The sequence below is a fragment of the Nyctibius grandis genome, chromosome 3 (genome assembly GCF_013368605.1).
Source record: "Nyctibius grandis isolate bNycGra1 chromosome 3, bNycGra1.pri, whole genome shotgun sequence".
NCBI classification, from domain to species: Eukaryota; Metazoa; Chordata; class Aves; order Nyctibiiformes; family Nyctibiidae; genus Nyctibius; species Nyctibius grandis.
In genome coordinates, this window is record NC_090660.1 from 27,254,047 (window position 1) to 27,314,994 (window position 60,948).

At 40.4% G+C, this 60,948-nt stretch overlaps 1 protein-coding gene across 1 annotated transcript; it reads left to right on the forward strand.

The window, feature by feature from the left end:
• The first annotated feature begins 16,584 nt into the window (after positions 1 to 16,584).
• MARCHF11 (membrane associated ring-CH-type finger 11) lies at positions 16,585 to 55,257 on the forward strand. The gene is made up of 4 exons (XM_068397023.1): positions 16,585 to 16,878; positions 18,079 to 18,234; positions 47,712 to 47,904; positions 54,935 to 55,257. Exons 1-4 carry the CDS (start codon positions 16,585 to 16,587, stop codon positions 55,255 to 55,257), a joined length of 966 nt encoding a protein of 321 aa, XP_068253124.1.
• Positions 55,258 to 60,948: the final 5,691 nt, after the last annotated feature.

Here is a 60,948-nt window from a genome sequence, read left to right on the forward strand (position 1 = left end):
ATAGAGTGCACTGTCAGCAAGTTCGCTGATGACACAAAACTGGGAGGAGTGGCTGACGCACCGGAAGGCTGCGCAGCCATTCAGAGAGACCTGGACAGGCTGGAGAGTTGGGCGGGGAGAAATTTAATGAAATATAACAAGGGCAAGTGTAGAGTCCTGCATCTGGGCAAGAACAACGCCATGTACCAGTACAAGTTGGGGGCAGACCTGTTGGAGACCAGCGTAGGGGAAAGGGACCTGGGGGTCCTAGTGGACAGCAGGATGATCATGAGCCAGCAGTGTGCCCTTGTGGCCAAGAAGGCCAATGGCATCCTGGGGTGTATTAGAAGGGGTGTGGTTAGCAGGTCAAGAGAGGTTCTCCTCCCCCTCTACTCTGCCCTGGTGAGGCCGCATCTGGAATACTGTGTCCAGTTCTGGGCCCCTCAGTTCAAGAAGGACAGGGAACTGCTAGAGAGAGTCCAGCGCAGAGTCATGAAGATGATTAAGGGAGTGGAACATCTCCCTTATGAGGAGAGGCTGAGGGAGCTGGGTCTCTTTAGCTTAGAGAAGAGGAGACTGAGGGGTGACCTCATTAATGTTTATAAATATGTAAAGGGAAAGTGTCATGAGGATGGAGCCAGGCTCTTCTCAGTGACATCCCTTGACAGGACAAGGGGCAATGGGTGCAAGCTGGAACACAGGAGGTTCCACTTAAATATGAGGAAAAACTTCCTTACGGTGAGGGTGACCGAACACTGGAACAGGCTGCCCAGAGAGGTTGTGGAGTCTCCTTCTCTGGAGACATTCAAAACCCGCCTGGACGCGTTCCTGTGTGATATGGTCTAGGCAATCCTGCTCCGGCAGGGGGATTGGACTAGATGATCTTTCGAGGTCCCTTCCAATCCCTAACATTCTGTGATTCTGTGATTCTGTGAAACAGCCATAAGGGGTCAGACCAAAGGTCCATCTAGCCCAGCAGCCTCTCTGCTAATGATCAAATGCAGATGCTTTGCGAAGGGTATAAGAACTAGACAAGCTTAGATGATACTTTCTTAATATTACTTTCAGCCTCTAACCATTTGAGAGTCAGGGACTTCTAAAGCCAAATGTGGCTCCTGTGTATTTAGTTATCCTCAAGGGATTTCTCTTCCATTAAATAGACTCATCCTCTCTTAAACCAGTGTGAAAGCTTTAGCATCTGCAAAATCCTGCAGGAAGGAGCTCCACAACTAGTGTAAATACTTGGTGTGAAGAACCACTGTCTTTTGTTTACTCTGAAACTGTTACCCACTACTTTCATCTGATATTCCCTGATTTCTACCATGGAAAAGACCATGAACAATTGATCTTCCTTGCTACTCGTGACTCCATTAGATGAGATGCTCTAGTCAACAGGTGAACTACTTATGTTGTAGATAGGGAGAGACTTTAATTTGTGAGACACAAGAGTAAGAAATGCAAAGAATTGAAGGTTGAAAAATTAGAGACAACTTTAGCTGATACTATGACACTTGCCAGGAAGTGTGCACTAATGGGTCTTGAAAGGTTGAACAAACACAACACAAAGGACGTTCTCTCCTTGCCAGTCTGGGGTAAGTAGCAGTAACTCCAGCATCTCTGCCTGAGGAAAGTCATGCCTCTATTACTCAGTTATGATAAGGTTTAAATGACTTCGGTGAAAGTACCAGGCAGCAGGTTTAAAATTAAGCAAAAGGAAGTACTTTTTCACACACGACTACACTGTAGATTTCAATAATTCTGAATACTGTCAGGTCAAAACTACAAGCAGATTGACGAGAGCCTTGGAAAATCCATGAATGCATTGGAAGCGATCAATCAGCTCTAGATGTAACCTCCAGCCTGAGAAACACTTAAACAGGCCTTGAACATCTAACAGAAATTGGGAAACTGCAACAGAGGCATATACAGACACTATGCATTAGTTTATATTTGCCTTGTTTCTTATGGTTACAGTCAGAGCATTAAGCTAAATGAACCTTTAAGAGGGTCTGAGATGTACTTGCCCAGGTCCCTAAGTACCAAAAAAAACAGTTAAAATGGATGTTAGGAGAGGTTCTGATATTCAGCTTCTTACCTGTGTTTTTTTTCAACATACTTTTTTTCCAGTTTGTATTTAAAAGCTCTGTTAATGAGAATGCCACTGCCTTGAGAGGCATTTAGTATCTTTATCCTTACCCTTACCAGGAAATATTTCCCAATGAACTAATTTGCAGTATTTTGCTGCAGAATATCACTTGAGTATCACTGGACCCTCATGGAACCTATTCAGTACAAACTTCCACGTTGACTGTGCCCCTCGGTAGCCTCTCTGTCTCTGAGAATGGCTTTTCCAATGCGGGTTGTGTCTGTTCTCTTCTAGACTCACATACATCATGTTTTCTAATTTGCTAAGGAGAATGTCATGAACAGTAGCATCAAAAGCCTTTCTGAAGTCAAGAAACACAAGAGCAATTTCTTTTCCTTTGTCTGCAGTGTCTGTTACCCATCATAGAAGGAAAGTGGATTATTTTGATATAATCTATTCTCAAAAAAAAGTGACATTGTTTTTTACTCTCTCCTTGTTATCCTCCAAGAAGTCTGTCTACTTACTTGTTCCAGTACTTCTGTTTCCAGAAACAGAAGGTTTGCTGACTGGCTGCATTTTCTTCCTTTCTTTTTAAAGCTTGCAACATGTTTACTCTTCCCATTATCTGAAATGCCACTCATTCTCCATAAATTGTCAAAGGTAATTTTTAACAGTGCTGAAATTTTATCAGCCAGTTCAGTAAGTGTCCTAGAACACAAAGGTGCTATACTTGCCTTGACACTGACACTCAGCTAACAAAGTCAATTAGCAGTAGTAAGTCAATCAGCTGTCTGATGATGGTGGAGGTTCATGGAGCTACAATGAGGTTCATGGAGCTACAATGAGGTTCATTTATTCACAGATTGGGGCACATCAAAATGCTGATAACAGCTTCCATTGAGAGAACAGGGTTTTCTGTTAGCTGGCAACGGGACAGGACATTCATGCCCTTTGTCTGAGCCCTTGAATAGGACTAAGAATATGCTGCTGAGACCTTGTAGGGTCGGGTTCACCAGTTCTCATATAAGATTCACTGGTAAAAAGAATGCCACCAAGGTGATGAAGAGATAAGGCATGTACATGCTTGGATAAATGGTGATGTTTTCCATCTCACTTTGTTGCAAGAAGATGTAAGTAAGCATCGTGACTATTTTGTAGGATAAAAGCTATGAAATAAAATGTTGTATTGTGTTCCTATTTTCTGCTATCACCAGTTTCAAAATCTTATTGTAGGACTGTAAGACACACAGAAAATTTAACTACCCTCTTAGTAGCTGCGCAGTGGTAGTAGAGCACAAATTTGGAAGGTTAAAGGCAAGATGGTGGTGTTTCCAAAGTACCTGGGATGCAAATGTTACAAACACCATTTTTGTGTGTGTGGCCATCTGTGCTCTGTGCAACATCTGTAAAGTTAGAAGTGACTCTTTCCATATGGTGAAAGTTCTGGAAATTGCCAGACTAATTTGTACAACCAGAAAGTACTCATATAAATAATATTACATAGGATCTAGGGGGCAAGGGAGATTTGCAGTGCCATATGTGTTCATTTCTGTGCCAGGTACAATGATTTTAATGAATAATCCACTGCAATTTTATGTGCTTTGCCCAGGAAAATGATACTCTTGATATTCTCTCTGCTGCATTTCTGAACTTCTCAGACAATGAGAATGCTAATCGCTACTTGAATAAAATCTCATATATTATGTTAGTCTCCGTGCTTGCTTGCTTGATTACACAGCATGCCACAAAGCCAGCTCTTGTAGTATTTGCTCTTTTCTAACATTTGCCAAAAAGGGTAATGCCAATTTTATAATATTGGGGGGATTTTTGTTATAATTGTTGGTGGAAGGCAATCATAGTTTTGTGTGCCTTGAATAGTTTCTGAAAGGACAGGAAAAGAACACAGCAGACAAATCAGCTGGCCACAAACAGTAATGTGTTGTGCTTTTTGCGTAACAAGATGCAACCTGTAAAACATACCAAAACCAGAGGACAAGCAGAACCAGTGGTGCAGCACACTTATTTTCATTTCATACTTGTTTCTCCTGTTGGGAACTGTGCAGTGGGTAGGGTCTATGTCTGTCCACCAGCTTCTGGTGGAGTTGTCTCTCCTACAGAGCTAGAGGTAGTTCCAGACTCTGACCAGGCTACAGAGGAGGCAGCTGAGCAGGGGTGTGGGGAAGCAGTGAGCTGCAAAGTTTGTTAGTCTCAGCTAGACACTTGCAGACAGGCTTGTAGTAACAAGGCTCTCATGCTTGCATAGGGATTATCATCAAAGCTGACTTCCAGAACTGTGGGACATCTGAGTGTCAGGACTCATTTAGGACCACTGTTAGTAGGGGTGAATATCCCGCTCCCGCTCCATAGCCAACATAGCTCCCATTCTTCACATTCTTATCTCATTCTCTCTTAATTCAGTGCCATTCTCTGGCACCTTTCCAGAGGTGCCAGATGAAAACACAGTCTTGTGTTTTCATCTCAGTAACAGTTTCTGGATGCACCACTAGGTAGAATGGCTGGAATTGTGGATTGCGAAATACCTGTACAAACAAAGAAATGGTGACAGTTCTTCTTCAGAAGACATAAAACATACAAATACGCAAACCAAAAATCCTGTAACTCTTTTAGCTAAATAAAAAACTACAAAAAACAAACCACCTTAAAGGATAAGTCTAATGGGCATAGAAGTTTTATTTTGAAATTTCCAGTCAGTTTCTTGCACTTTCTTACATTCATGTCTCATGTATAAAATGCAAATGCAAGAGACGTTAGTAGCTTTATCATCTATATTAGTGTGGCCATGCTGTACAGTTTATACAACAAAGACTCCATTTGTTTGTATAATAATGAATTGTGAAGCCACAAGCAAGAGACTGTGAGAACTGTTTTGACTGAGCGAGATGGCATGTTAGATATAGGAGGACAATACTTTTATTCCATTAAGTTTTCACTATAAGCCCCATCATTCTAGCTGAGCAGTTATATACAGATATTTGGCTATTAGGTTTGACAGGAAAGGAAATGCAGACTGACTGTGTTGTACTCTACAAGTTCTGAGTATAGCATAATTTTGGACACTGTCAGTGCCCCTGTTAAAAATTTGAAAGTATTATTGAAGTCAAAGTGGGATTTGTGATTTATATTCCCTCAAACAGACAGATGAAGAAGTCTTCACAGAGTCTATTTTGACAGTGAGTGTAAAAGTATCTAAAGCGAAGACTGTCAAGATGGCTGAGACCACCTGTAATTCATTGGTTTGGACACCTTTCTCTCCAGCTGGATGCCTTCCGAAATTCCTCAGCTTGAAAGAATTATTTGACCAACATGCTGTTTCCAGACCTGATCTGTTTTTCAATGTAGGTGCAAATACGATAAACTCAAGTAGAGTGAAACGAACTGGCACTTGAGATTAATGTCAACATCTGTGTGCAAATACTCACTGTCATTGGATAGCACTATTAGCTACATCTAGTTTATTTAGATAGCAGGATTTAGTACTGCACATTTCTCTACATTGCAGCTGCAGGCTATTAACCTAGAACATGACCTCTTTTAGTTATTAGTTAAGGCAGTAATAGTAGTAATACAGATTCCAATGAAGATCCCTTGAGAAAAAGTACAGTAACTAAACTCTACGTCACTAGAATTTTTCATGTCCTATAATGAAGCCAGCGTATTAATGAAAAATAAAGAAATAAATAGAGGGAAATCATGTGGAAACACTTAGCTAAAGGAATCTCATTTTTTGGCTTGACTTTTCTCCTAAGTATCAAAGATGAGATTAGAGGAGTGTGGCTGAGAGCAATATGAAGAACAAACTCATACTAGAATGACTTCAGAAAGCAAATCTAGTGCTTTAGGGCACAAGCAGATCACCTGTATGACTTGCATTTGAACATATATTTTTACTCGGATAGGCTTGACCCAGTGTCAAAACAAGCCATGCAAACTTTCTTTGAAAGACAATTAAAGACCATTGCTAGAGGCAGGACATTTCACCATTTAGACGCTTGATCTTTTCTGGCTTGTTGAAACCTACATTGCTATGAATATTTGAAGCTACCACAGGCTTCTGTTCATGTTTCAGGCCCTGGAATCCTTTAGAGATTTTTATGCTGCAGTTTCATGTTTATTCAGAATGCAATATCAAATTTGATAAAAAGTCAATAATGGCATGCAATTGAATAAGAATATATGCACAATGTTTTTTCTTTGATATCAAAGTTACTAGTGAGTGTATATGGGTATGAGAAGATAAAGTACATAAATAGGCAGAAAGATCAGTTAATTGTACTACTGAACTTTGTTCCCAGGATCAACAGCTTTAAAGTGCTAATTAGGGTTAGCTGGTATCTTGTCATATCTGTACCAGCTGTTGTAACTGACAATCATTGCAAATTGGGTACACATCCCAAGGGAACACTGTTTATTAGAGATGCTAAAACTCATTTTCCCTGTGATTCAGGTGAACACGACCCAGACATAAAAAGATAAAAATCACTGTGCATTACAATTTACTGTGGACCAAACCATCCAACTCACTCCACTCTGAATGATTCATTGCAATATTATCAAGAGAGAGCTGGGAATGCTTATTACAAATAAACAAGGACAGACCAATTTCAAAAGAGTCTATGCTCTCAGGAGAAGCATCTAGAGAAGAAAATAGATACAGGGCTGAAATTTAAGGTAACGTATTCAAACATCTTTCTACAGATTTTAATTAAACACCCAGGCTTATCTTTCAAGTAGTGCTATGCTTCAAGCGTTAGCTAAAAAGAGACAGGAGGCTCTGGGGGACAAAGGATTTGAAAAGCTCACAGCCAGTCATGTAAGCTTTATAAAGGCTGCCCTATTTCACCTGAAGACAGACACAGCCATCCATGCATATTCATGCATTCTAATTCAATAAGGGATAGCAATTAGTTTCTAGTATGCACAGCTTAAGGATGCTTCCCTTCCCCTTTTGAGTATATAAGGTTTTCAGTTAAACAAATGCCACGTGTCCATCCTTATTGTAAATGACGAAAAAAACCCTTTTAGTTAATCCTAAGGCATCCTGCAGATTGATTGCTTTGTAAGTATCCCTCATCTATTACAGCAGGTATAAAAATAAACAGCAATATATGGTATAATACTTCCATACTGCGTCATGCCTCCATAAATACATAATGCAGCTAGAGCGGCCTATGGCTGCCTTTCAAACTAGCAAGTAAGGGTACCGAGTTCTTTTGTGTATGTTGGCCAAAAGCCACGTTCTTTCATGCAATGGGAAAAGTTGGAAAAAGGACGCTTTTCTAGCTAATTCTGCACCTTTCTCATCACAACATGATTTGCTACTTTCCAAACAGTTCAGATGGCTCCCACAGAAGACCTGCCCTGCTGGGTCCTTTTACCCTTGGCAGCACAGCTCTTAAAGATGCTGTGCTGCTATTTGTGGCTTTCTACCACAGCTGCACATCAAATATACAAAGCAGAAGCCAGGCATGCTTTGGCAGCAGAAATGAAATTATAATATGAGGACTGGAAGAGAAGTGACATGTTTTTTATTGTTTTTCGTAAGAAATTAGTATTCAAATGTAGAGAAGAAGGTAATTGCTTGCTGTTTCAAGCAATTGTTCCAGAAAGAAGTGTTTGTTACCAGAAGAACAAGGGTCAAGTTCACTAATCGTAGATTCATGATAAGCTTAATCTAGGAACATTTTAAAGTTGTATCCAGGATCTGTTTACCCAGTTTAGCATTGCCCATGTATCTCTTTCTCTACCGCTGCCACCCCAAATGATAGAGAGAAAAGGAACTGTGCCAAAACAGAAGTGGGAGTGGTAACGCTTTAGTTCTTAAGAAATCTAGAGAAATGGTGAGAGGTTGAGATGCACTTTAGTGCAGTCTGGCTTTGCCCTACTCCTATTTCTCTAGAGGTGATTGATTCAGGTTCTAATTAGCTGCATGCACATAGGTATCTGATGCCATTTTGAATGCCCTTAGGTATCCTGCATGATCTCCAGACCTCCAGATGCTGCCCTAGAAGGGCATGGGTTTCTTACAGGTCCTATGGCTTATCTGCAAGCTCTGCGTGAATGTCTCAGAGGAATGCAATGAGAGCTTGTGTCCAACAGACACAGATTTCAGATGAGCACACTTAAAGTTTTTGCTGAAGTGTCTGCCACTGGATCTGAAGCCACTTCTGTCCCAGTCCCTCCACAATATCCAGTATCATTCAGGCATGTTTTGTTTTGAAGTTTTAACAGTCAGGGAATGTTCAAACTTGTTGCAGTACTAACCTGAAGTCTATTCTTTTCCTTCAGCTGTGCTTCAAAAGGGACACATATGTAGTTAACACATACCTTCATCTCTGCAGGAGATTTTATTCAGTTCAGTGTTCAGGTTCAGGTTGGACAATGCACAGTTCACCAGGGAGGGGCAGTTAATGAACCACCGGTTCTGCAGCTCTTTGGCATATTTTGTCCAATTTCTCTTTGCAGTAACCTCGGTAACCTTGTAGACCCTGAGTGTGGAGTTATATCCACTAGTGAGAACACTTGTCCCTAGCACACCTTCCTGCAGTCACAGCGGAAAGTGTGCAGTGAAGGAAGCAGGTATCCAACGGATTTGTGCTCTGCCCTTTGTGTACTTGGTGTGTTGGGAGTGCATGCATGAAAGAAGTTCAAGGAAAGACAGTAACACTTGCCACATGCAGCTCCGGGTGTTACTGCCCTGTAGGCATGTCCTCAGTTCCCTTTTCTGTCCTTGCCCTGTCCCACCTTGCTTGCAAAGTATCACAGTGCCATAAATAAAGAATCCTTCCTAAAAACTATCCTTCACTTCTCTGCATAAACCTCTACTCAACACTCACTTCCAGGACTGATCACCAATGCACAGGAAATCCTATATTTCCTTTACTACAGATTTCAGGCCGCAGACCTTGATCAAACACTCATGAGCTTCCACCAAACTCAACCATTTCCTTTTCCTTTCCCACACTGGATGACATGCTCCTACATTACCTCACATTTTCTGCAAGTGTCTTCAGAGGAAGAAAATGAAGACAAAAATGCTAAAATAACAGATATAGCTAACATCTCAGTTCAATAAGGTAGTCATCTGGCAGGACAGTGGGATCAGCGAGAATGGATTATTTACTGTTTCCCCTTTAAGAAGCATAAATATGTCACTTCTGGCTTATATAACTGTCTTTCTGAAAGAAAACTATTTAACTGGCAAATACAGTGGATTTTGTAACAACTAGAAGACCCTCTTCAGTGATGTTACACCTTCCTAATCTAATGCAGTGTACCCTGTGGTGACTGTTGTATATTTTCTTACAAATTTATCACAAGAAGCAGAATTTTGGCTCCCAATACACATGGGCAATCTCATGAGATAGTATTTTCTTTTTTTTTTTTTCTTTTTGAGAGGGCTGGTGGGTAGCAAGATAAAGAGAACAAGAGATTATTTCACAGAAAAGCACACTCAAGCTGCAACCTTGAAATTATAAATTCTATCTCCAGCTCTTCTATCAACTCACATTAATGTTTTGGAACCCCTTAGGAAGCAAAGTTTCATATCCACAGGAGCTGGTCTCTTTTTTAGCAGCTACATAAGAGATAACTGATAACTTCCACAGGTCACTTCTGGTAGAGCTGCAAAACTCTCAGTCCAACCAGAGGCAAACCTGGCAGTTTGTGTTTTTGCCATGGTTTCTCAGAAAACGCTCAGTAGATTAGGTAACGCTTCAAGTTACACTGACTCATCATAGCTGTGACACCTTCTGTGGCTTGGACCACACAGAGAGGCTTACAACTGCTGCTGCATCAAGGGTGGAAGATCTGGTCTTTAGTTCAAATAACAGGGGCTCGTATTTTCAGTTCCAGACAAATATTGAGCCCTTGGAAACAAAGCAGTCTCCAAGAACTGCGTGTGGTGTGAGACACAACCAGACCAATGCTTCCTCAGTCAGGAATGAACATCTGAAATCTGGATGCATGCCCTTTTCCTTTCACCACATAAATAGCAGTAAAATATTTCAGCAAAATACATATTATGTGGCCCTTTGTGGTTTGGTTTATGAAGAAAAATGTCCACTCTCATTTGATGGGTGTCTGATGTGAGTTTTGACACCATGATGTAGGTATGACGAGCTCCAGTTCCCAATATCACAAACTCACTGCTGTGTTTCGTTCTTGCCTGCAGCTCCTTAGGGGAAATTCTTTCTCCTGCCTGTGTGTCCTGCAGTGCTGACCCACCACAGTTCAGACCATGGGGGTATCTTCCAGAAGGTGTTTCAATAGTAGAAGCCACATTTCAATGCCTTGCTATGAATGCTGGGCAGTTTGCAACTTTTTAATTTTTTCGACATACACTGGAGGTGCATAAAATGGACTGAAAGCCAATGCGTAGGGATTTGGGAAGCTGTTACGTTATTTTTGATGTCTCACCGCTACTTTTCAAGGTTTGAGGTTGCCTGTACTGCATATTACAGTCATTCTGATGCTTACAGACAAGGAAATCCAAGGAAAATTATTATTTAAAAAAAGGTTTATTTTTCTTTTCTTTGCAAATGGATAAAAAGGGATCTGTACAGCTGATACCAAAATAAATTCACTTCGGCCTTGCACAGTAGCTTTTGTTCACTTAATATGTAATGGAAAAGCTAATTGACATTCTGTCATTTCTGTTTCAATAAACTGAACTCAGTGATGCCACCCTCTAGAATCCGTGACAGCTGATCTATTTCCAAAATAAACCAAGGAACTAAATTTATTTGCAAACAAAGATTACCTCATTCTGGAAGCCATGCTAAGCCTTTTTTTTCCCCTTGACAACGGGTACAAGGAAAAATGTTAAAAAAATACCTCCAAACAGTTAAACATCAAAAGGGAGACTGTATTTCACAGGAAGCTATATTTCACAGTGGAGAAAAATTAATCATAGGTAGTTTCAAATGTTTTAAAAATAAATTAGCAGCTCTGAAGAAAAACAGCATACTGGCCAATAGGACAGGAATTCAGTAAGTAAAACACAGTAATTATGAATGGTATGATAATATTCCAAGAAGAAAAATTATATTAAAATAAAAATTCAAAACTTTTATATCATCACCCACGTAAGCATCTGAAAGCACATTAAAATAACTAGTGGATGCATGTTCTCGTAAGTCTCTTGTAAAAGGAAAAGGATGCCAATCACCATTTCTTGGACAATGCAGAAGAAAAGGCACTACAAAGAACTGTCAGGGCACTGCGAGCCCCTGTGCCAGGAGCGCCAGGGCTCCCTGGGTGGGTGATGGCAGAGTCCGGCAGCCGGGGGGCAGAGGGGCAGCCCCAGCCCTGGGCATCGGGCACCTCCCTGGGGATGGGGATGAGGCCAGGATGGGACGTGGTCCCATGGGTGGGCCCGGATCGGTGTGGCCATGGCCAGGCATGGCCTATGACATGGTGGGAGCTGTAGCTCAGACCGGGGCCAAATGACAGAGGCTCAGCTTAAAAGCAGCTCCCCTGGGAAGGGGTTGGCCCCTGCTGTGGCTCCCCCGCCACCCCCAACCACAGAAGGAAGGAAGGGGACAGCCTGCGGCTGCCCTGCCCCTGAGCTAGCCCTGGGCCCTGGACGCCAGCCCTCCGGGAGGGGGGATGCACTCAGGGCCCCAGCATGGACGGGAAATCCCCGTGAAGGTTTGAGGAAGAAACACCAGTAGCTGCTAAGATGAGACACTTTTGCCATGTAGAGATATATCGGTGTTGAGCACACTGGGTTGGACAGGAACGTAGGTACGCATTTCCCAAAAAGCAAGAGAGCAATGTGAAAACAAAGATTTTCATGAGACCATAGGTTTCTGTCTGCATGAGATTTTAATTGGTTGACATAACTGTAAAAGCATCGACCGCAGGATGAGTGTGTGTTCATAACAAAAATCAGGCACGTTCAGTGAACCAGCAAATAACACACAGTCACTAGCATGGCTATTAACCATCTGCATGGATCTTTTAGTGTAGTAAAGTTGAACACGGAAATTTAACAGACAGGGATATTACTCAGAAGCACATTTTATGTTGCATTAAACATGTAAAGCTAATTTCAAATTAAACTGAAGCATTTGCTTACAGTCAAAATGCCTTATTTTTGTTTACAGGTGATCTCCACCAGCCCAGTTTTATTCTGAAAGGGACATATACATGCTATTCAGTAAATAGAATAACAATGTGTTTGTATTACTATTTAAGTAGATTTCACTTTCTACTATCTCATTAGTATTTTGTTTTGAATGTAATACACTGGCAATTACTCTCTTTACTCCTTTATTAATATTTTAAAGCTATATCATCTTGTTTTCCTCAGAGATACAGGAAGCAGCAAAATGGAACAAATGCATCACTGAGCTATTCTGTTACTGTATTCATGGTACAGGCCAATGCATTACAGAAACTTTCTGAGAAAAAAAGAAGAGCAGGGCTTGGTTTCTAAATGCACAGTAACACAGTGCTTCCATTCTTATAATATCTGCTGAGAAGTTTGTTACCTGCATATGTTATTCCTGTGCAACCTCTTCTGTACATAAAACTTTACTTAGAGTGTCTATCTTGATAGATAATATTTTAAAAAAAACCCTGTTCTGCCCATTCCCCAAACATTTCCCCTCTGTTCAAATGCCTTTCTCTGTTTTTTCTTCCTGGATGTTCTACCTACAGGTAATCGTCCTCAGGTAAAAAACTGGGCTTGAGTTTCCATTAGTTTATTTGGAGGAAAAAATTGCACAGTGCTGAGCTGGCCTAGTGGGAAAAAAAATGTCCCTGGAGCATGACGGAGAGGAAAATGGAGGAGAGACAACTTCCATTCCCTCAGGGGTTGTACTTCTCTGGCCTTTTCCATTGCCTGCTGAAAATGCAATTCATTTCACTGTCCCACAGTCTTATTACCTAGGTGTTATTTTTATCTGTATCACTGTTTCTTATTATTTGTCTTGTTATAATGCCTAGGTACCTCAGCCAAGATCAAGACTATACAAATACGGCCTGAATCTGCCAGTAAAATATTGCAGATTCTAATGGAAGAGGCAGGAATAAGAAGAGAGAGAGCAAACATCATTGTTTCAGTTTGATGTAGAGAACAAGACAGAGGGAGACTAAGGGAGATGTGCCTGCACCTGGGAGGCTAGTGCAAGCTTGAATGTCCCACTGTTCCCAAAAGAGACGGCGGCTGCGACAGCCACGGCCCTCCGGAGGCTGTTGGACACCCGGCTGGCAGTACGGCCAGCTGCCTGTATTTCGGTAACTGGATGCCCATGTTCAACCCACTTGAGGTCACTTGCCCAAGGTTGTTCAAGGAGAGTGTAGCAAAACTGTGCCTGCACATAAATCCCATGAGCCTCAGTTCACTGCCTTAATCACAAATTAATTCTTCCTGTTTTCATCTTTTCTTTTTTTCCTTCTCCCAACCACCTACACTACTGCTGTTACAAAGCAGAATATCCTCTCCTGCTTTAAATTTTTCTTCTTTCTGTTTCAGTCTTTGATTTTGGCTCCTGTCCCCCTCTCTCGCTCAGCAGAAGGCTGAGCGCTCCTTGGGTCGGAGACTGGGTTACATAACGTTCTCCACCTCTTCGTCTCTTTTGCCGGCATCTCCTCCCACCCGCCCAACAACTCCAACGCACTCTGAAACGTGGGGGTCATCAGCCTTTGCAATCTGATTTTAGCTAGCGTGCTGGTAGCCGTTGGTAGACGTGCAAACAGGTGATATTAAAAAACTCATGTCTACCATGGATTTTAATGGTGGACATTGCACTGGCAATCAGCTCTCCAAATTAATTACATATGTGTGAAAGAAACATTCTTCTAATTCGTATTAGATGTGTTCCCTTTTAAGAGTCATGTTATACATTTATTTTGGGCAAATTTAAGTAGAAAAGATTGACCTTAACACACTCTATTATTCTCTGTAGTCACATCTTTCTTTCTTTTCCTGACATTAAGAAGTCATTCCATTTCTGTGTTGACATTTTTATCTTCTCTTTACATCCTTTACAAAAGCCGTGCTATTTAGTGAATCTCTGCTGACAAACAAAAGGATGAGAAAGAAAAATGGCACAACCCCCCCAGACAGCAAACAGCACAGGCATGCCGTATTCCTCTGATGCAGGTGAGTAACTTTTCAGCATTCATTTCTCACTTCACTGCTTTAGTTCCACTGTCTTTTCCTTCTGGTTCTGCTTTAGTTCTCCTCTAGACAGTATTTTGGACTCATCTGTTCTGACATTTCCTGTTTTTTTTTCATTTTTTGTGATTGCTCCTTCTTTCCTTATAATTAGTCTGATTAATTCTGTCTCCCATTCTGTTTAGTCTCTCTGGCAACCCCTTCAGGTATTACTTAGCTATGAAAAAACTCATATGTGGGAGAATTTCTTAACTCCACAGCATCTGTAGTTCATCGAAATGTCACTGTCAATGTGACGGTTTTTGTTTTACATTACCAAATCTGGACGAATCTATGTTACTTACCTACTTAACACCCACCTTGTGAGCAAAAATAATTTTAGGGCTGGAGCACCTCGCCCTAACGCCAAGCTAAACAGCCAGCGCTGCCTTAGCTAATGCAGAGCCATCACAACAAAGTTTTTCATCAGAATGGGCACTAGTGGATGATGAGAAAAGGTATGATAATACCTCTCATTCCACTATAGGAAGACAATCTCTGAAGATGCACTTTTTTAGAGCAATGCTGTAAACAGCAGTGTTGTTCTTTGTCCCTAATGTATCTGTTGCATGGCCTCCATAACAGATGCAGACTGTGGGAGGACTGAAAGGGCTTTAACCGCGCCTTGCCCCAAGTAGTTTGAATGTTACTCCCTTCCAATACGGGGCTGCTGCTTTTCTGCAGAGAGCAGATTGCCTGATCTGGTCTCCAGACAAGCCGAAAGGTCGAGCCAGGTGTTTGGTGTATACTCAGCAAGCCTCTCCAGAGATCTTGACAGCTGCGTGATCATGGGCCGAGGAGTGCTGGGTTGGTTCTGCATGCTGCTTTGGTCTTCTAATAAAATGCCTGCACCAAGAAAGCCACTACTATCAAAACACGTCTGGTGAAGGCAGTGGCTGAGCTCATCCAGGTACATCCTCATCTTGAGACTACCTGTGAAGCAGCCAATGAAGATGATGGGTGATTTCATCACACTTTGATTCTAAACGTGGCTATGGAAGAGCATATGGCTTCACAATTGTTTTTTGAGGCTTTTTTTCTTTCTCTTTCTCTGTGCAGACAGTTGCTGTCGTTTTCACGAGATGAAATGTGTGCTGGTGTTATACTTGATGCTGAAATTCACACATACTTTCCTTCAGCAGCCCCAGCCAAACTTTAAAGGATTTCTAACCACTGTAGGGTTTTTTTTAGAATGTATTTGATCATGATGCTTTTAGCAGATTTAATTTTGTAAGTGAGGTGATGTAATGAATTTGGAAAAAAAAAAAAGCAAGCCAGCCACACAAGACTAGGAGGACTACTGTTTCACACCCAAAGAACAACTGTTGAATATTTGTTCTCTTGAGCTCTTAGAAGTGCAATCTTTTGCAAAGAAAAATCCAATAAAGTAAAAAGATCTGTAAGCGTCCCTTAAAGGGTCAGGTCCTCCCCTGGGGTGCCAGGGCTGAGGAGCCCTGTGAGCACTGGGGTGCCGTGACCGGCAGCGGGATCAGGGCTTGTGTGCAGGCGAGGAGAGGAAAACACCCTGCGACAGTTCACGGCTGGGGCCAGACCCAAGGCCGAGGGGGGACACGAGGACGGCGACGCTCCCGTGAACGGACGGACAGTGCGCAATGCAAGCCGTTCCCATGGGGCGGGGGGTGCCGCGGTGGCGGCGGCGGGACGCGGCCGTTGGGGTGTGGGGGCAGCCGGTGCTGAGGGCAGGGACGCAGGGAGCGAGCGGGAGGGCAGGTGCGACTCTGGCGTCCGGGCGAGGGGAAGGGTTTTCTCCCGGCCGGGCAGGCGCCCGGGCGCTGCCGAGGGTAGCGGTTTCCCCGCCGGCTCGGAGCGGGGCTGACGGCGCCGGTGCGAGGGAGGCGCCTGGGCGGCTGCGGGCCCGCGGCGGTTGCGGTGACTGACTCGCGCGGCCACCGCCCCCCATCCGCACCCGCCGCGGCTCGCGCCGAGTAACGGTCCCGAGCTCGCGCTCTGCCGGGCGTTCGGGGGCGGCTGCTGGCGGCGGCACCCGACCCGGCGCGTGCCGGTCCTGCCGCTCCCTCCCCCCCCCCCCCGCCCCTCCTCCCCGCCTCCAGACCCCGGCACACGCGCACGCGGTCCCACGCGCGCTCACCCACGCGTACACGCTCCCGCTCACCCACACGCAGACGCCGCCGGCGCGTCTCCGGACCCGGCTGGCGGAGCGCGGCGGAGGGAGGGAGGCGGCCGCCCCCGTTCACCTTTCCCGCCGCTGGCCGCGAGAAGGGCGCTCCCGCCGCTCTCTCCCCGCCCCCGCCGCCATCCGTCCCTTCGCGCCGTCCCTGCCCCGAGTGAGCGGGTGCCCCGGCTCGGCGCGGGCATGAGCTGCGCCGGCGGGAGCGTCGTCCTCCCTCCCGGGGAGCCGCAGCGAGACCCCGCCGCCCCGCTGGAGCTGCCGGCCGGAGCGGGGGAGGCGAGCGGGGACACCCCAGAGGAGGGAGAGAGCGGCGGTCCCAGCGCCGGCGAGGGCCGGAGGGGCGGCCGCGCAGAGGCGGGGGCCGCCGCCGGCAACAAGCCCGAGACCCGCTCGGTGTGCAGCAGCGAGAGCGGCAGCGGCAGCCACCCCGGCGGAGCCGGCCCCATCTGCAAGATCTGCTTCCAGGGCCCCGAGCAGGTGAGGAGAGCGGGGCGGGCGGCTCAGCGCGGACGGATCGACCCTCTCACACACCCACTCACCCACCCAGCCCCCACTCCCGGAGGCGGCAGCGGCGGGGGGCGGGGGGTGGGGGGGGGCGATCAGCACCAGGGACAGGGCTCGGCACCGCCGGCCCGGCTCCGCCGCCGCTCCCGCCCGGCCCCCGCCCGCTCTCCCCCGGCTGCCCGGCGGCGGGGCGGAGAAGTGTCCGAGCGCTGCTGCCTGCTGCCGCGGGCGGCCCGGCGTCCCCTCGCAGAGCTGCCCGCTGAGCGGCGGCCGGCGCCCTGGCAGGAATAGCCCTCCTGTGTGTCGGCGGCGGAATGGGTGTAGCGAGCCTCCGCTGCTGTACGAGGCGGTCGTGACAAACGCTTGGGGCAATTCTGAGTCGGCGCAGAGCTTCAGGGAAAATCAGGCTTGGTATGGCTGGCTTGCACCCTGTACGTCTTGCCATCACGCTCGCTGGCTCTCCCCTGAGGGCCTTTAAACAATACGAATTTCTCGGGTTTCTATTAGACTTTAAAATGAGAGTGTTAGCTTACAGATAATGTTGACCTCCAAGGATCTTCTCTGACATTACGTTACTGGCCACAGTATCAGCAATGGATCCGTAACCAGCATTTTATAGCTTGCCTTGTAGTTTAGCTAAAAAAAAAAAAAATCTTTTCAAGGAAAGAAGAGAATAGCTGATTTATATAATATAGAAATATGTGAACTGCCGGGGTAGTTTTTAGTTACATTATTTGAGGTCCTGCCTGACAGCTGGCCAGCTGAACAGCGCAGAACCTGCTTCAGGAGCACGGTTCTCTGTGACGTCACCCGTGTCTTTCCTAGTGATGACTGCAAATAACTGTTGGAGAAATGCATCTGACCACTTTCGGTACTCTTTGAGGTATTTGAAAGGGCTAATGCTACTGTTGTTTGATGCACAGTAATATTTCACTTGATTCACATATGTGCATATACGTGCATAGACAGTTATCTGGCTTTGTCTCATTAGAAGCACCTAGATGTTTTTAAGACAGTTTAATTTTTGAGTATATTTATAGCCAAAAATACATGCTTTTTCTGTATTGAAATTGAGACCAGTTCGTTGTTACAGACTTGTAAATATTTTGGGATTGAGTATACATGTACATAAAAGATTCCTTTAAAATTAATGTTTCTGTGTTGCCTTTTCAGGGTGAATTGTTACATCCTTGCCGCTGTGATGGGTCGGTACGATACACACATCAGCTTTGCCTGTTAAAGTGGATAAGTGAAAGAGGGTCATGGACGTGTGAACTCTGCTGTTACAGATACCACGTTATAGCAATTAAAATGAAGAAGCCTTGCCAGGTAATTTGTTTGTTTGTTTGTTTAAAAAAATATGTCTTTCCAGTCATTTTTAAAAACAAAATGGTACTTAGGTTTATTTGAAGGTTTTTGGAAAATATAGTGGAAGAGCCTATATGTTTTACCAGTTAGCACTTGCACCCACTTGAAGTTAGTTTTTAGGACCTGCTATGTATTATTAAAACATGCAGTCATTTGATGCTGTTACATTATTCTAGTTTTTGACTTGCCATAGAAATGATCTTCAGAGATTGTTAAATTGTGTAATTAGATAAGTCATACTGAGACATGACAGAATTTGAATCTCCCGCATTCACTTTCTAAACTTTAAACATGTCTTTATAGTTTGTTAAAGACTCAGTCAAAGGTTGATTTCATTCATTCAAACTTAGGGTCCAGAGAAGAGAGACAAAGAAAACTTCTGTTGCCTGTGTATTCACCTACTGTAAAAAAGTAAAAGGAGGTGAATTTTCAGTCTGGGCACAATCCAGAGTAGCAGAGCGCTCTGTAAGTTTTGTCCACCAGTAGCTGTTTCAGAAGCTGAAATGCACAGTAAGATTTTTCACAGCTCCTCTTTAACACCATCACAACGTTCAGCTGGAAGTTAGAATATTATAGTGGTAGCATGTTCAGGGAGAGGGGAGTGGAAACTCAAAGCTTTAGCAGATCTGTTAGGGAAGCTTTAATACCACTTTGCATATCAGAATTCTTTAGAGGCTTAGAATTCCATCCTAGAAATTGTATTTCATACATCTGAGGAACGCATTTAGTGAGATAATTGTATCTTTTTTTTTTTAGTTTTGACCCTATGAGCTCAGAGATGATGGAGCTCTCAAAGGCCAGAGCACGTGGGTCATTTTTCTGTGCCTGAGTTTGATTGGAGTTTTATAGAAAAACACGCTTGGATGGTAATGGTAGTTGTGTGAGCATGATAAGCATTCCTTGGATGTAGGATATCTGGAGTATTTGCTTACAGCTGTTCAGATTAGGTGCAAGTACTTTCAGAGCCAGTTGTGACTTTAAGTTTTTTCTTTATGAATCCACAAAGGAAACTTTTTGATAAGCTTTCCTGGATAGAACCTTTATGATGTAAAGAAGTCATGGATTTGTAAAATGCTCCAGAAAGTGAAGGTGGTAGATTCTGTTTCTACATAGACTTTACCTGGTGGTTTGGCATGGGATTCTCTGTCATGCTTTTGGCTTTTTTTAACCTTTAAAAATCTTTATTTCCTGTATATCCACAGCAATCTCATCCCTTTTCCTAGCAAAGGTTGTATCATTAACAACAGTTTGCAATGAGTGTCTCTGAAAATAGTTGTTTGACAGCAAGGGCATGACACAGTTGCCTGCAAGGAGGCCTCTAGTATTATTTGAGGTGTCCCAAAGTAGCCAAAGTACCTACACGGGATAGCAGATATGTCATGACTTACGAGAGACTTTGGACCTGCAGCCAAGTGGGATATTAAAGAACATCTGAAATGTCATTAGACACCTATCTGTTGACAACAGAATCAAGCCCCAGTCTGAAGAACAACTATTCAATTTCTGTGGAAAACAGAAGAAAAGAAAAAAGAAAGTGTTAGTAGGTGACACAGTAGACAACAATGTTCGGCCAAGCTACAAGTGAAGTAGAAAGAAACTGAAGAGCCAAAAGTTAAATCCCATTCTTTTCATGAGTTATGCCACATTTTGGGGGAAGGGGCCAAACTAGATTCATGTTTCTCCTTTGATAGCTTAAAAATATTTGGTTTATTCTTAATCCCGTCTTTAATTTTTTGTGTGAATTATTAAAGTCTGTCCTTTTTTTATTCATGACAAAATAGCATACAAAAAGATTTCATGGAGTTGCATGCTCAAATAATAAGTAAGACATACATTCCTAGGGTCAAACTCCTGACACCCAAAAGGTCACACATCTCTTTGGAGGGACTCAGTGGTACCTTTCTCATTCTCCTACACTAAATATTCCTCTTGTAGTTACAGAATCTAAAAGGAACTCTCAAAACTGCAGTTGTCTGTGTATTTTTATAAGGGTGATCAGTCTTAAAATGCCCTCCCTTCTCTCCTGTATTCTTAACTATAATAGTATTGACCATTTTCAAAAGTTGTCTTGGTGTAAGCTTTTGGACAAGTTCTGAATCATTTGCTTGACTACACAAAAGCCTTTTTTTAAGGTAACTTTTCAGTCAGGTTAGGTAAAAAGCTAAGATTTAGACCGTTTCAATGTAGAAGTAGTTTATGACATCTTCATTGTGGTAGCTAGTTGTCACGGTTTAAAGCTGGGCCAGCTACTAAACCTGTGGCAGATGCTCTCTGTTAACCCTCCCCCCCCCACCCGAAGGGAAAGGGAAAGGCAAAAGGGAGAGAGACTTATGGGTTGGAAAGTTAAAACAGTTTTAATAAACTATAATAATGAAAAAGAGTATAATAACAATAATAATAGAAAATAATCAAATGTATACAAATATATACAAAACCAAGATCGAGAGCTTGGAAATCCTCCTCAGGCAGAGTTGCTCCCCCCAGCACAAGCAGAGGGGAAAATGCAGTAGCTCTCCCCAGCACGGGCAGAGGGGAAAATGCAGTAGCTCCCCTGCCATCACACCTGCAGGCTTTTAACTGGAAAATTGGCAAAGCTGGTACCAATCAGTGGGAGACAGGAGGGCCCCTCCCTCCTGGGCCCCACCTCCAGGAGGCAGTGGGTTAGTGATAAATAGGAAAGTGAGAATGACATGTATGGGATGGAATACCTCGTTGGTCAATCTTGGGTCACCTGCCCTGTCTGCTCCTCCCTGCAGGTGCGACCCCCCTTCGGCTCTTCACTCATAAGCAGTGAGGAATTTAGCAGTGACCTTGGTTTCTCTAAGACTAATTGGCCTGGTTTGGGCCAAACCAGGACATTCCACCCCTTATTCCATACCATTCACGTCATACTCAGATCACCACTACCTTTTCATTTTCAAATATATATATACATATCACTAGTTTATGATTCATCTCTACACAAAAAGTTCATTAAGTTCATTTGGTTCAGGATTGTGGGTTTCCATCTGGCTAGCAGTCTCTCAGCAGTCTCTCTGGCTAGCAGTCTCTCTTTTGTCATGGTTCGTGCCCACGGGTTGCAGGTTCAAAATGTCAGTCTCGACGAGGTTACTGGACGCCACTTGATGAAGCTAGCTCCGGTCTCATCACCACTGTCTTAACCTGAAAGACACTTATGCAGCAACAACATACAGTTCAGAATTAAGTAGTCTCACCCAGAATCAGATCACCTTCGGGGACACATCGGACTTCACCATCTTGCAACGTCACCCACCAAGTACATCCAGGTCCCTGAGCAAAAGCAATCCCACGAATGGGTTTACCTTTGCCCGTTACAGGAAGAATCCAGACAGTTTTTCCCAATAGATTCCTTTCATGCACCACAGGGACTTTATCTCCTTCTACTGTATGTAAAAGGTCTGACTGAGCAGGGCCAGCTTGATTGATAGATCCCCTGGTGTTAACTAACCAGGTAGCTTGTGCCAGATGTTCATCCCAGTTTTTAAAGGTTCCACCCCCCATTGCTTTCAGGGTAGTTTTTAACAGCCCATTATACCGTTCAATTTTCCCAGAGGCTGGTGCATGATAGGGGATGTGATATACCCATTCGATGCCATGCTCTTTGGCCCAGTTGTCTATGAGACTGTTTTTGAAATGAGTCCCATTGTCCGACTCAATTCTCTCTGGCGTGCCGTGTCGCCACAAGATTTGCTTTTCAAGGCCCAGAATAGTGTTCCGGGCAGTGGCATGGGGCACAGAGTATGCTTCCAACCATCCGGTGGTTGCCTCCACCATGGTAAGCACATAGCGTTTACCCTGGCGGGTTTGAGGGAGTGTGATATAGTCAATTTGCCAGGCCTCCCCATATTTATATTTCAACCACCGCCCTCCGTACCACAAAGGTTTTAAGCGTTTGGCTTGCTTAATTGCGGCGCATGTTTCACAATCATGGATAACCTGTGCAATAGAGTCCATGGTTAAGTCCACCCCTCGGTCACGAGCCCATCTGTATGTTGCATGTCTCCCTTGATGACCTGAAGTGTCATGAGCCCACCGAGCTAAAAATAGTTCACCTTTGTGTTCCCAGTCCAAATCTATTTGGAACACTTTAGCAGCCTGATCCGCTTGTTGGTTGTTTCGATGTTCCTCAGTTGCCCGACTTTTAGGTACGTGAGCATCTACATGACGTGCCTTCACGACTAGTTTCTCTAGCCGAGCAGCAATATCTTGCCACAATTTAGCAGCCCAAATAGGTTTCCCTTTGCGCTGCCAGTTGCTTTGCTTCCACTGCTTTAACCACCCCCACAAGGCATTTGCTACCATCCATGAGTCAGTATAAAGATACAGCCTTGGCCACTTTTCTCATTCAGCAATGCCTAAAGCCAGCTGGATGGCTTTTACTTCTGCAAATTGACTTGATTCACCTTGACCTTCTGTGGCTTCTGTGACTCGTCATATGGGACTCCATACAGCAGCTTTCCACTTCCGATGCTTTCCTACAAGACGGCAGGATCCATCGGTGAACAGGGCATACTGCTTCTCATCCTCTGGTAATTCATTATATGGTGGAGCTTCTTCAGCGCGTGTCACCTCCTTTTCTGGTGGCATTCCGAAGTCTTTGCCTTCTGGCCAGTCCATGATCACTTCTAAGATTCCTGGGCGATTAGGGTTTCCTATTCGAGCCCTCTGTGTAATTAATGCAATCCATTTACTCCACGTCGCATCAGTTGCATGATGGGTAGTGGGAACCTTACCCTTGAACATCCAGCCTAGTACTGGTAATCGAGGTGCCAGGAGAAGTTGTGCTTCAGTACCAATTACCTCTGAAGCAGCTCTAACTCCTTCATATGCTGCCAGTATCTCTTTTTCAGTTGGGGTGTAATTGGCCTCAGAGCCCTTGTATCCTCGACTCCAAAATCCTAGGGGTCGACCTCGAGTCTCCCCCGGTACTTTCTGCCAGAGACTCCAGGTAGGACCATTGTCCCCAGCTGCGGTGTAGAGCACATTTTTAACATCTTGTCCCGTACGGACTGGTCCAAGGGCTACTGCATGCACAATCTCTTGTTTAATCTGTTCAAAAGCCTGTCGTTGTTCAGGGCCCCACTGAAAATCATTCTTCTTTCTGGTCACTTGATAAAGAGGGCGTACAATCTGGCTGTAATCTGGAATATGCATTCTCCAGAAACCCACAACGCCTAAGAAGGCTTGTGTTTCCTTTTTGTTATTAGGTGGGGACATAGCTGTTATTTTGTTGATCACCTCTATCGGGATCTGGCGACGCCCATCTTGCCATTTAATCCCTAAAAACTGGATCTCCCGGGCAGGTCCCTTGACCTTGCTTCTTTTTATGGCAAAACCAGCTTTCAGAAGAATTTGGATTATTTTCTCCCCTTTGTCAAAAACTTCTGCTGCTGTATCACCCCACACAATGATGTCATCAATGTATTGCAAATGTTCTGGAGCTCCACCCTTTTCTAGTGCAGTCTGGATCAGTCCGTGGCAAATAGTAGGACTGTGTTTCCACCCCTGGGGCAGTCGATTCCAGGTATACTGGATACCTCTCCAGGTAAAAGCAAACTGTGGCCTGCACTTTGGTGCCAAAGGAATAGAGAAAAATGCATTAGCAATGTCTATAGTGGCGTACCACTTGGCTGCCGTTGACTCCAGTTCGTATTGAAGTTCTAGCATGTCTGGCACAGCAGCACTCAGAGGTGGCGTAACTTCATTTAGGCCACGATAGTCCACAGTTAATCTCCATTCTCCATCAGACTTTCGCACTGGCCATGTAGGACTATTAAAGGGTGAGTGAGTCTTGCTAATCACTCCTTGATTTTCTAATTGTCTAATCAGTTTATGAATGGGGATCAGGGAGTCTCGATTGGTGCGATATTGTCGTCGGTGCACCGTGGCAGTAGCAATTGGCACCTGTTGTTCTTCAACCTTCAGCAACCCCACAACAGAAGGATCTTCTGAGAGGCCAGGCAAGGTAGACAGCTGTTTAATGTCCTCAGTCTCTACAGCTGCAATACCAAAGGCCCATCTCTACCCTTTTGGGTCCTTAAAATACCCTCTCTTGAGGTAGTCTATGCCAAGGATGCACGGAGCATCTGGGCCAGTCACAATGGGGTGCTTTTTCCATTCATTTTTAGTTAGGCTCACTTCGGCCTCCAATACAGATAACACTTGAGATCCTCCTGTTACTCCTGAAATACTGATAGATTCTGTCCCTTTATGATCCGATGGCATTAGGGTGCACTGTGCACCAGTGTCTACCAAGGCTCGATACCTTTGTGGTTTTGATGTGCCAGGCCATCGAATCCACACAGTCCAATAAATCCGGTTGTCCCTCTCCTCCACCTGGCTGGAGGCAGGGCCCCCCTAATTAAGAAATGGATTCATGCTGCTCACAGGGACTGGACCTTCATTTCTCCTATTCACACTTGGGAAAAAGTGATTTGAGGCCCATCTCCCCTGACTGGGGTCCTGCTCACTGGTAACTGGAGCAGCCATCCTCCTAGAAAAATTCTCTCTGGTATTTCTTTTAGCTTGCAACTCACGTACTCGTGCCTGTAGGGTACTAGTAGGTTGTCCATACCATCTGCTCATGTCCTCCCCATAACCACACAGGGCAAACCACAGGATACCTCGTGATGTGTTCCGTTTCCTTTGAGCTGGTCCTGTAGGAGAACGTTTTCTCTTAACAGCTGCAACACGCGCCTGTGTAGGTAGAGAGTCAAGTTTATTCTCGATCATGGACAGTTTGTCTGACAGTTGTTTAAATGAGTCCTTGTTTTCCTTAGTCAGTTTTTCCACAGCCGAGATGCGTGCCTGCAGTGGGGAAGAAATACTATCTTCATACTGTCGCATACAGTTAGCCATTTCGCCCACACTAGATCGTGCCATAGCATCTTCTCCCCATACTAATATTGACAATGTATGGGTATATGTCGGTGGAGCATTCTTCACAACCTTCCGGAACATGGATCGGTTGCATTCCACTTCATCAGGATCTACAGGATCTACAATGTCCCGTGGGTGTCTATAAATGATCTCTTGCACAGCCAGTTCTCTAAGGTAGTTAATACCTTTTTCTATAGTGGTCCATTTGCTTAGGTGACTCATAACATCATCTTTATAGGGATACCTGCTCTTTACAGCTGACAAGAGTCGCCTCCAGAGACTGACAGTGTTTGACTTTCTTGCGAGCGCCTTATCAATACCACCATCTCTGGACAGGGATCCCAACTGTCTGGCTTCTCTGCCATCTAATTGCATGCTGTCTGCCCCATTATCCCAGCATTGGAGCAGCCAAGTAATAATAGGTTCACCGTCATAACGGCTGAAGTCTTTCCTTATATTTCTCAGGTCCTTCAGGGATAAGGAGTGGTAGGTTATCTCTACGTCCAAGTCCTCCTCTTGTGATAGTTCTGCTTTAGAAGGACCTTTCTTCTGTGATGGGTCTGCTTTAAAAGGACAATCGAGGAAACCCCCATCTGTGTCAGGCCCTAACTCTGCCTGAGAAGGGCCCTCACCTGGGTCATATGATGGCTCTGCCTTAGAAGGCTCTGAGTCATCATCCTTCTCTTCACGAGCTGATTTCTTTTGGTATTTCTTCCTGGTTACAGGAGCAATTGGTAGAGATTCGATAGATGCTGGGGTCTGAGTAGATGCAGTGGCTGTCGTGGGAGTGCTGAGAGTCTGAGTAGCTACAGTGGCCATCTTGGGGGGTGTAGCAGCTGTGGTACAGGCTGCCAAGGTTTCAGTGGGTTTCGTGGCCGTAGCGGCAGTACACACTGTAGGATCTGAGGTGGCTGCATAACACCTACAACTGTCCCTGCACCGATATTTAATCTTATCCCACATCAGGAACACATTCAGGACAACCAAAAATAAAAACATACCACCTAGACAGCACCATCCTAATTTCGCAAAATCTAGTGGAATCAGCTTGGCAGAAAAGGAGAAGGTACTATTTCCCGAAGTAAAACTGGAAGTGTGATCATTAACAGAATCAGCTAAAGGACGCCTGGAGCGTGCAGATGAAGTTGCTGCTACTGATTCGCGATTAAAGCTGCCCATCATTGTGTCATAGAGATAAGAGATCGGAATATTAACTGCCCAGTTTATCACAGCATAAATCAGTATCAAACCCCATACCAAAACAATACATTTCGACCAGCGCCCACTGCTAAACTGCATGTAAACATTCATAAGAAGCAAGCAATAACACAGTGCCCACGGCAGGTAAGGCATCATTGCAATACTCAATTGTGAAAGAAACTCCATAAAAAGATGAGATAACACAGCATTCAAAAATGACATCACCATCTTCACTATCTGTTTTAACTTTCCAACCCCTTGTAAATCTCAAAGGAAGAAATCTGATATTCTCTCAGCTGAGCTCTCTGGGTCTCCTCCCACCAGAGCCAGGATTCAACTTATCAGAACAACCTGTTGGAGCTTCTCTCGTGCCCCATGTTGGGTGCCAATAAATCTGTCAGGGTTTAAAGCTGGGCCAGCTACTAAACCTGTGGCAGATGCTCTCTGTTAACCCTTCCCCCCCCCCACCCGAAGGGAAAGGGAAAGGCAAAAGGGAGAGAGACTTATGGGTTGGAAAGTTAAAACAGTTTTAATAAACTATAATAATGAAAAAGAGTATAATAACAATAATAATAGAAATAATCAAATATATACAAATATATACAAAACCAAGATCAAGAGCTTGGAAATCCTCCTCAGGCAGAGTTGCTCCCCCCAGCACAAGCAGAGGGGAAAATGCAGTAGCTCCCCCCAGCACAGGCAGAGGGGGAAAATGCAGTAGCGCCCCTGCCATCACACCTGCAGGCTTTTAACTGGAAAATTGGCAAAGCTGGTACCAATCAGTGGGAGACAGGAGGGCCCCTCCCTCCTGGGCCCCACCTCCAGGAGGCAGTGGGTTAGTGATAAATAGGAAAGTGAGAATGACATGTATGGGATGGAATACCTTGTTGGTCAATCTTGGGTCACCTGCCCTGTCTGCTCCTCCCTGCAGGTGCGACCCCGCTTCGGCTCTTCACTCGTAAGCAGTGAGGAATTTAGCAGTGACTTGGTTTCTCTAAGACTAATTGGCCTGGTTTGGGCCAAACCAGGACACTAGTGTACTTAAAAGTTCCCATGGAAGCAAGACTTCTTGCATTACTTTAGATACAGTATTTGGACAGGAGCAGTTAACTCTCTCTACAACTAGTAGTCTGCCTCAGTCCATGTTCTCAGAATTGTCTCTACCAGTCTTTTACTTATTAGATCTGTGTAGGCAGTGTCATAAAGGAGGAAAAGGATGCTATTTATCAAAAGAACTTTTTCTCAAGTGAATTGTGTATGCAGATTTATACCAGCTCCTCAGGTTTACTTTTGCCTCAGGTGTTTATGGAATGTAACAATGCTTAGGGAGTTAAGAAGTAGGAGATTTTTCTGTGTTTTCTTCCAGAACATTGGAATAGATGTGAATAGTCCATTTAATATCTAACATTTTCTGTGGTTTCTGTTGCTTCATGGCAGGGAAAGTAATCCCAAAGGGGGGCCTCTTTGGAGGCAGTACATTCAAGGAACAAAATTTACTATGGTAAGTGACTATTCCAATAGAAATTTTTCCAGTGTCACTTTGTATGTTTCAGCAACTATGACTTAATTCGCTTTTAAGAACCCAATTCTGGAAACACATAGACTTTTAATATAAGAATAGATCTTAAAACATAAAAAATAACAAATTAACCAATGGACTAACACTGGAAGATGAGCACATGCAAATTTGGATTTTTTTCAGTATCTGTCTCAGGATCATATCAGAAAGACATTTAACCTTGCACTAGTCCATTAATGAAAGCACATGTTCGTGTTGCTGGACTTGCTTCTTATGGTGGGGTGAAATTTGATCCAATAATAGGCAAGGTTATGTTAATAACTAGAAAAAAACCAAAACTATAATGAGGGGAGATGGAACAAATATTGGTTTGGGCAGGGAGTTTTGGAAGGAGGGGGAAACTTTAAATGTCTGACTTGGAAATTAAACCCACTTAGAATTACATTTTAGATTAACAAGAGAAAGAAAGCACAAGCAGAGATATTTTTATATTGGTTTGTTAAGCTTTATAATTTGTAGAGATTTCCTTTCTAAAGGAAATATAAACAGAGTGCTTTATTTTTTATTGGTGCTATTTAATTATTAAGACGTTAGCAAATTAGTTCACTAGACTTGCAGTTAAACATGAATGTATATTGAAGAATGTCAATTCTCTTGTAAGATTCAGAAATAATGTTTAGAAGTGGATTATAGTCATGAAAAGGTGGAGAAAATACACTTTGGTGCTAAACAGCATCATTTCTATAAAAATGACCAACAAATATATTGAGAGAATAGCCTTTTCTAGACTGTTACTGTAGTCTGTCACAAAATAGTATTATGTTAGATGTTTAATATATCCTGTACTTCTCTTCATTAAAGTGTTATATTCTAGTACTTTAGGTGAACTGGACCTATTCCAAAAGTGATACAGTAGATTGGTGTGCTAATTTAAAAGCTAATTGCATGGCAATTCATCACCTTTTCTGACATCAGGGAAATCACAAAACAGTTATTTAAAAAAGTAAATTCTTAATTGTTAGGTCTGATTTCTTAATATAGATGAAAAAATTAAGGTTGTACTTAGTGTTATTTAAGCAAGTATGTAGTTACTGGAGGTGGAATGCGGCTCATGAGTTCAGTGGTTTTCAGTGGCCCAAATTGTGATTATTAATATTTGAGATATTCAGCATAAAAATTACTATGTTCAACAGTTTTCATGAATTACAGGTTCAATTTTTCAAGTCTTGTTAATGTGAGTAGTCCTCACTCATTTGAGTAATCTTGCTGACATCAATTAGATAAGCACCTATAAAGTGCAAAAATCAAGTTTTTCAGTTACTTCAGTATGGAGGCCAGTGTCCAGAAAAAATGTATAGTAAACGTTCAGCAAAAGTTACTGCTAATGACTGCGCTCAGCTGGATGAAAGCATTTATTTTTTTGTAGGATTAACTAGGAAGGGGAAAGGGAGAAGGCTCAAATCTCCGACTGTGCTTTTTAAACTACACTGTACTAACAGCAGTCTGCTAATGTTGCTGCTGTTACACTGCCTGTAATGAAGATCCAGGAGGATGCACTGTAGTATTCACTATGTCAACACACACAAAGAACAAAAAGCATTGTCCCCATCTTGGGCAATTTACAAAGAAGTTTGAACAGGAGATAAGGGACAAGTCTATAGGGATATATAAAACCAGTGGTCTCTGTACACTAACCATTTTTAACTATCATTGAGTTTTTAGCATCTCAAATGGGATGAGTTTTAAGATGCCTTTTGAAAAGAAAATAATGAAGCTTTGCAGGCACCCTTTGAATGTGCCTGGCACTATGGAAGGGCTGTGAGAAAATAAAATACTTGGCTGAGATAGGTATCGTGAACTAAACAGAGATGAGATTCAATGTCTGAGTAGTGATTAGAAGGTAATTAATGTGTCAGTAAAAGCCTGCAAGGACTTTAAAAATCAAGTCAAGTCTTTTTTATTTGATGTAATGGGGAAGAGAGGAACCAGCATAGCAGAGAAAGAAGGGCAGTAACATAGTCAAAGTAGTAGACTAAAAAAATTGTATTTGAAGCAGTTGTATGGTCACTGAGAAAATTATATTTGTCATGAGTTTAAAAGCTGTGTTACAGTAATTGAGACATAAGATGAAAGTGGTGATGAGAAATTAAATTTTTGTATATGAACAGTCTTAGATATGCTACATAGAAAACACCCACAAGTTTTAGAAATATTGTGAACAGAAGGTCCAAATAGATATTTAAATTTAAGATAATTCCTGGGTTACAGAACAGATTCATGGATTGGAGGATGAATTCATACTGGTTGAGGAAGGCTGAGACATGAAAATCCTAGAGATTTTAATGAACTTAAATGTATGGTAAGGTCCATACAAAAGGTGGTAGAAACAGATTAATATTTTAGTTTTGACAGGAGAGAGAAGTCTGAAACAGAAAAGTACGTCTGTCGGTCATCAGCATAGATATAGTAGTTTACATACTTCTCGCACTCTTTCTTTTCCTAGGTGTCTACTTTTGGCCACTGCTAGGGAGAAGTTACTAGACTAGACAGACCTTTTGATTCGATGCACTCTGAGTCATTTCAGTGACATGCACTGGGTGGAATCTGGTGATTACGATCAGTTCTAAGCAGCATGCTTAATGATTTTAGAAACAGAAGGATAGCAGGGCTGTTGGAGAGGCCAGTGGTGTCAAAGTTGTTCTTTTTTTTCTGTGGTGGGAAAGGCAAAATACATTTCCTGTGTACTTTATGGGAAAGATCTGAAGGTGAATGAGAGACTGAAAAAGAGAATTGGGATAAGCGAGTGGAACAGGAGGAAGGGCGAAATTTTGTCACAGGTGCAAAGAAGAGAGATTATAGAAGAAGAGAGGTCAGTAAAAATTTCACCCCTGGCAGAAAGGACATAATTACAAAAATAGAAGTTAACAGAGAAAATTAATTTAATGTTATTATCTTTTCTTCGTTTTCTTGTAATTAATGCACAGAGAGACTCGGATGAAAGGAGTAGAGAGGTGGAAAATAAAGGCAGAAAAAAGGTGTGGAGACAAAAGTCAGTTAACCTTGAGAAATACATTTAGTTAGCCATTCAGATGAGAGAACAAATTTGTCATGGAGCAAGCGAGCAGGCCACTGGTGCACTACTAACATCCTAGGAGCAAACTATGTGGGTGTTAGCATACAGAGCTGAAGGAGTGCAAGATGGGCATTACAGTGGAAAGGAGGAACAAAGCTGTAGAAGCAAGATAGAACTGGTTACTAATGACAGATAAGAGGTAGCAGGGGATAGAAGAATCATCAATACCAATGACATGAAATTCACAAAGTAATGAAGAATAATATGTGAACAAATGAACTGATTCTATCACAGTGATATCACAGTGATAGATCGGTAGGGATAAAGAAGAACTAATAACAGAAAACTAGATACAGACCTAGGTGAAAAGCTAATTGAAGCAATGAATGGCCGTTTTGTTGACTACGAACACTGAACCATATTTGTAAGTCCAGTGAGGAGAGATGATATTCCTCTAAGAGGTCAGAGTGATCATCAACCTGGCAGCTGAAGCCATCAGGAAGGAACGTGGGAGATTATAAAAAGAGTTAAGGATTGAAATTGGAAGGATCAAGTGGAAAGTGGTTAAGTGTACAGAAAATAGAAGCTTGAAGGGGGGGAAGGAGATTGATTTTGGTTTAGAGAGTCCTATGAAAGAACTGAGAGTGAGGAAGGAGGGGGTAGATTTAGGGCAGAAGTGCCAAAAATTAGAAACCAAATGTTTCAAACCTATGATTCAGTTCAGAAACTTGGATATTCCTAGTCTAGTGAGGATTTTAACTTTGTATGGCAAAGATTATGCTTTCTTGCTGGTTGGAATGGATGAAGATTGAAGAGATGATCTAGAAAGTGTAGTTAATATTTGTGATTTTGCTACAACATTTGGAGCACCACCAGCAAACACCTGAGATCTGCTTTCCTGATTCTCTGTGTGTTCGCGCTTTGCTAGATGGAACATTTGGTCAAACTTGGCATCTCAACTGATAGAACTCAGAAAATCTGTTATTCTTGTCAGAGCATCAGCTACAACACGCAGGGAGCTAGACAAGCCACTCTGGTGCTCACATCCGTCTATTTAAGGTGGGGGATTATCAGTAAAAAATAGATTAGGCAAAGAAATGGTGATTATAGCATAGAGAACAATTTTGTACTACATATGGATAGTGATTTTAAACTAGTTCACTTGTGTTCACTAAAGCAGTTCTTTTGAACTTCTAAAGTGTATACTAAGGTAATCAAGTACCTACATAAAATAAATGAAACAGAGCTTGTTTGAAAAAAAGAATAGCATTAAAGGTATGTAGGTGTGTGCCCCTCATATGTAACTCTCAAGGCAGTTTGACTGCTTGAATGGTGTGAAACAACAGTTAGCAAAATGTAAACTGTGAACTGTACTTGGAAATAAAGTTTTAATTACAGGTGTCATCCTGATCTAGTGGTAAGATATATAGATACAGATACAGATACAGATATAGACTTAAAAAGTGTCATTATCTTGATGTATTAAATAGGGGCTTAACTACTTCAGGCAAAAAAGAAGTAGATTCCTTTGAGCCTAAGATTTTCATGGGTCAAAATAACTAGCATAAGCCATTGTGCCAGGTTGTTTTTCATATGAAATATCTTGAATAAAAGTTATTACTGGAATTATAAGCATAAATTACATATTTACAACAGATTCCATTAGAAAAATACATCCAAAAGTTCAGGGCAGTGTGAGTAGGAGTTGAGGTTGCTACATATACATAGTTACTGCCATTTCAAACGCTTAGGATATCTAAGTACACAATGCTAGGCTTCAGATATGGCGGGGGACCTGCATTCAGGAACCTTTGAGCTACTGGTTTTTGTCATTTTTTTGTCTGTTTGATTGGGTATTTTCCCAATAGCTTGATCTTCTAGCCTAAAATTGATGAAATTTATTTAGCGATGAAAGATTTGTGAGTTTTTCATATACAAATTTTTGTCTTTTTGTCTTATGTCCAAAATCTTGACTATTCAGGTCTTTAATTCCTATCAACAGAGATTAGTAAAATAACATTGCAACCAAGTACGTGTTGTTTCAGTAAGCTTCTTCTATTTCTTAATATGAAAACTTGTTAATAAATGATAGTGTACTGCTTTTGTACCTCTTGTCTATGATTCCTTAGCTCATGCTTATTTGGCAACATAAGTAGCCTGCCCTGGGCACCCAATACTGTCATAGTCTCCTGGCTTCTCTACCAGTCATGCTGTGTCAACTGTGAAGTGCCACTGTAGTTTTTTCCACAACTGAAATTTGTCAGAGAAGTTGGCTTTATTGAATTAATTTCGAAACTTCCTTTTAATACTTCTTGGGTTTGAATGTTGGTCAGTTTGCACTGAAGTCTTCAGCGCTTCATCCACATGACTGGCAGTCATGCTAACTTGCTTCTTTCTTAAACTGTTCAATTGGGGAGACAGCTTTTCAACCTATTGCACTTACATGTTTTTGAATTCTTGTCCCATACGTAGATTTAAATTGGATGCTTCGTATTCAGACTGAAGACTTTGTTACTGCTTCAGCAATGTGCAGAGGACAGCCCCTGCCTCCTTTCATGCCATTAGTGCAACAGCAAAAGAACAATTTGACCTCAGTTCTTTTGAAGTACTTGTCTGAGTCAGAGCTCTCTCCTTGCATTATGAGTTTTGCCTGCATGACTCTTTTCCTATATAGTTCTTTGTTTTTCGTTTGAATTTATTTCATCTTTCCTTTTTATTTTCTTTGTTTCTGCATTTCTTTTTCCTGCTACTTTTGTTTACATTTCAGTGAAGCCGATGGAGAATGAGTATTCTAGTTTTAGCCACATGCTGTTTCCTTTCCACTTATTTTTTTTCCCCCTATATTTTTGCATATTTTTCTGGCGGTGTCTTCCCTCCACAGTGGGGTTATACTTTGCCATTTCTGTGACAAGGATATTCCCAGTACAGAAATACACTATTGATACCCACACAAACTATATTATTGGATGAAGGCCATTTCCTGAGCTAAGGCTCATTTTTTCTGGTCTTTTATTCCCAAACAACAGATATAATTAAAAAAATAATTCCTTAGTAGTTTCAGAAAGTCATTAACCTTACCATCAAGATGGAATACTTGCTGGTTTCATGTGTGTTTAGGTACTCTGCTGACACTGGAAGGAGATTATTCCAAGCACTACAAAGATCTTTAAAAATTCTATAAAATTGGCATCCACGAAACTGTATCTGGAGAAAATGAGAGTAAACTTCAATATGGCTTCTCTTCTTTCATGCTAAGGAAGCTCCCTCTGCTCACCAGGCAAGAACAGACAGACAGAGCCTACTTCTTAATGGAATGCTTTATGTATCTCTCATTGCTATTATCTGAGCAATCTGCAATTTACAGTCTGCTATAACTTGTGGTTACTCCCAGCACATTGTGTTCCTCCTTGGATGACTAAATTCTGCATCTCAGTTTCAGGGCTTCTGTTTCATAGGAGGAAAGCAATCTGACATATTTTACTTGAAGGCATTGGCATAACAGCTGATGTGAGCTTACTGGTTCACATCAGAATAACACAAATAGAATATAGGAGACTTACACTCGTGGCCTTTTCCTGCACTTGCAACACTGTCCTCCACATAACCTCCTTCTTTAGTGACTGCAAGAATCATCAGAAGCTCCAATCATCAATTCTACCTTCCAAAAAGGACACCTTGCCTGTATTTAAATGTACAATGATGACTTAAAATCCTCCTGAGGCTTAATGAAGAGGGTCACTTCCAACTCAAGCAGCATTTACAGAGTGTTGCATATCATCTCATTGCTTTCTGGATGCTTGCAACAAATAGTAGTTTGATTAATTACTGATGACTTCTGATATCTGTCAAACTTAAGGGAAAAATCTTCATATCATGCACCACTCAGTATAAGGAGAGGGACCATCAAATGCATCTTGGGGATTTAAAAATCCTCTACTTCAGCGTGTCTGTTTCTTCCTATAGCCTTGGGTAAAAGATCTAGAAAATACATGAAATTGATGGTTATTCTAGGGAAATGTGTCTCCTTCAGAGTTTCTCAACTGAGAGTTGATATGGTTACCACATACTTGAATGTGTTTAGAAATTTGTGGAAAATCTGCTGTGCATTCACCGGGAAGAGTTTATGGCTGTGGGGATTTTAGAAACTTACCTTTCCTCTGGGCCTTTCCCTATTGCTTTTGTAGATCTCACTGATATAATTGCTGTGAACCTAGACACAGCAAGTAGGACCTACAAGATCTAAACTCTTCAGTCTTCTAGCCTAGACTGTTTCAGAAGAGAAAGTAGTTTCAGTAGTTGAAAGTAACTTTCAGATGTCTTGGTGTTTCACATGGCACAAGTGAATCTTTGTCTTCATTGTGCAACTCTCATGCATCAAGTCCTCATGATAACCTCCCAATGGTTCCTTTCTTCCTTGTTTGGGTTCAGAGGTACAGGCTATAAGTCTGTTTGCTTAAAAACCACCTAGCATTTCCACAGCGCTATGTCCTCTGACCCTGAATTAGCGTATCTGAAGTGTGAATAAGAAGCCATGTCTCTCACTCTCCCCTTCTTTTTCATCTTTCCCTAACTTTGCTGATAAAATGGCCAGGTTATGTAAGTACTGAACAATTGTTAGCTCTGACATATGAATCCCTAAGGATGTGACCCTTGGTTATGACATTAAATTTGTGACTATTTCTCTACTCCCCTAAGTAACTGCTGACTACTCCTTTTCCAGTATTGTGAAAAGTCAGGAAGATTCTTGGGATAGAGACATGCTTCAGCAGGAGTTACAGTGTCTTTTTTTTTCTTCTGGTAATCAAGGCCTAATTCCACTCGCTTTAGGGGAATCATAGAATCATAGAATCACAGAATCACAGAATGGTTGGGGCTGGAAGCGACCTTAAAGATCATCTAGTTCCAACCCCCCTGCCATGGGCAGGGACACCTTTCCACTAGACCAGGTTTCTCAAAGCCCCATCCAACCTGTCCTTGAAAACTTCCAGGGAGGGAGAGTCCACAACTTCTCTGAGCAACCTGTTCCAGTGTCTCACTACCCTCACAGGAAAGAATTTCTTCCTAATATCTAATCTAAATCTACCCTCTTTCAGTTTAAAACCATTACTCCTTGTCCTACCACTACACTCCCTGATAGTCTCTCCCCATCTTTCCTGTAGGCTCCTTTAAGGAGGAAGAGGGTTTTGTAGAATATGTTTTATGATATGAAAGAGAAAATTGCTTTAGAAAGTTAAGTGACTTTATTTACAAACTCAAATTCGTGTGGGAATTTGCATTGCTCCAAAGAGGTGATTAATTTGCATCTCTCATGTTTATTTTCATTAATAAAGCAAAGCACTTTCTGAAAATCTCTGTGTGTGCTGGAAGGCCACAATCCTACTGCTCAATCTGTCTGTGGTACTCAGCATCTCTGCAGGGTGTTGTGGGTCCAGAGTAGCAGCTGCTTAGCTGCCTGCTGGAGAATTCCACCACTGGACTTGGGTAGTGTGTTGACTGAGAGCCTGAGCTGCTTCACTTTGGTGGACCATGAGCAGGCATTCAAAAGTGACATTCTAAAAGCTGTTCTTCTATTGGAAAGTTGCTGAGGCCTGTTTTCATAGTCACAAAAAAAATATCAACCTTTCTCCTTCAGCACTGAGGCTGACCACTCATTCCCAGTTCCCTGGCTGAAGAAATGATGCATTCCTTCCTTCGATCTCTCTTCTCCCTTAGAATCCTCTATGAGTTAAGGCCAATAGGGCAAAAATGGTCCTCTTCACTACAGCATAGCAAAAGCTGTCTGGTGTCAGTGTCAGAATACTGGACGTTTTCCTGATTCTTTTTTTGTATAGTTTTTTAGGATATTGAGCCATAGTCGATGTTTTCTACTTCAGAGTTGGATGCTGGATAAGTTACTAATAGTCAGCCAGGTCTGTCTGAGCAAATCTACCTGAAGAAGAGTATTAGGTCCTCGTCTTACCAGATGTCTGAGACAGTTATCTCTTTGCATGCTTTGAGCCATGAGATCTTATGCTACCTATTTCACAGTGCTGAGACATGTTCCATTAGGTCTGTCTGCAGTCACCAGTCTTATATGCTCTGCAGTTTCTCAGCTTACAGTCTTTATGTTTGTCAGAGTCTGGTGAGTGACTGAGGATTCCATCTAAGATGGAGAAACCTTCCCTGCTTTAATAGGCATTGTCCTTGTAAGGATGAGTTGCTCACAAGCTTTGGATATAAAAAAAATTTGTCTTACTACAATGGCAGAACCAGGGCCATTTGAAGATCTACTTGCCTGTTTCTATCCATTCCATTCCAGAGAGGTCAAAAAGAGCAGCAGTTTATGTGCAAAAATATTTTCCAAGTCGGTAACAAGTTGTTTCAGGACTTACATCCTATGGCACCACTAGGGTGTTTTTCCACAAGTGCCCTAAAGTAGTTTAATCAGAGCTCAAGTGTTATTGTTAATATTGTTAAGGAATCCAGAAATAGTGCTGACTGTAGGACAGAGCAATCTGAGAGCTGCTCTTCTGAAAGAAGACCAATGCCTCCGTCATACATAATTAGTGAATGTAAAGAGGGGACTGTTGTCTAGAGACAACAAAATGTGACTGTGTTTATAGACATAAACTTGAAAAGTGACAATTTGCAGAAGAGTAAGTGGTTCTTTGATAAGCATGTTTTCCATATGGACAGCGTGTACTCACCTTTCATTCTCTTAGGTGCTGCTTATATTTGAGAGCATTATATGAATGGATATTACAGTTTTTGATATTATAACCATTGCTTCTTGCAGTGCTATGAATGCTGATGCACAATATAACAAGTCAGAAAGCTGTGTATTTTCAATGTTCAAAAGCATCAGTTATATTGTGCAATTTAATGTAATTACTCCAAGGGATTTTGGACATATTCATGGTATGGTTAGAGAAAAATACAGAGTTTCTGGTGTAGTGTGTACTATAAAGGCAATTATTTCTTTTTTTAGATAGAGCTATCATATTGGATGATACTTAGTGTCTAAATTGCCACTTTCTGTAATTAAGCACTATATCTTATAAATTTTCAGATCTTAAAAACAGAGTTTTAGAAGTAATTGGGCGATCAAAACCATGGCTACCCCAAACTATTAGAAAAAATTTGATTGCTGATTCAAACAACAGTACCTACTAGTTTGTAGATGTGTTTGTAGCAGTACCTGAAAAAACTAAGGCAATTGACTTTTTAAATTTTGCTGTTTATTAGATTTTTTAAATTAATAACAATAATTAAAATCATAATTATTAACAATTGTAGTAAGTATACATGATATTAATTCTTAGAAATGTGTTGTGCATCTTTTTATATCATTTTAAGTATTATACATAATATGTAATATATAAAAATTAAAATAAATAAATACATTAATTCTTATATTAGGCTAAATTTTCAAGCAGTGTGTTATTTACTATATTCATTTGCACAGTCTAAAATTTTGTAATTATAACTAACTTGTCTTCAAGTGAAGATTTATTGCTAATTTAATTGATTGCAGAATCAAATTGATTTGCCAATCTAATAAATTACATTCTAATTGACTTTTAGAGCAGGCCCTGCCAGATTTTGTACAAGACAGAACCCAGAATTGTCTTCTTCATGATTACATGCTAGTAGATAATACCTTGGTATTCTTATCATCCTGCCTTTTAACTTCGCCCAAGGTGCACATAATCTTACTCAGGGATTAGACAAGGCAACAACCTTACCTCTGAACTCAGGCTACATTTCTTTAGTCTTTTTGTTGCCCTCAAAATCTGAAGTTTCCTTTGTTTTATATCTTACAAAGAAGCACACAAACTCAGGATTGTACCTTCCCTCACGTTGTGCATCTTCCAGATTTTCACATGAAAATTCTGATCCCGTTCTATAAATTAGTTTTTGTTCAGGGCCAAAAAGGCCAGAGGCCAGTATTTGTACTCAGTTTTTTTCTGGTAAGGTTGTACCCTTCACTGCTGAAACACATCATTGCCATATAGCAGTATGAAGGAGACTGGACAGTAAAGGCACTCCTTCAGACCCTGTGCCTGACCAAGGGTACGGAGTTGTTTTGTGCCAGAACTGTCGTGAAGTCCCTGATTCTCAGCTGTGAATAACGTTGCTGCAGGATGCAGGGGAATCCAGTGACAATAGATAGTGATGCACTACTTTATTTCATGTGTTTGGATTCATAGACTGCCTAGAAGCAGATAGTGGAAAGTGGTAAATACTGTGTTCTTTAAACAAAAAGTTGGTAATTGATGCTTTACAACTTCTTAACCGTGCTTATCCAATTGAATTTGTTTGTGCATCTACATTCTTTGGCTCCATCATCTAACCATTCATTGTTTTGTGTTGTGCCTGGATTGGAAAAACACATTAATATTTAGCATTTTCTACCCCTTTTACAGTACTTAAATGCTTTAGAAGAGTCCTCTTTCAGTCTTCTTTCAGTAAACTGGGAGCTTTGAACTTTAAAATTCCAATTATATGGCATTTCTTCCACCTTCACATCATTTATATGGTTCTTTTTCAGGAAAGACCTTTCCGTGGCCTCTTTTTCAGCATCCAGAACCCACTGAAATAGGCCAGTGTCAGAAATAGTTCCTGATGCTTTGTATTATACTAAAATCGTCTCCCTACTCATCCCTATGGAGGTGAAGTGAATAGAGGAATCAATTTCATTTGCTTTCTCTTTGGTTCAGTGAACATCTATGTACTGTATGGGGCCTGGAAGTGTTCCAATAAATTATTTGGAAGGAGTTCTACTATTGAATATCCTGAATACCATGTAAATCTCAGTTATGAAAATAGTATCTTTAGAGGTGGAAGTTTAAAACCTCGCTTTAACTCAAGTGAACAATGAGTTTGAGTCAAGGTCTCTCATAAGGGAATGCACCAACCATTAGGCTGTGGAATATTCTCAGATAAACCCTCTGGGTTTCCTCTTGTATGGATTGTAAAAATTATTTAATTATTCATAGAGTCTAAAAGACAGAGAAAGAGTGGCCAGCACTTTCGGAAAGTCCAGCTAGCAGATGAAATGTGAGTTTCAGTAAATGAACTGGAATTAATACTTGAGTACTTTCAATAAGATAGACAAGAAGATATCAACAGAAACTATCAAGAACAGATGATCCCTCTATATATTGACTGGTGGCCAGGGCATTTTTGTGGAAGAGACTTGTTCTGTCCCTCCATGGTGAGCAATTTTTTACACATCTTTGGTGAGTGCATTATTATCATAATGAGCTGCACAATCTTAGCCTCATGCTCAGCATTTTTTTCAGTTAAACGTATTCAACAGTTTTAGCTAGAATTTACAAACAGTTCCTTTCCCAGAAGAGCAAAACCCTCCTAAGTGACTAGATGACATGAAAATTGTTAGTACTTCCTTCACACAGCTGGTTTATAATCTTGCTGAGACTTACTTCCTCTGAGTAATTAGAATAAATGTTTTTTTCTCAGTGTTATTCCAGGAACGTGGACCTATCCATAACATGGCAGTCTATGCTTGAGTTAACTTTTCACTTCCATTTTGCAGATCATCTTTAAGTTGCAGTGAATGCAATGACCATGGCAAGCTTTCATTTCCTCCATTCATTCATATTTAATTTTCAGATAATGCTATCAAGAGTACAGCTAGGTTGCAGTGAAACTCAGTATTTCCAAGAAAGCTGCAACAGAAATTGAACAGTTCCTACTTTACAGTAAAAATAGTATTTATTCACAGAGTGATAATTTTCATTCACTGGCTTTCACCAAGTGGATACACATATCCATGGAAAGTTCAAAATACTGACGAACTAAGCCACTAAGCTAAACTTAATTGGTTAGAGTCTCATACGAGTTAAAAGCTGACTTGAGGATAATTCACTTTAACCTTACATATTCCTCACAGATACATCTCTGTAACACGCCATGACTTTTTTAAGTATTCTGTGATATATATTTTGGGCAAAATTTGATTTTGGTAGATCAACAGGCAATTCTTAATGAAAAGCAGAAATCAGGAATTCGAAAAAAAATACTACTTGGTACAAATAGGACTTTTAGCAGGTTTCATATTTTTGTTTCATATGCTTTTAGGTGTTGAGAATACTATATTAGTTACTGTGGAGTGATTCCCTCGTTCAAGTATGCTCATTAGTAAAGGGCAAGCCTTTCTTTTGAGACTGGATAAAATTATAAACCTTATTTATTAGACAGGAGGATTAACACACAGGATTAATATCCTTATTTTAATCAACAGGAGCTGATGTTTCTGGAAACTCTGAATACCTCAAAGTGGAGAGGGAGTTCACCTCCATGTACTGTTAAAACTAAATGCCCACTTTCTGTCCCCAAGAGAGTAAAAATGGTCACACAGTCCTGCAGTCTTGCCTCATTCCTTTTATTTTTTGGCCATCAGCAAAAGATAACTACTAATAATTTCTCATAGAAAAAATAATGTAAGACTAATACAGTTTTCGTCACAGCTCTGCTTGTGGTCTCAGATCTCGATTCTAACATAATTTAAAAAATCATAAGATAAAATGTTAAACTATTCTGCTTAATAAATAGTAAGATTTTGAAAGGTGAATGTAACAGAATGTGAAGATTTTGTACATTGCTCAATGGACATCCAGGCTTCTGGGTGCTCAGAAATCCAAGATGCATCCACTGTAAGTGTAGATGTTCTGCTCAGTCATGTACCTGCAGTAAGCCAACACTTCCAGGAGCTATCAACTAAATTGCTTGTGTGGTGCATGGATGGAGGGTGTCTCCACAATAAATGTTATCCTTTCAGAATGTCCCAAGTAAAACATTGGTACAGCCTTCCAGGCAGACTGGGAAGTTACATACAAGCCAAACTATCTCTGTTCATGAGCTCTCTGACACAGGACAAGATAATGGGCATTATGATTACAGACACTCTATGTGTTAATAAGGTATCAAAATAAGTAAGCATTAATGGTGAGCTGCAATTTTTGTGGCATTGATTCTTTTTAAAAAAAGAGACATAAAAATAGAAGCCTACAGCCAAAAATGACATTTCAAATGTTTGTGTGTGTGTGTGTACTTAAAACTATGCATTTTCTATCCAGGCTGGTCAATAAGCTAACAATATCACTGCATATTAAACCATATAGTCAATGTGTGCTTACTGCAAAACGTGTTAGAAAACTTAATTATCTAATCATCTAGACTACTAACAAGATAAAGTAAGGAACAGGCATTTAAAAAATGGTTTGTTGGACCTAAATCATTGTGTTCTTTTGCTTCTGTAAGAGTTTTATTCATACGTGCACAGATTGCAAATCCTATTCTGCATAGTGAATGACAGTAGGAAAGAACTTTTTCTTGTCAGAGGTGTCTGATTCTAGCAATCAGAGCAATTAGAGCAATCTAACAAAAACTTCTTGAAGTCATATAATTGATATGTCTTCAGGTTAATCATGTTGTGTTATAATAGGTCACTGTCAGCTATTTTTAATTACTTTTATATAAAATATGTGCTATGGAACAGAGGGAATGAGAAGCTTCAGTTAGCAGTGTCCATAATAAACTGTGTTTCTGAGAGAACAGAGTGGGGTAACCCCCAGCAGTTCTTTGGTTTAAGGAATTTTGGTGGATTACAAACTGGGACAGTTGAAGCAGCTACACATTTGGGGAGCCATAAGGAAATTTCGTATGTTCTTCATTAAGGATGTAGGAAAACCTGTGGTTTCATTGCAGACATTTTTCATGTAATGTATTCTTAAGTACAAGTACAGTTTCAGTCAGCACTTTTTAGATCACTTTTCTGCCATATATTTTACAATAATCAATGGGCTTTTACGAAGCACCATTTAAAAAAAGCGAAGTTAATATCAATTTATCTCAAAGATGACAGATCTTTGAATATTATATCGATCTCTTTGTTAGTAAGGACATGCATATAACTGTATTAACTTTGACAATTAGTCCAACAAAACAATACGTTTCTTTCAACTTCTGGAAGTCTCAACCTCAAAAAATAAGAAATTATGCAGTATTTCTGCTTGACAGAGCCCTTAGAAGAAAAGAGGAGCAATATTTCTGGGCTCAGCATTAGAACTATAGTATACCATTAATGTATTAGACTACCAAATGATTCACGAGAGGAAGACAGTGGTAAATGAAAGATTAAAAGAGCCAAACATAATGAAGTGTCAGTAGAAGTAAAAGCGTAGGAAGTTTTCAAGGGACAGACAGTATTGTATTACATTAAAATCAGAAGCATGAATTATATTTTGATTACAAAGGCACCATTTTCAAAGGAAGATTGTATATTAAAGTAAAATGCGTTCTTTTCATGGGCAACAGGGATGGCGTGGTACATCATAACACTACAGAAATAATGGGAAGGAATATGAAACAGGATCCTATTTCATAGAAATTTAAATGAGATTTTAAAATGAATCTGAAAAATTACTCACACTATCATTATAATTATCTAGATACAAAATAGTTAAAATTATCTTTAAATTTGTAGTTTTTAAGCAAAAACAGTAATCTTTCTCATTTATTTTTTAGAATTGTATTTTACAGAAGCTGACACTAAAAGGCTGTATAGATCTTTTCTAACTTGGCAAAATACTTGGCTAAAAGAACTTGCTGATTATGGAATGTGTAGTCAGCAAATGACAAAAACAAATTAGGAAGTCATAATGTAATTTATAATCATGAGCAATTAAGAGTTGTGAGACAAGTTATATGAAGAAAATGAGAAACACTTATGGAAATAACGGATTTAAATTATGACACACTAATAATGAGATCATTCAATTTGGAATGTTAACTAATTCAGTCTGTTAAAATCTAAGTGCAATTTCTCAACATTAACTATCACTGAATTATTTTTACTACATTATTTTTGTGACCTCTTCATTGTAAGTTGTTAATTTGACATTAAAAGGCGAAGTGATTATAACAACATGTAAGAAAACATACAATAAGATAAATGATTGTGAGAAATCAAATACAGTTTAACTGACTTTTGATACTATAAAAAGAATCTTACTCTTGGGAAAAGAGTATTCCGTTCCTGGAGGTCTGTCAGAGTGTGTACTCACACATATTAGCTGTACTATGAGTAAGACTGCAGGTAGAAGAAAAACACGTGACCACAAATCCAGTTCCACTTCACAAGCCTTGTTATGAAATGCAATGCCACCAAACAATACAGTCCTATGTAGTTCCTCTCGTTGCCTAATGGCTAATACTGTCCTTGGCTAAGTAAAGGGCTGAACCTTCCAAAATCATTTACATGTGAATAATGTCATAACTACAGAATACCTTCTTCATTATGTGAAAAATATGTCTGTCTCAATGAGATCTGTTTGCTTTTTATAATTTGCACCCAAACTCAGTAAAACTTACAGGAATAAAATCAAGACCTTCATTTCCCAAGAGGCAATCTCAGACTGTTCTGAATCAAAACTGATTAGAGGGGGGCAAGGAGGGGGAAATTTCAGTTAAGTTAGCCGTCAGGAACATCCACAGTCTATTTGCCATTAGCACTAAGGAGAGACATACACAGAAACCAAGGTCCCCAAACTGATGACATGTTAGAGCTTAATACCAATCCATCCATCACATCCCACCCTGTCACTCTTATGGTGTTGGATTCTGATGGCAGACTGCCTAGCTCTAGGAGGCAAGTTAGCAGTTTTGCATTAAAACTTTCTGGATCTCTTGAATGCCTTCCATCTTATGCATACAGTCCTTCCTCCTCTATCTACTGTGGGATTTCACCAATTAGTGTAACTTACAGGTTACACTAATTGGGAGGTAACTTTCCTAAAATGTTTAAATTGCTTGGTTATTGCTCACCTTCATATTGAGGCAGGTGGAGGACTACAGTTTCTTTTGTAGAAGAAAGGCAGTGAATACCACAAAGGCCAAAGTAGATGAGTAATAGAAGAAAAAATCCAACCCCCTTTTGGGATTCTTGGTTGTTTCATTTTGTTTTGTAACTGTTCTTTGATTTTTAAAGGTAAAGGAGTTAGGAATTACAACCTGTGGAACACTTGATCATTTTCTCAGTAATTGGGGTAGCTCCCCTTCCTGGTTGGTAGCATGCTAATATGCTGAATCTATGGAATTACTGAACTTATTGAGGTTGAGAAATTCAAATGCTTGCATTCTTGACAGACAGTTCATCTGATAAGGAGAATAGCAAAATAACTAGAATACATTCTTGAGAAGATGCTAGGAAGAGGTGAGGATCATAACTGTGTTTCTTAGGAGTTTTCAAGATCAAGATTTTCTAGAAAGAAAAAGTTTGTGTAAGTCAACAAAAGCCCTCATGAGATGGAAAAAGATGGTAGGAGTGGTTATTCTGGTTGGTAGTGGGAGACAGGAATAGAAATTGATTGTCAGACAACGCCAGAATAAGGGATGGGCTTTATATCTAGACTGTATGCTACATTACTTATCCCAAACGTTTGGACTACTTTCCCTTTCCCTTCTGTTCAGTACTATCTTTGCAGAATAATTATGAGTAATCTAAGTTAAAAAAAAAAAAGAAAATCAAAATAAGCTGAAGTAAGTTTAGGAATTTCTGCATTGCTGAAATTGCACTGTGAAAGATCTGCTGTTTATTTCAGTGATATAACAGGTTTTTTCAATTTATTGCCAGCTTCTTCCATGAATTTGACAGTTTAATATTTTGTGACAGTAAAGCTTTACTTCATGTAAATGTACTTTGATTTCAGGCATTCTGAACAAATTTATTACAGGTCTGTCTCACACTGATAATGAAAGAAGATAAAAAGAGATACATAACCAATAACATTTTTGACAGTTTTCTGCCAAGTGACACTATGTGGCTTCAGCTGAGAAATGAAAAAAAATTTTGTTGAACATATCCCTACAGAGTCTAAACAGAGTTCTATGAATTTCAGTCCTCACATTTAAATCCTGTATACAAGTAATATCTGAGTCATGAGAACCTCACACTGTTTTGTAATGCATCACTTGTTAATGAACTTTAACCTCATAAAAAGAATTTCTAACAAAGGAACTGTGTCCATAGTTGCTTTACCATAAAAAGGTATTATTTAATAAGAATAGCCCCATTCCAAACCCTGAAGTTAAATGAAATATCTAGTATGAGTTTAATAAGTTCACTATAAAAGGATAGTATTTCAAGACAGGCAATTTATAAATTGTTATGAGGTATCTTTTTTGTACTGTTATATTCAGAAGGCTGCAACAAGAGAAGGCGTGCAGCACCAGATGTGCAAATCAGGCAGGCAACAGTAGAAAAGTTAATGGAAAAAGCTGAAAGAAAAGGAAGGGTCAGAGGACCTCATTGCTCACCTAGGCTCTTCACAGTGGTACTGGATGGGAGGAAGAGAGCATAAGCTGGAACAAAAGAGGATCAGCCTGGATATAAGAAAAACATTTTTTAAGAAAAACATTTTTCAAGAAAAATGTTTTTCAACCTGAGGACAGGCAAAAGTGGAACAGGTTGCCCAGAGAGGCTGAACAGTCTCCATGCTTGGAGGTTTTCAAGGTGTTACTGAATAAAGCCCTGAGCAACCTGGTCTGATCTCATCTCCGACCCTGTTTGCACAGGAAGTTGAACTAGAGACCTCCCACAGCCCCTTGCCACCTGAGTTATTCTAGCATCCTACAATCATACAGTACTGGGTACCCAGCTGCTGGTAAAAAGAGAAAACTCTCGTAAAGTAACAGTAAAAAGGAAAAACTATTGCCAAATGGAAGAAGAGGTAACAGAGCCCTTACTTCAGTAGCTCTTTCTCCACTTCCATATTAAGGGGCAGGTATGTTCAAAGTTAGGAACAGGAAAGATGGCAGTCTACAAAGTCTGCATACTAGCTCTGGAATAGGGGATGGGGCTAGAGTGGGGAGTCTGCCAAGATCATTTAGACACTTATGGCCAAGAAAGACCATATATGTCAAGGGTAATCTAGAATGCTTTTTTCCTTATGCTGTGCTTTGTTTTTGTGACTCTTTGTTTTAACAAAATTTTATTTCTGTTCTTACCTTGACAGAATTCAGTAAGCATACTTTTTTATAATTAAATCTTGTCACACCATAAATCTGAGTCACCTCACATACAGAGGATAAAGCCTTCCCTGGAAAGGCAGACAAAATTGAGGTGCAATGAAAAGAAATGTTCATGCTACCTATATTCAGGGCTCCTCCTGAGTCTTCAGATTCCTTCCATACTAGGCCGCAGGTGTCTCTTTGTAATGTTAACACTGGTTAACCCAACTCCCTCAGTATGCCTGGAGATAGCCTGTAACCTCTTTGATGAGCAGCAGGAAAATGGAAAATGGCTTCAGACTTGAGGGGGGCGGGATGTCACTTTCAACTTGTCACATGAACATAAAACACACTTAAGATGATTGTCTTCCGACCATTTTTTTAAGTCTCTTCATTAGCCTACAAATATGAAAGGCTGAGCTCCAGTTCTAAGACTAAATCTTTTTTTGCCTATATATTCAAAACAGAAATAAAACTATTAACTCTTCTGAAGTTCACAGCTAGATGGTGATGATAGTGATGCTGGAGAGGATGGGGAAGCAACTATTAGTTTAACTAAAAGTGAAATAGAAAAAAAATTACATAAAATGTTAGTATCGGGGATATTAGTAAAGATCTATGAATATATGTTTAAATAATAAAATAATTTCTGATTTCAGGAAAAAAGTGGAGTTGAATGTACAATCACAGAAAATAACATTTTTATCTTATGCAACTTTGTTTCTCTTTTAGTGGCAAAGCATTACTATAACACTGGTTGAGAAAGTGCAGATGGTTGCTGTAATCCTAGGATCTCTGTTCTTAGTAGCAAGTGTGACTTGGCTTCTATGGTCAGCCTTCAGCCCTTATGCAGTATGGCAAAGAAAGGACATCCTTTTTCAAATCTGCTATGGAATGTATGGTTTTATGGATCTAGTATGCATAGGTAAGCTCAAAAATCTTTAAACAGAACAGACTGTGGTTTAAGACTGTGACTATATCTATTTTTCTAATTGGTCACTCTAATTGATCACTCCAGTTCTTTGCAGATTTATTCTCAGCTGGCACCTTTGGCAAATACTGCTTTCTACAGTGTTACAAATACTGCAAAGAGAAAAGAACCAAAGAAACTTTACTCTCAGGTTCATCAAAATGTCTCCCCAAGATGTTAGTGGTGAGAACAGGATCAGTTTCAATTTTTTGAAAAAATAGATTCCTAGAAAAGTTCAGGAAGTTAAATAGATGAAAATATGAAAGACATTATTAAAATAATTAGTAAAATTACATGCTGTCAAGTCTTCTACTGATGCCAATTTGCATTAGATTGTACCATCATGAAGTGCAGAAGCCCTTGAGGATGTCATCAAACTACATATCCAAAATTAAGCTGCACAGACTTATAAAGGTCACTGTGCTGGTAATAGAAAGGAACAGAGAAGACAGGCATGAGTTCTTTGTACATCATAAACAGTTATGAAACACTGTAATAGTGCTAACTATAATAACTTACTATACTATTAAAAAGTCTCAAGTCATTTAACTCTAGCTCAAATCTTATAAAAGAAAATGCATTTTACTGCAAAGCTATTTTGACCAATTTTGAAATTTCTGGAAATATACTGGACCCAGAAATATTAAATGGAAATCTCTTTAGTATTTGATAAATCAACCTTGAATTGATTGTTAGAATAGCTATGATTATTTGCAGAGAAAATTTAATAATTGCAGTAAACACTAAACCACATTCTTAGAATTGCAATTCCAAGCAAATCCAGATGTCAAATGCTATCTGACGTTTGCTTTGAGATTTCTGAGTGGTAAATGTTGATGTTATCCCAGTCTCGTATATGGGAATTCAGAAGGACAGTGCTGAATTCTGCTCATTAAGGTGCAAAGAAACAGAGTGATTGCTAATATCAAGGTTTTTTCTCCAACCATAAAGCCATATCATCTTTTATTGAAGCCATCCCATTACTGTAAGAGTATTAATATTTCAGCTGGATCAGCAGTTCTGTTTATTTTGTAAATTTTCTAAGAGAAGCCCATTCTGGAATATTTTAGAACATGGGCTTTCTTCTGTGAACCCAAATCTGCTCAGACAAAAAAATGAACAGAAGCTAGGTCTCTAACACTCTGGACAAGTGCTCAGCTTTTAAATGAAAAAAAGGGCTCAGCTACATGTCCTCTTACATGCTGATTCCTGAATGTCACTTTTTTTTGGCTTAACACTCAATATTGAAGTTTTTGCTTTTGTTTAAAAAAACACTAAGTGAAGACAAAATGTGCACTCTAAACTTTTCATTTATATGGAATTCTGTTTCTTCACAAAGATTACAACTGTAAAAAATTTACTTTGGTATCCATCAACTAGTTGGAATAACCAGTTATTTTAAGCTGTTTCCATTTCTTTCCATTTGATTGACTGTTAAAACACCTAAACCAAATTAATCTCAAAATCAATTGAGAACGTCTGTGGGTGATCAGAAATATTAGTGTATTTATCTGTAGAAGTAAACTATAGTAAGGCGAGCCTTCAGTAGGTTGGTACATGCAGTTATGCAGCTGCCTTTCTAGCCAGGCAGGCTCCAGCCACCTCTGGACTGGAAGCTACTGAACGAACGCGTACCTCACATGGCTGTGAAGCTCCGAGCCTAACTGGCACCATGCAGGAGCAAAGTGGACATGCAGCTGTCTTCACCCACCAGATAAACTGACTTGCCTGTAATTATATAAATGTGTATTTTATAGTCCTATCATAAATAATACATGGAAAATTTTTATGTAAAACTGACTATAATTAAACATATTTGGACACTGTCTTGTAATTATGAAGTTCAGTGCAGATATGACTTAACAGTTTACTAAACTATATCTGGACATTCCGAAAGCTGTGTAAAGGAGATTTGGTAATTATAGAATTCTGATGATCGATATTCATTCAGTCCATTTATTCTGCATATAATTTCAAGTAATATGCATTCTGTAAGCCTATAAGACCAGGAGTTCTTGCAACTCTTGAAAATATTTATTAATACATTCAACGTTAGTCAATTTTATCTTTTTCTTTCATCATAAAGTGAGGGATTTTAGATTGATAGTTTAAATTTAAAACATTTTAATAATGTTCTCTAATAGATGGATGTAGTTATTACTCATGAATTAGTTAAAAAACCCAACACTGTCCATCGTGCTGATGACTTTCCAAAGGCATTAACATATGATTTTACCATTGCATATCATGTATAATCTCTTATAACGTAAAACTTGTAATGCTTACAGCCAGCCACAGTTTTCACTTAGCACCTCCTCTGCTCACATTTGTGTTTAGTCATCCATGGCATTCTCTTAGTTTTCAACAGGATTTACAATGAGTGAATATCTTTACTCCTACTGGAATCTCTCTTTACTTCAATGAAAAATCTGTGCAGACATATGGGTTTTCCTGTGCAGCACGTATTTCAGGACAAGTGCTTGATTTACTGGTGGTGTGACCAAGACACATTCCAACTGCCTTCAGCTATGCCTCCCTATAGCTTTGCATAAACAATATGAATATCTTTGGTCTTTTGTGAAGTGTAAATATCTGTACTTTTTAAAATGTTGTGTTGTCATTATTTTTAAAAGCAGTTTGCCTAAAGGTACTGACATATTTATATGACATCTTTGAAAACTTGCACATATTATTTTGTTTTCCCAATGACTGATTTATATACCATACGTAGCATACCACCCACTTTCTTCTCAATTAAATTACATGTAACTTGTATTTTAATTCTTGGTCTTGTTTTACTTTTCACAAAAAAAATATCCCAAAGATTACAGACCACCAATATAATATGTTCTATTCATTCCAGTGTACATATTTTATTAGTTTCCATTGTTCTCCTTGTTCCACACTAAATTTTTTCATAATTCTTCCTAACAGGATCATTTTTACTTATCAGTGTTAGTTTCAACCTACAAGTCACTAGTTTGTACATTTCTGCATCTAAGCTGGGTGTAAAGCTGTTCTCTTTGAAACTTGCTGATGGTAGAAGTTTCCCTAAGACAAACCTTGAACATTTTAATCAAGTAGAACTACTCCCTGTGAAACCCAGAGCTATTGCAGTGGTAGTGCTCGGATCAGACCATCCGTGTAGGGATTACCAAAGGGAGGGAGTTCATGAGCTAACATGAAAGGAATGAATAATAAAACCCCCTTATTTAGCCACTGAAGGACAGTACACCAAGCCTTTGCCATTCTACCTTCTAGACGTAGCAATTATTTCTCATAACAGTGAATTCATATAATTTTATATATTTTCACTGGAATATAATCATAACTACTAGTCATAAATGGTTCTAACATGAAGAAAATATCTCATAAATAATAACTCACTTGCAATCCCAGAACAACAGTGCAGCTCCTTTAGAGCATGAAAAGCAATTGTAACATTGCACTAGAAACATGAGTGGTGCCCGTAGTACTATGGCAAGGGAGTAAGAGATGGGAGCCAATGTAAGGTGTGAGTAGCCCTCTGAAAGCCTCTTTCTTCCCCACCAAGGAACCTGATGCCTAGCAACATTCGTGTAATTCCTTAGTTGTAAAAATGTACTGGCTGAAGTTACTTATGATGAACACATCTAGCTGCAGTTAATACTTCTCTACTCAGAAAGTCTCTTTTTCACATTAGATCTAATTCTAAATAGTTTAGAGAGAATTATAGTGCTATTTTTAGAGTGGACATGTTTACGTTAATGCTTTGAGCAATTTATTGCATTTTTTAATATCCGTGGGCCCTAGAATGGTATTAAGAGATGGCATTTTGTCTAGTGGTAAAGCCTGTTTCTGAAAAGGGTCTTTTATTCCCTGGTAGAAGTTTGTGATGTTTCTGGGAAGACCATTCCTAAATGATTATAAGATTAGTGTGATAAATAAGATGACTTTGGAACCTAATACCACCAAATTGGAATGAACTAAGACAAGTTGCCTGCTTGTAAAGACATTCAGTATGAAAAATTTCAAGTGGTCTTGCGACTCGGGGTAAAAAATCCTTCGGATAGAGTGAAAGAATCTCATAGTACTTGGCAATAAAAGAAAATTATGATCTCTCTATAATCCTATTGCCTGCATCCCACTACAATCCCTGCATCTTAGAAATAAATCCTGAAGGTAAAGTCTTCTTAGAGCCTTAGTCAGTAGTGAATTCTAACACTTCCTCTTGGGATCATCTGGGTATACAAGTAATTTTCTTTTTTCCCTAGGACTGTGCAACTATGTCCTATGTGCTGTTGACATCATGGTATTTGGAACAACTCAGTATTATTCATGGATTTATTCTTGTTTTCTCTCATATCCTTATTCATTGCTGTGGAACTCTTAAGAAAAAGGAGATTCCTTGCCATTTTCTTACAGCTTCACTTTAGTGACTAACTACTTAGATTTTGAGCATCAAAACTTTTCTGGAATTGGAAAATCTCCAGCATTTAAACCTTACCCAGATTTCACCATGTTTGTGGTCTTGGAACTGTTGGTGCTGAGAGCTTTTCTACCCCTCTCTCTGGAAAATATCTTTCAAAGAGACAAAAGATCTATTGGAATGCTTTTGCCTCTTCTATGTGGCTCTTCTCTAATCTGTAGTTTTATCAGATGGGAAATAAAGCTTTTTATGAGAGGAATTATGAAAGTGCTCCTTTTCTCTAAATCTGACAACTTTATTTCAAGCCTTGTAATATTTGATCCTTTGTTCGGTAGCTCTTTTAGAGCATATGTGAATAATAGCTTCCATTTTAAAGAAAAGTTCTCTTCCTTGTCATTGTTGAAAAAACTCTGAAAGCATAATTTCAGTAAATCCTGAAAGCTCAAAAACACTAAAAAAGAGGTCCCTAAAAGAAGTCCTACAACTTTTTCTTTCATAATTTTGAGAGGGTACTTTTGACTGTTTAACTGTACTTTATGTACCTCAATGATCCTTTGTCAACTGCTTCCCTCTCTATTCTGTAATACATTGTCCAGGTTCCAGTGAAGTGCAGGCAGGTACCAAAAATCTTTACACTGGGGAAAAATAGGTTCTCTCAATTTTGCTTCATCAGTCTTGAGGGAAATTGGGCCAAAGAATACTATGATGCAGTGACAAGTAGAGGGAAAATTATGCTCATCTCCCTTACCATTCTATAGGAAATCCCACAGAAAAAAAGGAGGGGATCTTTGTCACAGCAATAAAACCATGGCTTATTTGGTTTGTAGATTTTGTATGGGATCAAACACATTTATGCTTTTTAAGACAATATAGCCAGTCTTGAAGGTGCATTTATGTATTAACATGACTGCTAAATTTTTAGGACAGATTGCTTTATATATATCTGAGAAGATGAAGATAGACACCTTGCAATCAATAAAATTTTCCACTAAAATGCTATGCTGATACAAAATACATTTAGAATATTTAACTTTTCATTAAGTTTATATTGTGTTACTTTTGCTGTATCAGATGGTCCAACGAATTCTTGGCAACTTGAAATCCTTACAGAGGTGCTACATTTGCTATCATGTCCTTCTGAAAGCAATCTTTGTGTTTCTCCATCTTTCAGTGTAATGATCTTTTAAAATGTGTTAGAGTAGGCATTGCTATCTGCAAAGCATTGCACTTGAATCTGAGGTTTGCTGTTCATATAAATGTTTTTATCATCCTTTCTGCTTGTGTCATCTTTCTTAGAATGTCTCCTTTCTGGTATCAGTTAACCACACTAAGAGACCTCAGACACTTGAATCACAGTTTCGTTGTGTAGGAACAGGTGATACACCATCTCTTGGGATAAAGGACTATAGCCTGTGACACCGCAGATCATATTATAGATACAGCCATGTATAGGAAAATTTTAGGCAATAAACACACTGGACAAAAAATGTATAAATGTGTTTGGCTAGGCAGACTGATTGCCTCCCAAAGCAGAGAGTCAGAGGAACTATGTGACATTGCTCAGAACCATATAAGTTACTAGGCTGGTTGAGGAACAGAGGAAAAACCTAATAAGAAGGCTGAAGCCCCAGCTGTCTCCCAGGTAAATCCATATTTGAAATACTTACACATGAAGAGTGTGTGTATAAATACATATATACATACATATGAAAAATGAAGAGTTTCATTTAAGTAAATAAATTGCTTGCATGCATACAATAAGCATAAATATTAGCTACATGGAAGCTCATAAGCAGATTGGTCTGTTGAGGACTCCAGATACTCTGTATTTTCCTTGAAGGACCTTTTAAAAGATTTCCTGGGTCTCAGTGAAAAAGGTGCTTCTCAACTTTTGTCTACTGAATTTTGAAGAGAAAGAAGAAAGCCCATCATCCTTGCCATGTTCATCATAGTTAACATTTAGTTTCTTCTTGCCTTGCTGAAGCAAGACAGGAAAGTCATTATACTTACAGCTGTTTCGGGGATTCTTAAATCTTCTGTGCTCCCAAGTGGAACTAAGAACATGAAAACAGTTAAATTTGTTTGTATCTGTACTGAATTCTACAAAACACTCTTAAACAAATTTAAGACCATCACGTTCATTACAGAAGGTCGAACTTACTTAAAGATCTACTTACACCAGTACAAATCTCAGAAAGTAGTACTTACCATGGACAAAGATAACACTAGCATAAACAGTCAGTTTACAGATCTGCTGGTAAGGTTCTTTTATATTGGTTCACTTAAACCTAAATAATTTATTTAGTTAGGCATGCTCAGATTATTCCCATATTGGTTATGTTGAGCTTTCATTCAGAACGATTTTATGTCCTCTACATGTTCCCACCTCCCAGTCTTAAACACATGAATGACCAGTTATATTGCATATGTACAATTTGTTGGAATTATCAGAGTTACAAGTAATTTAATAGGCTCTGGCAAATGCCAGATTCATACAAAGTGTTACATCTATATTTGCTCTCAAAATGGTATCCAGTGACATTTTGCACAAACTGATTTTTTTTTCCTTAATTTCAGGACTGATAGTACACGAAGGTGCATCTGTTTATAGAGTGTTTAAGCGCTGGAGGGCTGTGAATCTACACTGGGATGTGTTAAATTACGATAAAGCCACAGACATAGAAGAGAGCAATCGAGGAGAACCCTCAGCAGGAAGGACATTGTGGTTACCGCTGACTGCATTTAGAAACAGAAGTTTAGTTCATCCAACACAGTTAACCTCACCAAGATTTCAGTGTGGCTATGTATTGTTACATCTGTTCAACCGCATGAGACCTCAGGAAGACTCATCAGAAGATAATGGCTCTGGGGAAGTAGTGATGAGAGTGACCTCAGTGTAAATATTATGCTCACTGTGCTACGCAGATAAGGATAATGTGCCCTGATGTTACAGGACTTTGGAATGTAGTTACAATGAAAGGTGAAACCATTAACACTTGAAAAAATATATACACATTTTTTAAAAATTTAATGCTTTTTATATGATCAGCTAAAACACAAATACATTTTTCTGGGAAAAAAAGTCTCTTGCTTTTTATATATCTGGTTTATTAGAACTTTGTCAATTTGTACCTGAGGTTAATACAATATAGTTTCATTCTTAGGCCTTTGAATGATGAGAAGACTCATTTTTAAGTAAAAAAATATATTTAAATGTATTTTCCTAAACTCTGGCTTTAATCCACTACTGTTATTTTTCCCACTTTCATGAGGATTAAACTGAACAACCTTCTTCCAAAAAGAAAAAGAATGTTGACACAAGTCAAGCATTATTCCTTTTCTGTCTTTATTTTGCTGTTGTTTGTAGCTCAGTTCAGGTGTATGAAAGTAAGTAAAGGATATATTGTCCCTTGCCTTTAAGCAGAAGTCCAATGGGTGTTCTACAAAACATGAGGGAAGATGCCAAGTCTTCTTTTAGCTCTCCCACATGGACGTGCAAGATGTCAGACACAAGTCTGACACAAGTAGGGGAAGAGTCTTGCACTTCCTCTCGAGTCTCTAAGATGTGCAGAGTGCTGGTGCTGTGCCCATGCACAGAAATGACATTACCTTCTGAGCAGTGGTGCTGAATTTAGCAGCCTGTGAATTTCTACTACCATTCTAACTGTAGGACATTGACATCCCATATTTTTTTAAAAAGAAGAAGAAATGTACATTACAACTTCTAGAATAATATTAAATCCGAATGAAAACTGAAATAGAAATAATGCAGAGCTTTAATTTTGCCAGATAAAGAATCATCATATTAAAAATGAGCCAATATTCATCTTTATCATGAAAGCTAATCAATGCTGTGAAGTTTGCTTCCCTGTTTTTGTCTCATGGCAAAAATTCTAATATCATTTAATCAAATGGAAATAGAAATAATTTCCAAGTTAATAATTAAGTCTGTTGAAGATCAAGATGAAAAAGTAGCGCTGAAATTACCCTGAGAGCTCTAGCTTGTTTAAAACAGTTTGTGGTGGGTTGGCCTTGGCTGGCTGTCAGATCTCCACCCAGCTGCTCTCTCCGCCTCCTGAAGTGTAAGGGCAACTCTGGAGTTTCGATGTTGGGATGCAGGAGAAACAGAAAGAATTCTGCTTGAAACGGCCCATGCATTTGTACCAGCTTGAAAGCAAGGAGGAATCAGATTCTTCTCATTCAAGGATAGCAGTGTTTGCTGCTTAAACTAAAGATCACTAGACAAAAACTGTAAGTGGTAAAACACAGTCGTCCAAGGCTCTCAAGGACAAAGCCATTTCCAGTCACTGCTGTACATATAAAGTTTGAAAATGTTTAAAGTAAAAAAATCCAGTTTTATAACAATTAGATTACTATTAGAGGCATATAGTTTAGGGAGTCAAACTCAGCAGAGGTCCCTGGACTGGACACACTCAAGAACCTTTTTGAATAACAATAAGAAAACCAATAGAAAGCCCATTTTTACTTTAAAAATGTAGGAACAATTATACAAAATAAAGCTGCTTCATAAACAGTTTCTTGACCACAGAAGGCTGATCTGATGGGAGCTCTACAGAATAGCTCCATGGATTCTCATTTCTTTCGTTTGGAATTATATTTAAAATTCAACTTATTATTAAAACAAGTCCTGTAATATTTAAAGCAAACCTTTTCACATGTTCTTCTCTTGAAACTGCGTATCAGCAGTATTAGCCCCTCTGGTGTGTAAATTTAGCAATTCAACAGTACTGTGATGAAATAGGCAGCACGCTTACTGAGCTCTGTCAGTCTGGTTACACTTCAGCCCAAGCCACAACAGTTTCACAGGAATTTTTTCACTCCATTCATAAGGTACCATTGAACCCGTCACGACTGCAGAGCAACCTGCTGTTAGCTACTCGGGAATTGCTTTGCAACTTGAGCTCCACTGTAATGGAAACTTTGAAGAAAGAATAGATGTGATTTGGTTGGTGACATTTCATACTAGTTGCTTGATGATGTTTTGGTTTTTTTTTAACTACAGAATATCTTAGTTTATTGTGTCATTATTCTGGAAATAACATATCCAAGGAATGATTACCAATATCAAAATCTACCTCAAATCTACCTACGGCAGCACAGGACAATACAAGCAGAGGCTACTCTACTGAGCAGCGTACTTCTCCGTCTAAAACCTTAGCAGGTGTTTTAATGAGAACCGAAGATTTCTAGTGGACTAAATTTGAAAATAGCTTGTTATTATCTGCCAGATCTGTGACTCCAATAATTATGTACTAAGAAACACGAACATTTTCTAACACTTGAAAAATAGGAACTGTTAGCAGGTTTTCTAAAGAGAAATGAAGATGGTCTTTAAAACATTTCATCTTTCTTGTTTGCCTTACATAAAAGAATTAATTTTCATAAACCTCATAACAATTTCAAAAAACCCTGGTGAGTTACCAGTTCCTAGAATCACCTCTTAGCTGTTGTGTAGGAGATAAAGCAGTGTTCAGGGATGAGAGGATGCCAGAGAAATCTTTAAAAAGTGGTAATACTTGTATTTCATTTTATTAAAATCAGAAATGAGGTTTCAGATCTTTCTACATTCAGAAATTTGTCAGGTGGATACTGACATTTCTCCTGGATGTAAGAAGAGATATTTATAATGCACTGCAGAGTGCAACCACAGTCTGAATTAAAGGCGATGCATACGTTAAAACCAGTCACATGGCAAAAAATAAAAAGGAAACACTAGGAGATGGGCCCCCGAGAAGCATAAACACCTTTCAAAGATCACCCACAGATAACAGAAAAATAGCAATCAGTAGCATAATTTTTCCCTGCTGTGGCCAGTCAACTCCCCTGCAGGCATGTAGAAACCCATGATCATCCCCCTACTTGATGAGTTCTCACCTGACAGACTGAAATGATCCTTTCCCCTGGGTCTCCACATTTACATGAATTTGACCCTGACTTGTCACCATTTGCTCCCTTAGTTCAGAAGACCTTAGCAGTGGGCTTGAGGGGCTGTCCTCTGAAAGATAAAAGACATATCAGCTGGCTGAAAATTTGTAAAAGCCTCATAAAATGACAACTTCAGCATGAAGAGCTGTCTGGAACCAACCACAGAATTTTTTTGAACACCAGTCCAAGCAAACAGTGTTGAATCAGGTCCATGCTGGCGAGTCCATCTCAGTGACAGAATTCAGGACCAGCCACGGGCAGAGACCAGAAATGCCGCCGAGGTCACCATAAGAGCAATAGTTAAGGTGAATGAAAAGGGTTTGGACAGCAGTAGCCTGGTGACCTGGAGAACTTCCTCCAGCTTCCACAGTTCCTTCCTGGCCCAAAACCTCACTGTGTCATACTCATGAGGCTGGAAGAGGAACAGCCAAACTTGTGAAAGGAAAAATTATGTTGAATAATTAGTTTACATGTCCCATTTTCTAGGCCTGACCACCACTAATGCTCCAGGAAAGAGTACTTCTCCCCTCCCTTGTTTGTTTGCAACTTTTGCCCTGCCAGTTTTGAAAAAGGGGGAAAAAAAATGCAGCCAAACCCAAGGAACTTGTTTGTTCTAAGGGATCATATCAAAGTCACCACATGCTCCTCATCCAAATTTTGCTAGCATTCAATATGTTGAACTGGAGCAGCTGAGCCTTTAAAGAGAGGAAAACTGAACTCTGCTGTAGGAGACAAACTGAATGTGAGCGGTGTGCCCCCTTCCCTGTGTCCCCCCATGGTGACCCATGCACCTGCAGTAAGGCTACAGCTCGTGCAGCACTGTCTGCCAGCTGCCTGGGAACTCACCCAGCCCTTGGGAAACCTCAGCGGGCTCCATCACTGCTGAGGCTGGCTTGGGGTCTGCTCTCTGCTGCAGGCAGGGGCCTCTGGCAAGCCCTCGCCTGCATGTCTGCAGTAGGTCTCAGCCCCTCTTTGCCCTTCTGCTTGGCTTCAGAGGACCCACCAGCAGAGCTGCCCCAGAGGAAGGTGTCCCTTCCTCCCCTCAAGGGCAGCTCAGCTGGGCAGCTACGGTCAAGGCTGGACAAAGAGGCAGCAGTCCTCCCTCCTGCCTACCGCAGCCTGTACACCACACAGTAACCTGAATAAGCAAAACAGTTTTACCATCAGTCACAAACATATGAAATCCTCCTGCGTAGATGCACAGATGTACTTGGCTTTGTTTTTTCTAATGCAACCAGTCAAGATGAATAGTAGCTGGAGTCTGGTGTAGGGACAGAAATTCAGTGCCAGCTGCATTTCTCCTGTCAGGGAGCATCCCTGAATAGAACTCTTTTGTCTCTCTTGTAAATAGAGCAATTAAATCCAGAAAAGGCTCAAATAATTTTAATATAACACATTTTGTCCCCTCAGACATATCTTCCCAAACCATGCAGTAGTTCCCTGCTCTACTGATCTAAGAAGACAAGGCAATCTATCACCCAGGCACAGACTGGCTCCGTCTGGGTAGTGTTTCTTGTTGAATTTTGTGGTTTCTTGTCCCATGCAGACTCAGCTTGTATTAATGAACTTCAGAAAATAATCTATATAAGCTTTCACACTTTGAAATGGAAACTTTTCTGTACACGGGCAGATATTAGCAAGGTATTTCAAGCTAGTGCCTCACATTCAGCACACACTGGGGTGGGGTATTTGTTCATTCCCACATCTGGGCTATCGCTCGCTCCCAGACGTCAAGGTAATTTATCCACATCCCAGTTTGCTGCTAATGACAATTTGGCATTTGTCCGTGAAACGAGTTTCTAAGAGACCTGTTCAACATTTATCCCCACATCTCAAGTGTTTATCTTTCATAGGACATTAATTTGGGTTTTACATACTTAATAAAACACCCATTTACTCCAGTGGAGAAAAGTGTGCTTCATGTTGTTTATTAATTAAAACACTTTAAAAGAAATGCAAACACACCGTCATGGTAAGTAACAACCCATAATGACCAATCCACCATTTCCAGTCATCCATAAGGATAAATTAGTTTTTCTGACTCTTCCCAAAGTCTCATGTTTTTTTGTGACAGTTTGTCACCCATCACTCAAGAAAAGCCCCAGACACACCACGCCTCACACACAGAAAGGCGCATGCTTTGCATGACAGGACAGCTTTAAACTCATCATTTAGGTCAAACTAACATTCAGCTCTTGCACCTCCACCCTGTTGATGGAAGGGGCAGAGGTCAGACAGTCTCTCCCCAAGCATCACCCAGATGGGCTAAATGGTGTAGTTAAAGAGCTGCACGCAGCATTTGCCTCTCTTTCCCCAGCTAACAAGGACTCTGCTCATGCCACAGCATCCTTAAGAGCTGAGACACATTATGCCCTATGAAAACTGTCAGAGGCCGGCAGCTGTACCTGCCAGGAAGGACAAACTGAGCTCCCTGGCAGAGGACAGACTGCTTTCTTACCTCGTCAGCGACTCCAAGCCTGAGGATGCCCAAGTCTTCCCCTGCTCTCTCCACACAGAGGCCAGCTTCTCTGCTGCTGGCCTTCCCCTTGGTGCCTGGGACCCCCTCACACCTCACTGCCCTGCTCTGGGGCACGGCCACCGTCAGAGCCTGCCTCTCTGTCTGGCTTTCCTCAGCGGGAGGGGAA

Coding starts and splice junctions, on each gene's coding strand:
- MARCHF11 (XM_068397023.1), top strand. CDS start 16,585: ATGAGCTGCGCCGGCGGGAGCGTCGTCCTCCCTCCCGGGGAGCCGCAG. Junction 16,879..18,078: donor GCTTCCAGGGCCCCGAGCAG/GTGAGGAGAGCG, acceptor TTGCCTTTTCAG/GGTGAATTGTTACATCCTTG. Junction 47,905..54,934: donor TATGGATCTAGTATGCATAG/GTAAGCTCAAAA, acceptor CCTTAATTTCAG/GACTGATAGTACACGAAGGT.